Here is a 72,089-nt window from a genome sequence, read left to right as displayed (position 1 = left end):
GGAGGTATTAAAAGAGTAAAAATAATTTATTCCAGAATTTTCTATATTTAAAGGTATTTTTGGCTAAATAGTAAAAAGTTAGCCGAAATTAATTATTTAAAAGATATAGAGGCTTTAATAATTCCAATAAAAATATGAAAACGGGAATTTATAAGAGATTGTAAAAATATTTTGACCCTTGACAGTGAAGAGATTGGTTTTAATAATATTTAAAGTTGAATTACGTCGGTAAGGAGCCGATTTCGGGTAATCGATGATACAAGTGTTATAGGAGGAATTTTAATCTAATAAAAACCACAAAACCTTCCTACAACAAAAGGAGGCTTTTGACATAAAGGAATGAATTTTTGGAGACACTGGATTGGATAGGATCTAAAAAAAATTTGGTCAACTCAACATAGTTTCTTAGGAGAATGATACAAAGCTTTGTGAGACAAAATTTTACCCTTTTTTTTTTTGCCTAAAAATGGTGCCAAAAAGGATTCTTGGACATAGAGGGAATTATGCAAGTTGTCATATGGGAAATGAATAAAATAATATGATTAAAAATTACATGTTAATAGGTGGCATAACATTTGGCAAGTTTATAAGCCTCGTAACCTAAGATTTGCATACTTAGAAAAAGGTTGAAATAGATGGTTAGATCATGAGCCAATTACCCATTGTAATTTTAATCAACTTCAAGGGCACAGACTGAATCACAAGTCTATAAATACCCCCATAATATCCAAAATTCGTGCAAAATTGAGAAAGTTAGAGAGCGAAGGTTTTGCTTTTGAATTAGAAGAAAGAGAAGAGAGAAAAGGAAGAGCAAAGTGCAAGAGGACTTAGGCAACTTTAAGTATCCATCCAAGGTAAGTTCAAGCTTCTATTAAGGTTTTAATTGCCATGATTTGGATTTAATTTTGATAGAGTTTAGCGGCTTAAAAATCTATGGAAATTTGCTACCCAACTTGGTTTAGAGCATGGCATGATTGAATGGAAGTGACTAGGGATTAATGGTTAGAAATAGATGGAAAACTTGCAGTTGTGCTTGATTTCTAGAAAAATTCCAAATCCCTATAGTTTTATGCATGTCTTGACCTTGAGGGGTTCTTAAGGTTAGAGTTTGATTCATATCACTTTGATGTTTTCACTGTGTTTAATTGGTAAGATTGCACCAAGGAAAAGTATTTAGAAGCATTGTTATTGAAAATGAAATTTTGAATCCCCTACACCCTACCTCTTAGCCAAATTAAATTCTATAGTGAGGGATTGGATTTTGATAAATCTAAATAGAAATATGGATTCTATATGAAAAATCATGTAAGAGAGGCATACAGCAATGCCCATGAAAAAGAGAAAGTATGACTCTAAAATTAAAGAAAAGGGTTAGGAAAAATTAAAAAAGCTTATGTATGGAATTCTTTATAATATGAAATGCCCCTCTTGAACACTTAATAGGTAATTGGCATTGGCAAGAGGAGAGCTTTAAGAGCAAGAAAGGGAAGCAAAGGTTAAAGCTTGAAAGAGGTAATAAGAACTCATAGCTTAATGTTAACTTACTTTGTGTATTGTTTGCTATCTATGTTGTGGCATGAGGTAGTTGAGCTAGATATGTTATGATGTATGAAACTCCTTGCATTTGATGCCTTGACAATATTCATATTGAGTTATGGAATAAAATGGTATGATGGCATACCCCCTTTTCATGGAATAATAATGAAATGATATGCATGAGATGTGCATAGTGAACATAATGGTGCATGAGATATGCATTGATATAGCATGACATACCTTACATTGTTGACATTTTGTTATGGTTCATTGCTATTAAGATTTTCATGAAATGTCACCCCTTTCATATGCAATCTAGGGACTGGGAAGCAAGAAGCAAAAGCAAGGAAAAAGAAAAAGGCATGAGTAATTAAATGCATGCTTGAAATTTAGTGTATATTTGCCATGAACTTTGTATGGCTGTAAATGATTATAAATAGTTGTATGAGTCTATAAAAATTCCCTTATGTTAATTATGATTTTGTTATGAGAATATGCCATTATACATGATGATTGGCTTTCTTGGTTTAAGAATGGCTGAAATGACCTATTTAATGGCATAAAAGGCATAGAAATTGGTTAAAAAGGGGCTAACTTATTGAGTATGTGAGACTAAGCATATGGAGGAGTCTGACCATAAAATTTGGCAGTCCTATAGAGTTTATTTTAAGCTTTAAAATGAGTGGTAGATCACTCAAATTGGAGTTTTGTACAAAGAGTTGTGCATCTTTAAAGTTAAAGTAAAAAACTAGAAATAGGAAAATTGACCAAATGAACAGTACCACTTTGGCTTAAAATTAGACTTGAATTGTGAGGTAATGAGATGAGTGAATATTTTTTCCATGTAGACAATTAAAATAGCTTCAAATAGAATTTGGAATCACTATATTTTAGTTTTTCTACATTAGTTATGATTTTTTAAAGTTGGACCAAAATTTTAAGGGTTGCTGTGAATAAGAACAAAATTTTTGAAAACTTAATTTTCTATCTTGTGCCAACAAATGTGGTTCAAAATGCTTCTGTTTGATGCATTATTGGGTACAAAAGTAAGGTTTCATAGCTGCTACCACTGCTACTACTATTATACGTCATGCTCTCTTTCTTGCCAAGCTTGATTAGTTTGTATTTCGTCCATCATGTTTTACTAGTCCTCCAGTTTATTCATAATTACTTGCATTGGGTTTAGCCTATTATATGCTTCTGGCTGTTTTCCTGCTCTAACATTCCTTCTTATTCTAACCATCTTGTTTCTTTTTTAACTACAAAGGGAATAGAACCATTATATATATATATATATAACTCAGATTTCATTCATACCATTTTATATAGTGGGATAGCAAAAATCATTTATGCATATAGCAATAGCCACATATCAACATATTTCAAAAGTTTAACTACGCTTAACTATCTTTTTATGGAAAGTTTACTAATACACAGATTTCTAGAGCTTCAACAAATTGTTCAAAAGTAGCTGCTCCTGTGGGCCTCAAAAAGTCCTTTATACCACAATCTTATATCAGGAAGCACTTCAAATAGGGTCCTTATCTAGGTTACTTCATCTAATGTGCGGTCCTCATGAGTAATTGCATAATATAAGACCTTGATCTGGTATAAAAATTCAAGATAAACTAGGGAAACTTGATTTTCATGTTTCTTTATATGTTGGGCCCACAACTTAAATTCCTTTAACAAGTCATCATATGTTGAGAATTCTAACTTTACTAGTAATAGCACCATGTTAGGTCCAGCTTGGTTGCTATTTGGTCTTGGCACTAAAGCACTCTCCACATCATCCTTGAGGCCTATATTAACTACTCTATGGGATATTACGAGGAAAAATCATGCTTAGGTTCCTGTCCTATCAAATAATACTCTGGGGGCGTAACAAGATCTTTCTTCTCTTCATAGTATCATGAAGGGAATGACTCACTTGGAAGTCTTTGATTAATTGTCCCTTTGAAATTGCCTCCCTCTACATTCGCCATTATACTATTTTCCTGAAAATTCCTTCACATTTAACTAATGCAATAATGCTAACATACAAGCAGGGCGTACTATACAAAGCAAGAACCGTTGCTCTAATACCAAAAAGGTAACACCTTAGCTGATAACCATAGCCAAAACATGTCAAATAGAACCACATTGCATGGCATTAAACTTAGAAAATCAAATCTTAAAAAATCAATTTTTTGAGTTACTATTCATTTAGTAACCCTAGAATTTTGGCTAAATTTGAAAATTCATAAGTAATTTTAAAAAAATCAAAATAAGGTGGTTTCAAGTTCTATTTAAAAGCTCTTTCACTCTTCTATATAGAAAAAAATACTCACCGGTCCATTTTCTTATCTAATCAGGTTCTATTTTTCATGTAAAATTACCATTCATATTGGTAAATTTTTAATTTTCAACTTTTTACCATAATTTTAAAAATTCATAACTTTTAGCATATAGCTCTAAATTAGGTGATCCATCACTCTATTTGAGCTAGGAATGTGAAATTTAAGCTCATCAAATCCTATGGCCAGATTACATCATTTGGTTAGAAAAGTCACTAAACTATACATATTACCAAGGTATAAAATGCAAAGAGTTAAACACATTGCATCATAGCTAGCTCAAACACATCATAACATAAAAACACATTGCAAAACAACCAATGCAAGTTAATACTAAAATTGTAAGTTCTTGTTACCTTACCCAAACCTTTGCTTCTTGCTCTCTTTTCTTTGTTTTTGAGTCTCCTCTTGCCAAAGATCAATTCTTATCAATTACATAATAAGGCATTCTAAATATCAATTCAAACAACTTTTAATAAAACTTAGTATAAAACCCTAACCCTTTATCTTTCATTTTAGGGTTTTTTTTTTAATTATCTTTCTCCACATGCTTTTTCTGTATGATTTTTCATGCAGAATCTATATTTAAATATAGATTCATCAAAATCCAACTTATTACCCAAGATTCATACTTAGTCGAGACATAGGGTCTTTTTATCCAAAATTTTTATTTTCAATTTTAATGCTTCCAAACACATTTTCTCAAGATAATTCTACACAATTTTATCTTCTAAACTCATTGGAGACATTAAATTAAGTTAAATCAAACCCTATCCTCATGATCCACGTTTGGCTGGAACACATATCCAAGGGTAACAAGTTAAAATTCTTTCATAAGCCACGTTACAACACAAGTTTCCAATCATTTTCTAACACCTAATCCTTGTGCCATCTTTTAATCATATATAACAAATTAGGAAAAATTCTAGTTAAATCCATTTGAAATAGCAAAATCCTAATTTAAGCCTATATTTTTAACAAATTTTTAATTAGGCCAAGAGGCCTAATTTGAGATTTCTAAATGTTGCTAAAAGACCAAAATGTGCTTCGTAATTAAAAAGCCTAATTTTAGTTTTAATTCTTTCAATTGAATTTAACTAACATGTTTTTTCTTTAAATATTATCATATGAAAATTTGGCCAAAAGCCAAGCAAGTCATTCAATCATCTAATGCAAATAAAAACATATATAACAAAACAAACACAACTGTCCAAGTATAAGTGAACAAGTGAAATTAGACGATTTACAAGTGAAATTCAGCAATTTACCACAAAAATTAGGTAATTTACAAATAACATAATAAAATTCACAGCTCCAAATTCTAGTGTTTAAGTACAAATGAGCAAGTGAAATTTGAAGATTTACAAAAAAATTTATGGCTATTCACAAGAAACACAAGAATTCACAACCCAAAATATAAGTATTTGAGTGTAAGTGAACAAGTGAAATTCGACAATTTGTGACAAAAATGTCAATTTATAAATATCATAATGGAATTCACAACCCCAAATGTAAGTGTTTAAGTGTAAATGAGCAAGTGAAATTTTAAAATTTACAACAAAAGTTTATGAATTTACAAGTGAAATTTGACGATTTACAAGTGAAATTCAGTAATTTACAACAAAAATTAGGCAATTTACAAATAACATAATGAAATTCACAACCCCGAATGCAAGTGTTTAAGTGTAAATGAACAAGTGAAATTGTCGAATTTTACTTGTAAATTCATAAACTTTTGTTGTAAATTTTCAAATTTCACTTACTCATTTACACTTAAACACTTGCATTTAGGGTTGTGAATTTTATTATTTTATTTGTAAATTACCTAATTTTTATTATAAATTGTTGAATTTTACTTGTAAATTGTCTAATTTCAATTGTTCACTTACACCTCAACACTTATATTTTGGGCTGTGAATTCTCTTGTATTTCTTGTGAATAGCCAAATTTGGGTTGTAAATCCATAAACTTTTGTTGTAAATAATTAAATTTCACTTGCTCATTTGCACTTAAACACTTGCATTTGGGGTTGTGAATTTTATTATGTTATTTGTAAATTGCCTAATTTTTGTTGTAAATTGCTGAATTTTACTTGTAAATTGTCTAATTTCACTTATTCACTTATATTTGGACAGTTGTATTTGTTTTGTTATATATATTTTTATTTACATTACGTGATTGAATGGCTTACTTGGCTTGGTGGTTATATCATTTTTGGTGAGTCAAAGGGTCATGGGTTCAAACCTTTTCTTGGCCACATTGTTTAACAAAAAAAAATTCCGACCATCAGAGCTACAGTAACGGTCATCGGAGGTCCAACCTCTGGCGGTGGCCACCTGAGCGTCGATGGCCTGACTTTCGGTGGCCGTTACTATAGCTCCGGTGGCCAAAACAGTTATGTCCATTAATATTTATTTTTTAGAAAAATAAAAGTGAGGGGTATTATTGTAATCTTACCCTTAGTTATAATTTCAGTTTGGTCCTTTGATCCTGTAGTGATATTTCAGAATGTTTTGGTGGTTGACTGATATAAATTTCCTTCGTGGTCCTTAAATGAAATTTTTCCTAAAATCTAAGAAAGACCACGTCCTCACTAGTAAATCTACTAAAATAATTAAAACTAAAATCAGGCTTACACCTACATTCAATTTTCCTTTTTGATTACAAAGAGGCATTATGGTCTTTTAGCAACATTTGAAAATCCCTAAGTAGGCCTCTTGGCCTAATTAGGAATTTGTTAAAAATATAAGCCTTAATTGGAATTTCATTATTTCAGATGGATTTAATTGGGATTTTCTCTAACAAATTATATGGCATTTTGGACGATATGGTATCATAGGGTTTTTAACAATTTTTTTTATCAAAATTAAATCCAAAACAACCACTAGTCAAGGCAATTAAACCCTTAATGAAAGCTTTAACTTACCTTGGATGCTTATTTGCACTTGACGTAGTACTTGACCTAGTTTTCTTTTTGCTCTTTCTCTTCTTGTTTTTTTTTTTTGGGTCCCAATTCAAGAACAAAACCTTCTCTCCTCTCTTTTCTCTATTTTGGCTAAATCTTTACTCTAGGTGGTATTTATAGACAATTTTTGGCCTTGAATTTCCTTGTTTTACCTTGAGAAAAGTTATAATTCGATGACCTACTTGTCCCATGATCAAGTCTTCTATTCTATGATCATGCCACATGTCCCTTCCATATTTATCATGTGATTAGAAAACTAATATAAAATTATAATTTAACTTCTTTCAATTATGCCCCTGGACAAATTGTATAACTCCAACCTTGTCATTAACCTAAAAAAATGATGCCAAAAATGGTAGAAAATTAGAAGAAAAAATTGTCCCATCAAGCTTTAAGTTATTCATAACCTCACCGTATCAGTTAAATTTTTCCTGGATCCTATCCAATCAAGTAGCTCCAAAAGTTTATTTCTTTATGCCAATAATTCTCTTTCATTAAGGAGAAGTTCTTAATTTTTCTCATATCAAAATTTGACTTGTAACTCCTATTCAAATTTACCCGAAATTGGTCTTTTGCCGACATAACTTGGCTTTCAATATATGTAAAGCTAACCTATGTATTTTAGAGGTTGGTAATAATTTTACAATATGATATAAACTCTCAAGTGATTTTTCTCTTATTTTTGTTTGAATAATTAAGGCCTTTGGACATTTAAAATAATTCATTTGGCTAATGTTCCCATAATTAGCCAAAAATACCAACAATTACAGAAAATTCTGTAGTAAATTATTTTTTTTCTTTTTTGCGCCTCAAATACTGTTTTAGACACTTTATTTTATTTTTCATAATTTTTGGGAATTTCTAGAAATTTTGTGTATAGTTTTTAATATTGCCTTTCCTGAACTGAAAATTTTCAAAATGACAATCCAGTCCCTACCCAAGTTTTAATTCAAAAATTTTCCGTCTCTGTCTCTACGACATTGTTTGACCCTCAATCAGTTCTAAATTTCTTATTTACCAGGTTAAAATTAACAGGATATGACATGCTATGCCACCCAAGTTTAGGCTCTAGTAGCTCAAACTCTGAGTGAATAATGGTAGATCAACTTGTGGAGCTTTGAAGGAATGAGCCAATCCAAACATGGATCCAACCCAATATGCACTTCTTGTTTATATTTAATATTTTTTCCAACAATTAATTTGAAGGATATATTGATATAGAAATTAAATTATAGTGCAAAAATATAAAATAATAATAATCTTTAATCTTGATCATGGAATCCGATGTCTAATAAAACAACAGTAAAGAATTCTTTTAGTTTCATATAATGGCTTACATTATCCTGGATAGATGGAATACAGATATAGATGCTTCAAAACACTATATATACAATAATCAATATATTTTTATTTGAGTAAAACAAAAGGTGCTCCAAAAACATCATAGAGATGATGGTCTAAAGTTATTTGGTTGAAGGAATATATCATACCTTGGTTAAAGCGTTGTGCTAATAACGTGTTATAAAACTAAAGAAAGAGTAGAGAAGAAGAGTAGAGAGTCATGGAGAAGAGAAGGCAAGAGTATTTCTTATTTCATTTAAGATATTAAATACATGATACATAAGCTCTATTTATAGTCACTACTTCACAACCTTAATAGAATCCACAAATTACATAATAATATGAAATAATTGTGAGATATGGAGATAATAGGAGAGATATAGACATCCACATAGATATTAGTATATTCATAACAAATATATATTTATTAATGAGGTTTAAGTTTTTCTTGGTTCCCATAAAATATGTTGAAAGTGATTTATAAATAGGATTAGATAAGTATGTACTACCTTCAGATAAGCTGGACAAGGAATTTGTTTTGGTCTTAAATATAAGATCTCAATTCACTTTATTTTTCAGATTTATAATTTTTGTTTCCGAACTATCCTTGCTTATTGTACATGGTAAGGGGATTTTTATCATTGGGTACGTAGTTCTAGCACATAATTATAAGGATAAGGTCTAATTTTTCTTCGGAAGAGTTATGGGTATTCGAAAGTTTTTTTAACAATATCACCTACCCATTAAAAGAGTTAAGTTTGACCATTAATTTGACTACCTCATCACCTACATCACTTTGTCTCTCCCTCTCCCTCACCCCTTAAGCATACGATTGATCGTCCAGATCACTTCTTTCCTCACCTTTCTTCTTTTCTCTCTTCCTCACCTCTCTCTCTGTTTTTTTTTTTTTGTTGAGATCTGATTATTCTGTTCATTTATTTCTTTTCTAGGTACAACCATGCCTTCTATCTGTAGCCATTTTTCACAGGCAGCAATAGGAATCATCAATACCAATGATCCATCAATTTTTCTCATTAGCTATTCAAAGGCTTATATTATTAGAACAACTAAAAGATGAAGAAGAAAGCAGGGGTAGATATAGCAAGAAAATTTTAAAAACTGGAGAATAGACAAAACAAGAAAAGCCAAGGAGCCGACACCTGCATGTTACAAGAGCACTAATCAATATTTCTCAATACTATCATGAACAAAATAAAATCACAAGGCAAGCTTATTACAGAGGTAGAAGAAACAAGAGATTAACTGACAAAATAAGCAAGGAGGCTACACCCTTGGCATCACCATGAAGCAATCCGGTTGTCAAAATTTACAGAGGAAAAAAACTCTATCAGCTAAGCAATCCATGGCTTTGGAACAAATAATTATTTTTCAATTTAAACAATATAATAAGAAGTGGGGATATAAAACTAAAAGTGAGCCTTTGAGATGGAATGAATAGGTAGGATACAGCGGACGTTTCCAATGACGCGCTTTCCTCTCCGGATGACTTCTTCATTTTCCCGGCGAAGCCCTAATTAATTATCAGATAGATTTGGAGGAGAGAGAGATCAGCAAGTGTCTTTGTTTCTTATACTCACGGGGATTCCCTTCCTGGCTTCACTTGCAATTGCTATTTGTCCTCAAATAATCTGCAACAATCAAGCGAGCATGAGCAAGCCGATGACGAAGTCAAGAGTGGTGGCTTCGCTGGAAGGTTCGAGATCTGGACCAAGAGTTTTAAATTCGGCCACTGTGACAATGAGGGAAGCGGTGGTGAGAATGATGGTGAGGGTAGGTTTCTTCATATCCATAGCTATGTATGGAGGTGAGGGATTGACAGAGATAAGAGGGAATTAAGGAACATTTTTACTCTTTAGAAAGAGTGAATGAGGGAGAATGATGGGGTTGATGATGAGATAAAAGAGTGAGAATGCATGTGGTTGACATGTAAGCCATTCTAATCAAAATTAATGGTCAACGTAGATAAGGGTTGAAAAAGGAATGACATTGTAACTATTTTAATATTTTCAGGATGATGTTACTCCAAGAAAAAAACTTATAGATACCTAGAGGTCCTAAATGAAAGCATTCGGGGCAAAATTAGACCCTATCCCTATAATTATATAAAGAGAATAGTTTAAGAAAATTAAAGAAATTTGTTACCAATCATTAATTTGAAAAACTTTTTTAATATCTACAAATTAGTTATTTAACTTTTATATTAAGAACAGCTAATAGAATCTATTTTTTAACTGAAATTTTTAAAAAATTGAAAGAAAAAATATTATGTTTTATTCTTTTTAAAATTCAAAAAATACACTATAAAAATTAATTAATTTTATTTTGAAAAATTAAACTTAACATATAAATATATCTAGCAGAGAGAAACTAAATAACAAAATAAAAATTAAATTTATTATTTGTTCATTTTGTAAAAAATAAAAAATAATATTTGAAAAAATTTCAGTTAAAAAATATACATTGGTTTTTGAGATTTTTTTAAAATAAATTATATCAATTCTATTTGATTAAATAAACGAAGTCTGTCGACTTTTTTAAAAAGCATACAAGAATTGAAAATGTTGGAAAAAGATGACAAATATTACTTCATCATTAAATTGAAAAATAAAAACATAAATTTAAATTATAAAATTATCACTGTTAAGTACTCACTGTGATAAAAAAAAAATTTAAAATTGATTTTGTTCATGATTTTCGAAGGCAAGCTCAAAAGGCCGATTCGCGTTCAGTTTCATTTTTAAAAGGATGTTTAGGAATTTGAAAATCACTTAAACAAAAATATTTCATACAAGTCGAAACAAAATTCTTATCAAATACTTACCTTATCTCAGACTTCGTGCAATCTAATTCAAACACCCCCTATTTAACAACTCCCATACTTCATATCACAAAGAAAACCACGTGGTTTGCGAGCAAAGGAGGGGCAGCAGATATAACAAGTAAAAAAATTCTTCTTTTTTTTGTTATATAAAGCCGGTTTTTTCCCACATCCACTGACCGATTAACCTTTTGGACCGAATCCCAGCTAGTGATAATGACAATAATACATAATGAAGTTGTTGTTAAGCTATTTTAAAATTTAATTTTCTACCCGAACTTAAAATAAATAATTACATTGCTTATCAAAAAAATAAATAATTATAATTTAAAGTCAAATGTCATGTTTTAATTCAAATGTCTCTCTTGCTACATGAGAAGTTTGACTCCCTATAGAAAAATATATAAAAAAAAATTTTGGCTATAAAAAAAGTTAAATAAACATTAATTGAAATTATAAACTCAACTAGTTTGGAGAAAAAAGCTTTTATTTTTATCAACTGGCAGGAATTTTATCCAAATAAAGTAAAAAGATTATGAAGAAAACGCTTCTGGCAAAACTAAAAAATAAAATAAAAATGCTGACCAGTCATACGTAGTCAATTTAAGCAAAATTCAAAAAAAAGAAAATTGAAAGAAAAGCCCGATCTAACTCTAACACTATTCCAATAACATCTAGGGAAAACCATATTGGAGGTACCTATACTTTTTTTCAATTTTCAATTTGGTACCTATGTGTTTTTTGTTCTTAACTAAATCTTTATTTTTCCTCTATTAACATCATTAATCCTTATGTAGAGACTAAAAATATCAATAGAACAAAGTTATAAGAGCTAATATTGCTAAAAAAATAAAATTAAATGTTTAATTAAAGGGGAAAAAACACATAGGTACCAAATTAAAAATTGAGAGAAAGTATAGGTACCTTCAATATGGTTTTCCCTAACATCTAAAACAAAAAAATTTCAACCGATAGGCCCAAAGGATGATTAACACTTCAAAAACCCATCAAAACTTGAATCTCATCTCGAGCCAGCTGCAACTCCACCAAACTAGACACGCTCGAAATCCCAAAACCTAAGGGTAGATACTACATAGCAACATTGATCAAATTAAGGACATAGGAGTATGCCACTAAGGATTATCAACTCATACAGGTGACCCACGACATTGAAAGCTATTGAGCTATTGAAAGAGGTCTCTACACGATGTTGAAAGCTGTTTGGCCAAAAAGTTAACTATCATTATAGTTGCAAAAGATTTATTCCTTTTAAAATGATTATGTACTAACTCCAATCCTTAATATAAAAGTTAGATAACTAATTTGACAAGATTAAAAAAATTAGTTAAGTTAATTATTTATTACAAATCTGTGTAGACTTTCTTAAACTATTCTTATTCAATCATATACATTGGAGTTACACTTGGACAGAAATACTTTACAATCAATAGGATTTTTTGATACCATATTATAAATTTGAGAAACAAAGTGGATTTGGGTCTTATATTTAAAATTACTAACTAGCACTTATATTTGGGATTAGAAGTAATGTAGTTTTTTCTATAGTTATTTGGATCAATTATAAGTATGTTTCACATTTTATGAAACATTTCACATATTTATTTTGTACAACCTAAAATCACATTTGTATAGCTAATCCAAATTGGTCATCAATTCTTAATTTTGATCTATTCTTTAATTTGTCAATAGCAAGTTGCTCTAGTGATAACACTACTTGTCACGTTTGAATGAGGCCTTCGGCTCAAACTTGGCATTAATATGTTTGTGTATGTGTGCATGTGTTTAATCGTATTAAAAGAAAGTCTATTCTTTAATTTGACTCTCAATTCAACCATTTTTGGCTTAACTCAACTCAACAAATTAGATACCCCATATTTTAATGAATATATGATTATAAGCTATTACAATTATAAGTCAAATGAAAATATTAACATTGATGATTTTGTAATATAGGTTAAAGTATACTTTTAGTTTTTTAACCTTAATGTCATTAACAAGGCTAATAACATTGAGATCTCGAACGTTAATATGAAAAAATTGCATCAAGGTCCCACTCAAAAGAAATAAATATAAAAAGGTTATTTAAAATCATTAAATTAATTTGAAGTTTCAAAGAACCTCATTATAAGAGATTCCACTTCTTTAATTACTAAAATGCCTTTATCTTTTTTAAGATGTGTTGATAGTTGAAAGAGTAGTCATTAATATCTTAAGATGCAACAATTAACAATTATCACGATAGGTATTAGTAACATATTTTCTCAGTGCATGACATAAGCATATTTAACTTGAAATTCTTGTGACGTGCTAAGAAAATATATTGTGAATACATACCGTGATAGTTGTTCGTTATTGTACCTTATGTTGTTAACAACTACCCTTTTAGTAGTTAACGCATACTGCTAAGTGTTGAGAAAATATTTGTTAATACTTGTTGTAATAATTGTTAATTGTTGCATCTTGAATTGTTAACGATCGCCATTTTAACTGTTAACGCATACTATTAAAAAGCACAATAATTTGAAAAAGAAGATAAGGACAGTTTAGTAATTGAATAAGTGGAATCTCTTTCAATCAAGTCCCTTGAAAACTCATATTAATTTGATGATTTCCAATGACTTTTTTGTATTTATTTCTCTTGAGTGGGACATTAATACAAATTTTTCCATAACAAATTCTCAAATGCTAACATATTAAGTTTAATTTTCAAAATACCTATGATTGTTACATAAAATGATCATTTAATATTAACAATTCTAGGACTAGAGAACTAAAAATATATTTTTAAAATTAAGGAACCAAACTAAAATTTTGCACAAAGATAAAAGACCAAATATACATTTAGCTTCCAACATATGATGAATATGCAAATAAGTACCACCTTAAATTACACTTTATTTTAAAACATGCTGTGAATCTAAAATATGAATTTAAGGTCACATAAATTTCAATGGCAAAAAAGCATGAAAATGAAGTTCAGTTCATATCGTTTCTTACCTTTTCCATATGTACTAGAACTTGGATGGTTAAAAATGAAGTCATATTTGATACGACTGGATTTAAAGCGTAGGCGTGGACGAGAGGGCAGGTTTCTCTCTAGATAACAGTGTAACATTTTTCGCTTTTGCTTCTAGGGTTTCAAGTCCCATCAGTTTTTGGTTTCTCCATATCTATTAATTAATATTTCTTGCACTTTTGCTCATTTCCGGTTCAACAAGATTTCAAGGTCTTTTATCACATTATGTCGTTGCCAGACTGTGGTGAGGAGCATATGAACTTTTGCAAAAAGCACTACTTGTTTGTTTGTTCAGGTTATGGACTTCAAACGTATTCGTGCATCAAAACTCCAGCCATTTATATTAGGATATTAGAAGTAATGTCAAGTTCTTCAACACTATATTGTGAGATATTTTAATTATATATTACATTGTTAGGTAGGGTCTTGCTCAGTTCTTTTTAGTTATTCATAGCCTTGATGAGAGGTTGTGAATAAGATGGTAGATTGAGCGTTCATTCTTGAGGATTCGTAATTGTTAACGGCTCTTTCCAATTGCTATTATTGTGCCTACCACTCATCAATAGAGGGTGAACAAAATGGAAAGGAAAGCGAGAAGGATGGGCATGAGTACAGACCATGTAATTAATTTGTGAGGAATTCCAATTAACAGGATACCACTGTAATGCATGACGAAACAGAAAAAATTTCAAATGATATGTATGAGGAAACAGAAAGGGTTATTGATGTGCAATGGGGAAAGCTAACGTAAGATTAAATGACTCACCACAAGCTTGATTTTTTTTTTTCTCATTTACTTTTTTTACCAATGTTTTGCTCTTCTAAATTTTGTGTTTATGAGAATCATGCATAATCTAGTATTATCAATGAGGTTTAAATTTGTTTAGTCCTAAACCCTTCCTCTTAGGTAAAGCTTTTGCACTATTTTTACTTATTTATCATGCATGAACTCAAGCTAAGGTCTTGTACTTAAGCAATATCTAATTGCTTACATCCTAAGGAGCCTATGTAGAAATCTATTAAATGTAAAGTTTTGATTCTCCCCCCCCCCCAAAAAAAGAAACTGGGTCAGTTCAAAAGTTTACTCAATTTATGAAAATTTTATTTCATATGTGTACAGAAAATTGAATTCTTCTCAAGAATTGTTACATTTTGAAATTTTACAGGGACTAATCATAAGGACCAGATTGTAAAGAATTACATAGATTTGGGATTTTAGACTTTTTAAGTAAGCAAATTAAAGGAAGGGGCAAATGTTGGCGGAACTTAATGAATTTCTTCACAATAATTGTAGCATTTCAAAATTTTAAAGGGGCTAGTCATAAGAGCCAGATTGCAACATTTCTTGCTTTTTGTGCTAACTTTCTTGTTGACCTATTGAAAAAAAATCTTCACTGAAAAATCCCGCCGAGCCGACCCTCCAGTATCCTGGCAAGTGTGATTAAGAAGAAAAAGAAGAACGTGCTTCTTCTCCTGCCAACAAATGACACGTAGATGGACGAGGCGATAGCGGAGGCAAAGTCTCTGGAAGAAGAAAGTATGTTGAAATAGGATGATATGAAGGTGTAGAAGAAAACTTTGCCAGCAAGATCCCAGCTTTCTTACAAAGCTTCATTGCTCGATTTGAAGAGGGTGGCCAATTAGGATTCCCTAATAGAAAATGATGAGCTTCTCTCCGATGTCCTTAAAAAAAGAGTGGGAACTTGACCCACCGGAGGAAATAGCTGCTCTTATGGATCATTACCTAGTGGTGTTTACCTCTCAGGAGGAATAAAGTGAGTGGACCTAACCGTGGAATGCATCACTCATCATCACAGTTCTTGGGACAAAATATAATGTATACACCTTGAAAGGCATCTCAACATGGGGAACCATGGAGTTTGTTCTCATTGATGCACCAAATAATTATTTTGTGGCTAAGTTTCACAAGAAAGATGGGTAGACTGACCTTTACCAAAAAGCGCTCTACTGTGGCCTATAGTATTGCAACAACACTGTGTGCTAGTCCGAAGTTGCACTCCATGTTTCGATCCCTTCTGCCATCCACTTGGATGAATCACCATCTAGGTTCGTATTTCCCATATTCCTCCTCAATGCCACAACAAATTGTTGATTACTTGCGCAATAAAATTAGCCACACGTTTAGAGTTGGTATGAATACTCTCGCTGGCTTTTCTACTAAAGCGTCAAAAATCAAAAAGAGGGTGCTATGTTCATATTTGTGTGAAGCTAAATCTCTAGAAGAAATTTGTCCCAATAATTACTGCTGTGAATAGGATGTTCAATGTTGAGCATGAAGGATTAAATGTGATTTGTTTTTCTTATGGATGTTATGGCCATAGAAGGGAAAATTACCCATGGACACTTGCTCAAACATCTCAAGGAGAAGGAATATCTTTTCGAAGTATTGACGGTGAATAGGTGAATATGTCGACATTAGAGAAGAAAGTGCATTCTGATGATGAAGAGTTTGGAACTTGGCTGATAGTGAAAGGTAACACAAAACCTCAGTTATCAAGCATGGTTGACACAAAAGATAATAAGATGTAGCATGGTAAAGAACAGAAATCCATTAGACAAGATACAAGTAGAGCATTTCATTTACAGTATGGGGAACTAATTTAGAAAAAAATTTATTGTTAGAAGAATATACAAGAAGCAAAAACTTTGCTCCAAAACTTAGTAAGTCAATTTGGCTTGATTTTATACCTAAGGATGAAAAGAAATCTATACGGAAGCAGAGAGAATGAGGCGGCTTTGAAGAAATGGAGGGGGAGGGGGGAAAAAAAAAGAGGTAAAAAAGTCAAGGACATTGTGGTAATTGACGGAAAGGAAAATTTGAAACCTGAAATGGCCCTTCTTTAATGGGCCAATAGACCCATGTGATCATTAGTGGCCACTGAAATCAAGCTGAATTCAAGACCTTAAATCCATATTTGAATGAGCCCTATGGTGCATTTTAACAACAGGTACGAAGAGTAGAAGGATTTGAATGAAAAATCCTCGACCACCTTATCTCTCACGTGTTCTACTCATCACCGGCGAGAATTCTCATGCTCTGTTTTCTATCAAAAGGGGATCAAGAAAGTGGAACCTAAACCTAGATGGATGATAACTCACTAAACGATTAAGATACGTCCTCTCCTCTACATTTTTGGTTGTTAGTCATGACTATTGGATCATGGAATTGTAGAGGTACTAGAAGCTAAAGTTTTCCTCACACCACTAAAGAAATTGTTGAAAAAAAAATGGGATTGATGTATTTTGCTAATTGGAAACCAAAGTTAGTGGGTTCAGAGCTGAGAATGTAGTAAGGAATTGGGTTCTTCATAATTGGCTTCGGTTGGAGGCTATGGGTTTTGATGGTGGTCTGGATGTTTTGGAATGAGAATAAATTCCAAGTGGAATATCCTTTTCCTACAACTCAATTAATTCAAAGTAAAATTTTAGGAAATTCCACCAATGAGGTTTCTCTTGCTACGTTTGAGTATGGAGAAATAAACAATGTTAGAAGGAACGGCCTATGGAAATCTCTGAGAACCATTGCAGGATCAGTGAATGTTGCTTAGACAGGGATTTTAAATCTTGTATTTCACCATCGAACATATCTCCTCTTAGTGCTTGGGCTATGATGAGTTTTTCAGATTGTGTTAATGACTGTGGTCTTTCTAAAGTTCCGGTAGTGGGAATATGTCACACATGGGAGAATCAAAATCCTCAAGAAAAATTTAATTGGGCGTTTAGTAATTTGCAGTGGAAAATGAAATATCCCCACTTGAAAGTTTCTCATCATTTATGCTTTAAATAGAATCATAGAGTGGTTGTAGTGGCCACGAACTGCTCTTCTAGAGAAAATAGATCTGGGAATCACTTCAATACCATCCTGCTTGGGCCCTTGAAGATATTTTCCAATAAGTGGTGAGCAGTCCATGGGCCAATTTGGAATGGCGTGAAGGATTGGAAAAGTTTGTTAGGGAGGCCACCAAATGGAATTGTAACTTGGTTGGTAACATTCTTAAGGAAATAAGATTCCTGATTAAGGGGTTGGAAGGGATTGACTGAGCTAGGAGGACTAAAACTGCTAATAGGCTCAACAAACTTGAAAAACAATTGCGGAAGGAGTGTCACAGCTTGCAGCTTAGGAGGAACTCATTTGATATGAAAAATTTTGATCCAAATGGCTCCAATGGGTGATAGAAATACTCTATTTTTTCCAAGCATCAACAGTGATTAAAAGGAAGAAACAGACAGTGGACGTTCTCCAAGATGAGCTAGGAATTGGGGTACAAATCAGTGTTCTAAGGAAAATGGCAAGAGATTTCTATGAGAAACTATATACTAAAGACCAGCAAGTATTTTCCCTTCGAAATCTCGGAGGGATATAGATAATCTCCACAAAAAAGTGTCGAGTGTGGAAATAAAAAATGCCGTGTTTATGATGGGTGTCTCTAAAGCTCGGGTCAGATGGTTTGCATGCTCAAATTTTTCAGTCATAGTGGCAACATGTGAGTGACAAGGTGTTCTCTTACATTCAGGAAATTTGGAGGAATCGAGCAGAATTGGGGGAGATTATCATACCAACCTAGTGCTCATCCATTACGTATGATGGACTTTAAACCTATGTCTCTTTCAAATTTGTTGTTCAAGATCATTACCAAGATTATTGCAAGCAAGTTTAAGGGGTAATGAATCATTTAATTCTACCAAAGTAGTGCAGTTTCATTGCTAGAAGATAAAGTTGTGATAACGTGATTATAGAACAGGAATCCCTCATCACTTCAATTTGATCACTAAATGCTTCACCGAAAAAGTAAGAGGCCATCCGCAGAGAAAATATGTGACTATCAGCCCATGAGGATTGATTTTTAGCCCTTTTCCATCTCCCCACCTCTATTTCATGCTTGATTGGCTGTCCAAGTCCTTCCATAAAACAAACAAATAAGTATGGATTTAATGGATTCCCTTGTCTAACCCCTCTTGTCGGAAGGAATGTGTGTGAGGCCTCACCATTACTTTCAAGAGTATTTTGCAAAAAACATTAATCCAATTTGTCATAGTCCTTCTTCATGTCTACTTTAATTGCCACATATCCGTTCTTCCCTTTTTGGATTCTCATGTATGAAATGGTTTTGTTTTGTGGTGTTTCAGGACAAGGAATCAGTCTAGAGAAGTCCAAAGCTTTTCTGACCAAAAAAAAAAAAGTCCAAAGCTTTCTTCTCTAGGTCAGTGGGTTTCAACTGGGCAATGCAATTAAGCCAGATGTTAGGCATCAATATAATGGCAGATATGGGGAAATACTAGAGCTACTTATTTTCTCATTGTATATACTAAAATTGAGCAATGCAATTAAGCCAGATGTTAGGCATCAATATAGTGGCAGATATGGGGAAATACTAGAGCTACTTTTTTTTCTCATTTTATATACAAAAAGTCCAAAAATGGCTTGCCTCCTGGAATGGGCGGTTTTTTAACATGGCAGATAGAACTATCTCAACAAAATCTATTCCATCCACATTGCAAAGTTATCAAATGAAATTTCTCTGCTTTCTGAAGATGTCTTGAGAGAAGTTGAGAAACTCAGTCGGAAATTTCTTTGGAACTTGGATCAACAGCGGAGGAAAATGCACCTAATTGCTTGGCATTAGATTAAACAAGATAAAAATAATGGGGGTCTTGGTATAAAGGACTTGCAATGTCAAAATATTGCTTTTATTATAAACCTTTGTTGGGGTATTCTCACAAACCCCAAAGCTTTTATGGGTCAGGTGTTAGAGAAGCAAATATCATTGTGGAAATGAAGCATGCCTGTAAGTGATTTTTTTTTTTTTTTGGGGGGGGGGGGGGAGGGGGATTGCTCTGGAGTTATGGAGAGGGATCACAAGTGTTTGAGAAATTTTTATAAAGGTGTGAGGCATGAAATCAGGAACGAAGTTCATACCTACTTCTGGTGGGATATCTGGAAATTGTTGGAGGAGCCGCTGATTCATTGTGTGGAAAATAATTCTCACCAACCGGACCCCATTGCCTTGGTCAAGTCTTTCACTCTTGCAAATGGTGAATGGAATGCGCTAGAATGGAGAAGATTTCTCCCTATTTGGGTAGCAAATAGTGTCTAAAGTTAAATATCCTAATGCCAATGGAAATGATCGAGTTTGTTCGAGAAACCCATGTGATGGAAATTTGCATGTTAAGGCATGCCAAGACTTTGGTGTTAGGTAGGCCAAGGTGTGGAAACTTCCAGTGCCAGGAATATTAATTCTTGCTTTAGCAAGTCGCCCTTGAGACACTACCTACAGACTCAATTAGAGCCTTGAGAGATTTAAATACTAATGTAGATCAGTGTTCTTTTGAGTGTTTAAGAGAAGAAAACAATCCGCGTATCTTGAGGGACTGTGAAATGGCTTAGAGATGTCTGGCTTAAATTGGTTCATCCTAACCACTTGTTTCGTTTTTTTTTTTTGGTTCTAGCATGCATGTTTAGCTTAAGGAGAACTTATCAACAAGTTTAGGGCGGGAACAAATCCATCACTGGCCATGGGCTAAACTTTCTGCTACGATATGTTGACTACTATGGAAGAATAGGTGCAAAGGGGCAGGTTATGGATAGAAGCAGATCTCATCCACAACAAATCATTCATGCTGGTTTATAACAAATGGAGTCCATCTAGAATGCTGAATTACAACACAAGATTTTTGGTGCTGCTACACCGCAGGAAGATGGATACGAACCACCTCCAGAGGATTTGTTCATCTCGGTACAGACGGATCGGTTACTTAGCTTCATCTAATAATGGCATGTAGGGCACTCATTTGGAACTCGAGGAGAATGACCTATGGGACTTCGGAGAAAATTGGGTTTGTTGCCACCTACTTCTGCGAAATTGATGGCATTGCTGAGAGGTCTCAAGTTGTGTAAATTGCAAGGCTACAGCAAAGTAATCTTGCACACTGATTCTTTGGAACTGTATCACCGAATTATGATTGATGGTGAAGTGAATCACCCACTTTGGACTGGGATTAATGAGGTTAGGAAACATCTATATTCCGGTTGGGACATCTCCATCTGATATGCTCCTCCATTAGCTATCCACTATGCAGATTTTGTGGCCAAAAAGGCGCACGACATCCATGAAGATATGATCATGCTGGCTAATCCTCCCTGTGAAATCATGGCTCGATTGCGAGTTGATATGGCTCAATCTCTCTGGGTTTGTTTGTTGTAATTTCAAGCGGTGAGCTTGCCTTTCCTTATTTCAAAAAAGAAAAAGAGAAAAAAAAAAAGTTTCACTCCAACATAAAAAAACAAACGCATACTTGTATATATATTTTCTTTGATCATTAAAGATTGGTCCTAGTAATGAGAATATCATTTATGGATTTCAAAAGGCTTTGTTTCCTGCGGGTTGTAACTCTTTCCAATAAAAAATATAAAGTAGTTTAATATGTGTCAATTATTGGCTTACCCCTTCTCTTAGCAATTTTTGCTAAAAAACCACAAAAACAAAGAACCTTGAAATTACTAAATTCCAAATAAAAAATTTCTACAAAAATGTGTTATTATTTACAAATTTAGCATTTTCAAAACCTATTAAAGTGTTATTATCAAATCGAATTTAAAATTGAGTAATTTTAAGCTTCTTTTTGTAAGGTTCTCCACATATATTATTCCATACCCAATCAGATAAGTTTTTCAAAACAATTATTTAATGTATTTGGAAATGCAATTTGATTTCTAGACTTACTGATCTCAAGCAGAGTATTAATAAAGTTCAAATCTCAAAATCATTCTATGTTCCTTAAAATTAACTCCATGTTGGTGTTTGAAATTCATTACAGGGAATAGCAAATTACACCTCTACATGATCATCAATAATCTGTAAGAAATATATTCATGGTAGGCTTTGGGGTTTCGTGACACATAAAACTTACTTTTTATTTTATAATAAGGCAACATGATATTGAGAAATAAAATATAAAACTCTTACAATTCAATATATCTTACTCAAATAAAGAGCTAATACATCAGTTTTTTTTTTCAAAAACAAAAAAATGCATCATATGGTTGATTCCTAATTATATTAAATAGCTGCAAAACTATACATGAGAACTTAATAAGGTTTCTAAATACAACCACTGGTCAGTGAAAATAATAATTAAAAAAAAGTGTTACTTGTTGAATTAGGACATTAAATTAAAATTAGTGAAAACAAATAGCAAATAATATGCCACATTATAAAAACGCTGTTATTATACGTTGATACTGCTTATTTATTGAACTCTTCTGGAGTGCATAACAAAAGACAAAAGAATTGCCTCTATCAATCCCTCCCTTTGTATTGCCACCGTTTCCATAAGGTGCAAATCCCAAAATAACCTCACAGTATGCCTCACATTTCAGAGTTATTGAATTATTCATGCATCTTATTTCACCTTTCAGGGCCACAAGGTATTAATGTTTCTGGCTCTAAATGTATCGCTATTAAAAATGAAGTAAAGGAAAATAAAGAGGAGGGGACATCTTACACTGATCGATTGGCATGCAAGTTCACATGTGCTTTAGCACAGTCGTACCAAATGCAATGCCGAGAAAAGTTGCAATGGCGATTCCAAAGATGCCAGCAAGAATGCCAGGGACTATGAGAGAGGTCCAACCTTTTGCCGTAGCCATTCCACATGCAGTAGTAGGACCTCCAACGTTGGCATTTGATGCAATGAGCAACAATTTCAAGTCAAAACGAAAGAGCCTTCCCAAGCCCAGAATCACAGCAAGATGGATTGCTATTTGAACAAAAGCAAACAGAAAAATACTGGGTGCTGTGTTGATCACACTCCATATGCTTCCACTTGCACCTATTACCGCAAAGAATACCTATTTCTCACAGGCAAGCCAAAAGTCATGCAGTCAATTTCAACAACGATCCTGTGGATATTTCATAAATCATCAATACAATACATTCCATAAAGAATAAAAGGAAGGAAACATGACATTTGTGTTGCCAGCAAAACAAAACTCATGATGAAAGACCAAATTAAATTATTTCTAAATGTTGGATCCACTCAAAACCAGCAAGAGCAAAAACATATCTAACCCATAGTCCACAGAACAAACTAATAACCACCACTTGCCCCATTTTTTCTCTGATCATATTTGCTACTATTTTTACTCCTCGCTCCCAACAGCCTCACCTGTCATAATTTTTCTGAAGAATTATAACATTTTAAATAAATTAGATTTTATTAAAATTTATATATATATTTTCATTTTGTGCATAAAAATTAGCTTGTGTCCTCTTCCTAGTACATAGGAATAGCTGGTCAATGACACACTAACCAATCAGCAGTACCATTAAATACAAACCCACCTGCATGAGAATGACAGCCATAGCCTCACCAGATGGTGCAAGAAAAGCAAATGGTTTTGGAAATGCAGTTGCGAGTATTACAACAATTGCAGTTATAACTGGCAGATTACCCCCCGGGATTCCAAAATAACGAATAAGAAAGGCAGCAGTCTTGCAGATGGTGAAGGCCACAGCAAGAGCAGTTGCCATTTGTAGCACCGGAAGTTTGTTCCCAGACTCAGATTCTGAATTCAATGCATCATCTGCCAAACTCGATGAGTTAGCTGTCACTGTGACTGATATACTTGTTATTCAATTCCATTGGCCATATCTAGTACCATAGAAGCATTGAAAGGTAATGAATCTAAAATTTAAGTGAATATAATGTGTATCGAAAATCATACAGACCTACTCGCGAAAACATAAGAAGATGCAAGTAAATGGACAGGATGTTTTATAAGTTGACTTTCTGATTCCTACCTTTTTGGAGAAAGTGTCAGTAACCTAGTATACTTTTGTGTGCCGTAGACCTGAATTGTATTAGGGCATTTTGGGGGACTGTGTTGACCAACTTCATTGAGCATATAGTCATTGGTTTGTCCCTGGGAGGCTCTTAGGTCATATTTTGAAGAGTGTTTTGGTGAGGAGAGTGCTAGCCTCTCGAATGCTAGGTCTAGGAATTATTTGTGAGACACTGTCATATTTTCGGTTGTAACTTCTTCCTTGTCTCATTGAGAAGGAGGAACGGATTAATATTATTCAGATTCAATATTTTGAACTTTTCTATTCTGGTTCCTATCATTTGGCATCAGAGCAACTGATCCTGAGGATTAATGATGGCCGAGAGAACTCAATCAAAAGTGAAACAGTTGGGAGAGGAAATGAGAAGAATGTCGAGAAAGGTGGCTATTCTCAAAGAAATGATTTTAAGAATAGATGCTACATTAGAGCAAATGCAGAAGCAAGCTAAGGAGTCAGTCAGAGGAGGACCGCATCAAGGAGAGGAAGAAGCAGATAGCCATGGCTAGGGAACGAAAGAAACAGTTAATTACCAGAAACTAGAATTACCAATCTTCACTGGAGAGGATCCGATCGGGTGGTTTTTCCATGTTGAACGCTACTTCAATGTTAATGCCATCACTGAGAAGGAGATGTTAGCGGCAGGGGTGGTGTGCCTGGAAGGGAAGGCTCTGAACTGGTACCAATGGAGAAAGACATGATATCTGGTGAGAAACTGGTCCGAATTCAAGCATGAGTTACTAAAACGTTTCCATTCTTCCCAATGAGGAAGGGAATACCAACTCTTATTTGCGACAAAGCAAGAAGGTTCGGTGGTGGAGTATGTGGAAGAATTCGAGCACCTATCAGCTCCACTTAAGGACACATCTGAAGAGTGCCTCATCAAAGCCTTTATTAACGGCCTAAAGGCCAAAATCCGAGCCGAGTTGAAGCTGGCAAAAGTGATGACCTTCAACGACTTAATGGAAATGGCAATCTGTGTGGAGGAAAAACTGAGAATAGTTGAAGATGAAGTGGGCCCTAGGGTCAATCGAGCCCACAAACCGAATACTGGGTCAAAGGGTTACTCAAGTTAGCCATTCTTCTCACGGGTTATGCACGTGTTGGAGATTAGTCAAGGCTTTGCCTCTGCAGCGACACTTGCAAGCTCGGACAGCGTGAGCAAGAACGAGAACAAAACAGGGGAATCAAAAGTGGTGAGTACAGCGACTGGTACTTCGGTTAAAAGGGGAGGCAGTTCTTGGCAGCTACCAGACTCTGAGATTGCACGAAGAAGGGAGTTGGGATTGTGCTTCAAGTGTGGAGAGAAGTATGGACCGACTCATACTTGCAGAAACAAGAATCTACAGGTCATCATATTGGACATGGAGGAAGAGACCGAGGAGGGAGGAGATCGGTGAGTTCGAAGAAGACTCCTTGCCAGGGAATGGGGCTACTTGAATGAAATTTTCCCTGAACTCCATGGCAGGTTTTGGCAGTAACCACACTATGAAGGTACGCAGACGGTTGGCAGGGGAAGAGATTGTAATCCTTATTGACAGTGGAGCCATGCATAATTTCATTACGGAGGAGTTATTAGATAGAACCCAACTGGAGGTAGATGAGATCGCCAAATACTCAATCACAGTGGGTGATGGATATGCATTACGGCGGAAATAGAGGTCTAAGGGGGTGAAGATGAATGTGCAAGGGCTCGAGGTGGTGCAGACATTCTACCTGTTCCCCTTGAGCGGAGTGGACGCAATATTAGGAGTTGAATGGTTGAAATCCTTAGGGGAGGTGAAAGTAAACTGGGGCCTCCTAACTATGAAGATTGGCAATAAAGGAAACCGAACCTGTCTAAAGGGAGACCCGTCACTCTCACGCATACAGGTTTCCTTGAAATCACTACTTAAGGCCGTAAAAAAGAAGGGGCAAGGGTTTCTCATTGAATATAGCGGCTTAGAGGGTAGTTTGGAAGAGAATAAGAATGTTCCGGAGGAAGTACAGAGCCTGTTAGAACGGTATTCAGCGGTGAGTCATGCTTCTGACAAGTTGCCACCGAGAAGACCCTAAGATCACGCGATAATGATCAAACCAGGGGAATAGCCACCGAATGTGCACCCCTACAGATACCCACATCTCCAAAAGAATGAAATTGAGGTGATGATAAGAGATATGCTGCAAGCGGGGATAATACAACCAAGCACCAGTCCTTACTCTAGCCCAGTGTTATTGGTTAGACAGATGGAAGATGGAGGTTTTGTATGGATTATCAAGCTCTAAACAAGATTATGGTACCAGAAAAATTCCCTATTCCAGCCATTGACGAGTTGTTAGATGAACTACAAGGCTCCACAGTATTTACAAAGCTAGATTTGAAGTCCGAGTACCACCAGATTCGCATCAAAGCAGGAGATGAACACAAAACAGCTTTTTGGACTCACGAGGGTCATTATGAGTTTAAGGTGATGTTGTTCGGTCTTACTAATGCCCCCTCTACTTTTCAATCCTTGATGAATCATATATTTAGAGAGTATTTACGTAAACTTGTGTCAGTATTCTTTGACGATAAACTTGTCTATAGTAGTGATATCAACACTCACTTGATACATTTGGAGAAAGTGTTCTCTATTTGAAGGAGAATCAACTTGTAATCAACCTCATGAAATGTAGCTTTATGCAACCAAGGATAGAATACCTGGGGCACATTATATCAAAGGAAGGAGTGCAAGCTGATTCGACCAAGGTTGAGAGCATGATGAAGTGGCCACAACCCGAGAATGTTAAGTCCTTACGAGGATTTCTAGGGTTAACAGGGTACTACCGCCGATTTGTCAAGAATTATGGGAAGATTGCAAGCCCCTTAACTGACTTACTCAAAAAAGATGCCTTCAAATGGTCTACAGAAGCCTCTAAAGCTTTTGAAAAGCTCAAATCTGCCATGACAAGTCTACCCGTGCCAGCCATGCCTGACTTCACAATGCCCTTTGAGCTGAAAACCGATGCTTCGGGGACTGGAATTGGGCCGGTTTTGATGCAAAAAGGGCAACCGATTGCTTATTACAGCCAAAAACTATCTACAAGGGCCCAACACTGTTCAGTTTATGAAAGAGAGTTGATGGCAATTGTGATGGCAATCAAGAAATGGAGACATTATCTATGGGGACAGAAATTCCAGATTAAGACCAACCAAAAGGCCCTAAAATACTTGTGGAACAGCGAGTTTTGGAAGAGAATCAGCAGAAGTGGGTGTCCAAGCTATTGGGATTTAATTTTGAAATTGTGTACAAGCCAGGCAAGGAGAACAGGGCAGCTAATGCTCTCTCAAGGCAAGAAGAATCTGCTGAATTGATGGGATTTTCCTTGTGGCAGTGTGCAGAAATGGAAGAATGGGAGAAAGAAATTCAAAACGACCCTAAACTTAACCAGATCCTACATCAAGTTATTGCAAACGACAAAAGGTGTTGAAGGATACAGCTTAATCAAAGGGTGCTTACATTATAAAGGGAAGCTAGTGTTGCCAAAAATTTTGCACGGATTCCTTTACTAATGAAGGAGTATCATGATTCACCAATGGGGGGTCATTCCGGCTACTTGCGCACTTATAAAAGGCTAGTCAGTGTTGTGTACTGGGAAGGCATGAAAAGAGACAGTCAACAGTATGTTGCCCGAGTGAAGTATGCCAAAGGAACAAATATCAAGCCCTTACAACTGCCGGATTGCTTCAGCCACTGCCTACCCTTCAAGGAGTTTGGGAGGATATAAGCATGGATTTCATCTCGGGGCTGCCTAAATCAAGGAGGTACGACACCATACTGGTGGTAGTTGATCAGTTCACTAAATATGCTCACTTTCTACCACTCACTCACCCTTTTACTGCCAACGACATAGCTGAAGTATTCATTCATGAGGTTGTTAAGCTACATGGGTTCCCTAGAACAATTGTTTCTGATCAAGATAGAGTCTTTGTGAGTCTGTTTTGGAAAGAAATGTTCAAGCAAGGTGGTACACAGCTTTGTCTCACTTCTATCTGAAGACCGACGATCAAGCAGAGGTGCTCAACAGGGGACTGGAAACTTATTTGAGGTGTTTCGCAAGTGACAAACCCAAACAATGGGTGCAGTGGTTACCTTGAGCAGAATACTGGTATAACACAACACACCAAAGTGCAGCCAACATGACACCCTTTAAGGCGGTGTATGGTAGAGACCCCCCCGACATTCCTCAAATTACACGATGAATGTTCAGCAGTGGATGCTGTAAATGAGCAACTTCAAGCAAGGAATGCAATTATTTCCACTCTTTAGGAGAACTTGCTCAAGGCTCGAGAACAAATACAGCACCAAGCCAGAAAACACAGATGTGCAGTTCGAGATAGGGGAGCATGTGTATGTCAAGATCAAGCCTTATAGATTGCACACCCTGGCTAAAAGGGTCAATGAAAAGCTTAGCCCGTGCTTTTATGGGCCTTTTAGGATTGTGGAAAAGGTTGGAGCAGTGGCATATCGATTAGAGCTTCCTCCTACAGCCCGGGTGCAGCTGGTTTTTCACGTCTCCAGCCTAAAGAAGTCTGTTCAACCAGCAATGGCCACTCCCAATTTTCCCACAGCTCTATCCAATCAATTGGAGCTGTAAGTGGAACCATAGGACATTTGCAAGGTGAGGAAATTAACGAATGGTCAACTAGAAGTGCTCATCAAGTGGAAAGACCTACCAGACTTTGAAAATTCATGGGAAGATGCTGCAATCATTTCTCAGCAATTTCCTAATTTTCCCCTTGAGGACAAGGTGAAACATTTAGGGGTGGGAAATGATAGGACCACACATGCTAAACAAACCTACTCGTGAAAACATAAGAAGATGCAAGTAAATGGACAGGATGCCTTATAAGTTGACTTTCTGATTCCTACCTTTTTGGAGAAAGTGTCAGTAACCTAGTATACTTTTGTGTGCCATAGACCTGAATTGTATTAGGGTATTTTGGGAGACTGTGTTGACCAACTTTGTTGAGCATATAGTCGTTGGTTTGTCCCTGGGAGGCTCTTAGGTCATATTTTGAATAGTGTTCTGGTGAGGAGAGTGCTAGCCTCTCGAATGCTAGGTCTACGGATTATTTTGTGAGACACTGTTGTATCTTCGGTTGTAACTTCTTCCTTGTCTCATTGAGAAGGAGGAACGGATTAATATTATTCAGATTCAGTATTTTGAGCTATTCTGTTCTAGTTCCTATCACCCAATCTATAAAATATAAGAAACAAAAACCAATCATGAAATGTTATGCAAGAATGAGACAAATCAGTTTCACTTCAAAGTGTGCCTAACACGCTTACAAGTTATTTCCTGTATTAGAATGCTCCAACAAAGAATTCTTCACTTGTAAACAAGAAGGAAGAGACGTTACCATTTCCGGACGATGAAGCCTCTTGAGGCACTTTAGAGGCTAGGGCAAACAATGTTGAAAAATATAATGCACAGATGACATTATCTGCAGCTAACCCAGCAGTTAGAACTGAAGGAGATACTTCAAGTGCATTAGATATGGCAACATAGTTGACAGCTGAACAAGGGAAACTATTCATCATCAGTGAAGCTATACCAAACCACATTTGGGTTGAAGATTAGAAACCACTATTTACAAGATAACGAAATGACCTCCACCAATATGTCTGCCCATGAGTGCAGCTGCTATCTTCCAACTATCCTGACCAAGTGATCGCATTGGAACCAGCACATATGCTATCGCTGTTCCAACTGTTGTTGCAACTGTCAATGAAGAATAAAAATATCAATGGAATCTGAAATGATACAAGAACCAAAAAAGTATATATACATGTGACAAGTTGTTCCACTTTGTAATGGTTATAACTGTAAGAGTAATTTTCAAACATTTCCCTGAGAAACGATTTTGTTTTTAATTGGTTCCAAAGTTGGACCCATGTTTAAAACTGACCAACAAAAAAAGATACAGCTTTTGATAAATCAAAAAGTGTAGGAAATTGAAGGAGACTCTAAAGATAAAATTATGGGGAGAATTACTGAGTTCCCAAGAAAAGTAAATGACTACGAAAAAGTCTTAATGACAAGTAAGAAGTTGTTATTTTCTGTACTGGAACTTGTTATTATAGGCTGCCTTGTTATAACTGGGACTTTATAGCAAGTATATTTCTTTGAGACTTCGTAGCAATTCTCCCAAAATTGTTTTGCTGGAAAGCTGCTGAGGAACAACAAACAAGATAATCTTCTTACCACTTCAAGGCATTCAGATAGAATAGCTAGCCAGAAGGTTTAAAAGTATTAAGTACTTAATAAGATACACAAGCCAAATGGGAAGAATTTTTTTACATGGGATAAAACAGCATTAAGTTCATAGAGTTGAAGAATTTGCTAAAGAGAGTAGCAATGGTGATTTCCTATTTTATTGTACTTACTGACTGTAAAAGTAAGAACTAACAAAGTGTATAATTTTGAAAACTGGAGTAGACCAATCAATTCAACCTACAAAACCAGTAAAACAGTGCCTCATTTGGTCTAAAGAATAAGGTGAACCAGCATAGCTGATATCCAGATAAAAACTGCTAAAACCAATTAAAAAAATATGAAAACTAGCAAACATAGAAAACTCAAAGGAGAAAGTTCAGTTTGTATAGCAACTGATGGCCAGAGTACCCTGCTGGGAACTACCTCTGAAGCACTGTAGCTTATTGCCAAAGAGGTTGAGAGATCATACCATGGAGGAGCGTAGTCCCCGGGGAAAAATAAGATGCCATCATTTTTTATCTAAAGTAGAATGGAGAAGAAGCAATATCCTAGCCCTTCTTCATTGCACGTCACCTAGGCAATTATTTTAAGGATTAAGATGTAATTTTAGCAACAAAGTTTATCTCAAGGGGCACTGAGCACAATAAAGTTTATTTGGGTTCAAAAATATACATGAAATTGTCAAAAAGGGACATTTGGCACAACTCTGTTAACATCCGTTAATTTACTATTAGTGGAACCTATGAAGTCAGTTTTAATGTGCATTTTTAACAACAAAATTTACATCAAAAGGTATTGTGTAACATCCTAACTTTTGAGCCTAGAAGTACTAAAATTAGTCTAAAATGGATAGGCTACCAGACCCGTTATGGCAGGAGTTCCAAAAGTTCTCTGAAAGGATAGAAAGATTCTTAGAAACCAAACTACAAAGTAAAAGTTTCTGGGACTGAGAAAAGAGGAAGTTAAAGACTCGGATAAAGTCTCAAGGCTCAAGAATAAGAAATAGAGATAGATGTAAGCCAAAAGTTATGTTAGAGGCCTCAATGAGATGAATTATAGAGTTAAGCTAAACCAAGGATAAAATCGCAATTTTACAAAACTTCGGGCTGGAAAGGACAAATATGAAAATTATGCCCAAAAATTCTAGAAAAATCCCAAAAAATATCAAATGCATGCTAAGACCTGTATGTGAAGAAAAATTACAAAAATGCCCTTGAATTGACTTTAAATGAATTTTAAAGATTTTTACTTATTTTGAGGTATACAGTCAAATTTAATTATTTGAGCCATGAGGAGGCCTAAGAAAAGTAAGTATAAATGAGGATTCATAAGTTGAGGTTACAAAAAATTATGGGGGTGTTTGGCAAATGGGGCAAAAGTGCTTCTGGGCCCCAAACCTTGGTTTAGAAAAGCTGATTGCCAAACACCCCATTTTTTTTTAAAACCAAGGTTTCAGTCAAAACCTTGTTTTTGGCCAGCAAAACCAAGGTTTCCAGTGAAGCAAAAAATTGTAGCTTCTGGGATTGAACACTAATTGGGTGGAGTAATAATTGGTCCTGTTAGAAGCTCCAACGGTGAGAAATTACTCTGCCTCTTCTCCCATTCCTTTGCCGTCGCCTTTCCAAGATAGCACCGAAATACTTCTGCCTCTTCTCCTATTCCACCCGTCGCCTTCGACCGAGCTTCTGGCCACAGGTGAGATAGCACCGAAATACTCTGCCTCTTCTCCCATTCCTTTGCCGTCGCCTTTGACCGAACTTTGGACACAGGTGAGATTGTGTTGAGCTCGTGAATTTCGGCCCTGGTGAGGTGTTCATCGGCTTGGCAACACAAGATCCCGTGCTGGGTTGGCTGATCGATTCGTCCATTTCTGATAGCTGCGTTTTTCAGTTCGTCCAGTCGGCGTGTCTTCCATGAGCGAGGCATACTTACCGGTAAGAAACATATATTTTACCCGAAGAAAAAAACCATATCTATCGGATCCCATTCCTTTGCCGTCGTCGCTGCTGAAATTTCAACCGAACTTCTGGCCACAGGTGAGATCGTTGTCAGCTCGTGAATTTCGGCCTTGGTGAGGTGTTTATCGGTTTGGCAACAGAAGATCTCGTGCTAGGTTGCCTGATCCATTCTTCCATTTCTGATAGCTGCGGTGTGCATTTCGTCCGGTCAGGTAACTTCTCCCCTTCATTTCTGATCTGATGCAATGAAGATGACGCGTTCATTTATCTGATTGATTTCTGGGTGGAGTTCGATTACCCATTACCGTCGGTGTCCTTTTTTTTTTTTTTTTCCGTTCGACTGTGTCCTGTTTGATTTTTTCCGGTGTCCAGCTCAAAGGCGTGAAGAAGATGCCTCATGGAAAACACGAAAAAAAAAGAACAAAATGGGACCGGACTGGTGTTGGGGGCGGCTTATTAGTATTATAAATATGATGGCAAACTTTCCTGATTATTTGACATTTTGATCTCTATTTCGTTACTAGCTGGACTATTTATTTTCACTTATTCTGAAATAAAAGCTAGTACTACAAGAAATGAAATATCTAGGATTGTTACCCTGTGGCAGTGTTTGGTTTTCAGCTGTGTTTATTTCTTGATGATGTTAAATGACCCACAATGTCTCGAAAAGCAAACATGCTAAATAAAGTCATATTTTCAGTCTTGCTTTCATTGTAGCATATGGATTCCTGCTTGTATGGATTTTCCTGCTTCTATGGTTTACATAACAGTATAACACATTTGGTTGAGTATGATCCTTTGGTTGAAGTCAAACGAGCCTTGATGATGCCCCTCATGCTCAAACTTGTTAAATACTATACTTGTTATATCATATCTCTTGGACTGAATGGCATGCTTTTTGGGTTGAACTTGTGATGACTAAAGTGTTGTAATTGTTCTATAGTATAATGAGTAAACAAACTGGCAAAGCTTCATGGGATATAAGAACCATAAAGGTTTTTATTGACCTGTGCATTGAAGAAGTTGAAAAAGGGGGAAGAAAAGGAACTAGCTTGACAAAACCTGCTTGGACAAGTATTGTGGACAGCTTCACTGCAAAGACTGGAAGAGTCTATACGAGAATTCAATTGAAAAACAAATATGATACTCTGTGAAAGGAGTGGCAGTTATGGGATAGGCTGCTCCGTGAGACAGGTTTGGGATGGGATGCCGAAAGGAATACTGTTAGTGCCCCTGATGATTGGTGGGAGAAGAAAATAGTGGTAATGGTTTAACTTTATTTTAGCTTGTATTTTCTCACATGTTAATGTTTTTTGTATAATGTATTATATTTTTGGTGTTGAATGCGCAGGAAGTTCCTGGCTACGAGAAATTTAGAGAAAGAGGGCTTCAGTTTCGGGCTGAATTGACTCAACTCTTTGGGTCTGTAGCTGCAACTGGACCACAGTCATGGGCACCTTCTTCCATGACACTTCCAAGCGAAGGAGTTCCTGAAGATGATATGGAAGAAGGGTCTGAAGATAGTGATGAACTTTTAGGAGTACCAACTGGCATAAGCGGGGAGTTTAATTCGGTCACATTCAATGACAATAGTGGAGGAAGTGGAGGCAACACTGGGATGAGACAGGAAACCATTCGTGGGGGTAGAAGCACAGGTGGCAGTCGACCTAGTAGCTCATTAGGGGTTAGAAAAAAAGGTGAATCCATGAAGAAGAAACCCACTACCACTATGAAAATAGCAGATGCACTAAGCAGGATAGCTCAAGCAAATGAAAATGACTCTCAGCGTGAACATGAAGAGATTTCAGAAGCATGTGCTAGGAAGCTAGAAGAAGAAGCACGTGCTTATGAGACGTCAATTGCCGGAGTCATGGAGCACCTTAATGAAGTTGATGAAGTTACTGATGATCCTAATCTGTTTGGCCGGTGCACAACACTCCTCATGGACAAGCCAGCTGCAAGGGAGATGTATGTGGCTCTGAAGAACAAGAGGGAAAAACTCCTGATCTTCTTGAAGCATGCAACCAAGGATTGAGACTTCATTTGTGTTGCTTATTATAGTATTTGACTACTTTTTGTGTTGCTTAGAAGATGACTGTGATAATTTGTGTATATTTTTAGGAATTATGTAACCAGCACTATTGTATTATGTGACTTCCAAATTTCTGTAGGAATTAAAGAACTTATTTTCTTGTTAAATGTTTAGTAATTTCATATCAGGGTTTCTAAATTTTATGTCTATGTGCACAGGACAAGACAAAAAATGGCTGATGAAATTAAAATTGCGGAAAAGTATCGAAAACGACGGAACAAACGGGTTAATCAAGTTGCAGTAGCGGTTGGTGGATACGCTTCTCTTCATTTGTGTAAAGAGCCCCAGCATACAAGCATTTATACAGGCAAGGCATGGGTAAGGGATGTTTTACAAGGCCATTCCACCCGTTGTTATAACATGTTTAGGATGGAAAGGGAAGTGTTCTTTAGTCTTTGCACAGAATTGCAACAACACGGTCTAAGGGAAACTAGAAATGTTGGGATACATGAAATGGTTGCAATATTTTTAAATACCGTTGGCCATGCGCTTAGTAGTAGGATACAGCAAGAAAGATTCCAACATTCAGGGGAGACAATTAGTAGACATTTTCATAATGTCTTATTGGCATGCTGTAGACTTGCTATGTCCAATATCAAACCAAAAGATCCAACATTTCAACATTTGCATACAAAAATATGGCCCGGTGGTCGATACTGGCCTTTTTTCAAACATGCTATTGGAGCAATTGATGGAACACATATTTCATGCATTGTTGATGCAACTGAGCAAACAAAATTTATTAACCGAAAAGGAAGAGTGACGCAAAATGTAATGGCGGTTTGTGATTGGGACATGTGCTTCACTTTTGTATTGGCCGGATGGGAAGGTAGTGCGCATGATGCTCGTATATTTGACCACGCCCTCACAACTCCTTCCATGAATTTTCCCCATCCGCCTCAAGGTATATTTTAAATTGCTACAATTTATTTATGTTTAACTGTTAGAAGACAAAGTTTATTAACACCAATCATATATTTCATGTAGGCAAATATTATTTGGTCGATGCTGGCTATCCGACACCCATGGGATATCTTGGTCCCTACAGACGTGAACGCTACCATCTCCCTGATTTTCGAAGGTCATCTGCATTTGAAAATGACAATGAGGCGTTCAATTATTTGCACTCAAGTCTACGGAGCACTATTGAAAGAACTTTTGGAGTTTGGAAGAGTAAGTTTGCAATTTTAGGAAACATGCCGAGCTATGACTTTCCAACACAGGTTCAAATTGTTTGTGCAACGATGGCCATACATAACTTCATTAGATCAACATCCATTTCTGATCCTGGTTTCATTCAGTTTGAATAAGAAGGTTCTTATGCAGAAGAAAATAATAATGATGATGGACTTGGATCTTCACATATACCTTCATCAATAGAATCTTCATCTCACATGGCTCGACTTCGTGACTCAATTAGAGATCAAATTGTTCACTATATACGAGAACAGTCATGTCCTTTTTATTTCCTCTTTTCTTTTTAGATAATATAATGTGTTGTTGCAAAAAAAAAGTACTTGGACAAATATATTTTGTTGCAACCTCTATTATGAAGACAATTGATATGAAATTTTTTTGTGTGGTTCTTTAATTCTGTCAAAAAAAAATTATGGGATTTCTTCATCTTTAAAATCTTTAAGAAAAAATCATATGTCTTTGTTGGCAAAATAAATTATTTTACGAAAAACATATTTAATTATTTCATTAATATATATACGTTTTAATTTTAATTATTTTATTAATATATATTATTTATTAATATATATACATATTTAATTATTTTATTAAATTATTTTGCAAAAAAATTATTTATTTATTTTATTAATATATATACGTATTACTTTTTTTATTAATATTTTTTATTTACTTCAAATAAACATATATTATGAAATATATCTTATATGTAATTATCATTTAAACTTATATCCTTTTTAGTAATTTTTACATATAAAAACACACTTCTGACAATAACTATCCAAACACTCTCACTTTATCAGAATCACTTTTTCAGAAAAGCTATTCTTTCAAAATCTATTCTCTAGAAGCTATTCTCCAAACCATGGTTTGAGGTTATCCAAACACCCCCTATATCATTAGTCTCATCTCCAAAAGGCCAGCAAAATGGCTTTAATAATATTTAAAAGTTAGTTATGCCATATAAGGGTATTTTACGGGAAATTCAAAAATAAATACTCACGGATTGAATTACGGTCTAAGAAAAATCACAGATTTTCTTCATAATTTAAAAAATTTTATGGTATGAACAGCTGAATTTTTGGAGTTCTAGATTGAATGAAGTGCTCTAATCAAATATTAAATAATTTGTCTCCTAAATAGGAGACAGAGATAAGAGCACATTTATTATGGTGCTATGTCAGCGTGCTGAGTCGCCAAGTGCATTTATGACGCAATTATGACACCTTCGAGTCAGCGTGCTGAGTTACCAGGAAATATTTATAGATAATAGAAAAATCAAAACGTGGTATGGATACGTTTTAGACAGTCCTCTGTCTACCCAATACAGCAAAATTCTACTGCATGACTTAGTAAAGCTAAGTAACCAGTCAATAAAACTAATTATTTTCTTCTATATTCTTTTGAGATGGCGCCATATGTGTATTTATTTGAGATGAAAAAATGGTACCAGAACATATCCTAGTAGTGTGTGGTAAGTTAGGATCCGAAAAAGTACCCAATACGGTACAGAATGGCAAGATAGGTGGAGGAATCCCTAAGGGCTGTAATTTGAACGAATTTTCTATTAATTTTCTCTTTATTTTAATATCAAAATTATGAAGGGACAGGCAAGAAATTATGTGTATGATTGGATGGAAGATACGTGGATTGATGATGTAATATGTAACATCCTGAGTTTTATCGGGTTTTAATGGCCTCTTTTGGGTTGATTTTGAGGATAGATTAGTGATTTAATCTTGATCTTGGTGTTTGGGTTGGATTTGAGGTTTGTTGGAGGAATAGGTGAACGTACCCCTCTCAGGGTATGTTCGCCGCGGCGCACCGGGAGTTTCAGAGGGGGGTGTCTTCTCGGGAAGGTTTGGCCGCGGCGAAGTCTAGGGGACGCCGCAGCGAAGTTGTTCAGGTGAGCGAGGCTTCTCTTTCGGGAAGGTTTCGCCGCGGCAAAGGTAGGGGTATGCTGCGGCGAATGTTTTCTAGGCGAGCGAGAGTTTCCTCTCGGGAAGCTTTCGCCGCGGCGAAGTCAGGTTTTCAAGCGACTAATTCCTCTCGGGATTAGTTCGCCGCGACGAAGATGGAGTTCGCCGCGGCGAAAGGTCGCGAATCTATATATTCGCGAGAGCAGTCAGCGTGCGAAAAATAAGAAAATCTGAGGAGGAGAGAGGAGCTCTACTAGGGTTTCGTTGTTGAGGCTTGGGAAAGGCATTTCTAAGGATCCATTACCTCAAGTAAGTGATTTTAACCTCTAATCTTCTTCCTTTCTTGGGATTTCTTGGAATCTATAAGGAATTATGGTGAAACCCTAGGATTTTCTAGGTTGTGTTGGAACTGAGGTTTTTGACCGATTGTTTTGAGTTTAATTGATTGCATTGGGTTAGTTTAAGTGTTTAATCGGTGTAGTTTCCTTGGATTTAAAGAATCTTGAATTTTTGGAGCTAGGGTTTATGGAATTGGATGATTTGGGATTGAGGATGATAATGTAGAGATTGATTTTGAGTTTTGTGAATTGGGTTATGTTAAGGAGGGTTAAATTGGATGTTTAATCGGTTTAGATTTGTTGTTGGAACCTTAATTGCTCAAATGAGATGTTGGAGGTTGAATTCCTATAGTGAGTCCTTGAGGTTTGAACTCTAATTGATGCTTGGAAGGAGACTTGATGTTTTAATAGACTTTGAGGACTTTGGAGTGTTGTTTTGATAGTTATACCCTTTGAGTTGGGTAGAGTTTTGATGGAAGATAGGAATTTTGTGTCCCCAAGTGTTGTTTTGGCCACATTATTAGTTTGAAAGCTAATATATGTTGGTTGTATGTTTGTGTGCTTGTGTAGACCGGTTGTGAGTCTTGGTGGTGCACGGGGCCACATTGTTGATTGTTATTCCTTGCTCAGGCGAGAGGTAACCACTTTCAATCCTTAGTACTTGCTTCTGTGGTATTGTGAGTAGATTTGTGTTTTGTGCTCCAAATAGTAATTGTGTTCAAACTATATGTTGTATATAAAAAGGGAAAACCGTCTTGTGGGGTTTTGACTTATGATGAATGAATCTTGAATTGTGAAAGATATGCCACTGAATGAGATTAATTGTGAAATGATTGTTACTCTTTGCTTATGATTTGAGCATGATGCATTAATTGGGAATTGGTGAGAGTCTTGTCTGTTACTACCACGTGGTAAGGCCTCCATTAATGCATGATGGTTGGCTTAGTACGTCCCCCATAGTGAGGGATAGGCCTTTTGGCTCCCTACGTCCCCCAGAGTGAGGGATAGGCCTTTTATGGCTCCTTACATCCCCCATAGTGAGGGATAGGCCGGGTTCGGCTCCTGAAAATCTCCCAAAGTGAGGGATTTGATTGATGGGATTGCATCATTGCACTTGCATGAATTGTTGTGGCTATCAATATATATATATATGATTTGTGAACTGCCCCACTTGACACCTCACGAGCACCTATTTAGTAGTACCTAGTATTGGAAAGGTTGGTTACTGGGACTCTGTCTCACCCCGTGGTTTACAATATTTTCAGGTGAAGGTTCTAGGCGTGCGCCTTCGGGAAGAGACGCAGAGGCTTGAGCTTGGTTAGCTTTAGGCCTCTAGCCTTTGTTGATGTATGGCTAGTTGTATATTGCCACGTTTAGGGTCCTTTTAAACTATTTTTGATTGCCCGGTTTATTTGTAAACTGGAGGAAGTGTATCTTCTTCTTATTTTAATTGGGCCGGAGGCCCCTTTTTACTGATTATGGAACTTGGATTTACATGGTTGGAAACCATTTGGATGGGCTAATTTTGTTGTCTTTTGTTACCCGAGCCGGAGGCTTGGAGGCCCAGTGATTGCGATGGAATGATGATAGTTGCATGCAACTGCGTTTGAGAGGGAACCAAGTTTTAAATGTTAATTTTTCTAAAATTACGCAATTTCTTTCTACTATGGTAGTTGTTGTAACATCTTTCTTTTTCTACCATAGTAGTGGTCTTATGACGAGTTATAACGTTTTAAGGTTAAGGGTTTTACATGATATGTGATGTCATAAGGAGTAAGCAATCTAAAAGCTTGGACACTTGGCTTGATTAAAACGAAAGATAAGAGATAAGACACATGGCAAGGTCATAAGGAAAGATCAAATGAATAGCTATGATTTAGCCACATATACACAAGATCAAGGGCCAAAATTTAAACTTGCTTATTATAAATACCCCTTCCCCCCTATTTATGCAAAGATTTTGACCAAGAGGAGAGACAAAAGGGGAGCACGAAATTTTTCAAGGGAAAAGGAAGAAAAAGAAGCTCATAAAGTTCAATATAAGTTCAAGCTCCAAAACAATATATAATTATGGTCTTTGATGTAGTTTTTGTTACCCTTATTGTTGTTGAGTTTGTCTTTGGATTTTGTTGAGTTTAAGAGGACGAAAACCATTGTTGAGCTTGCCGTTTAAACCTGTTCTAGTTAGGAAAAGAATGGATTTATGTTAGCTTAATGATCAAGAGGTAGAAACAAGCTTGATCAAGTAGTTTTGTAATGAGTTTGTAAGAAATTCAACCTCCCCTTAACTTTGGGTGAATTTCAGCCAGACTTAAAACTTAAGATAGGGTTAGATTTTAATGATTTTGATGCTTTCAAAGTGTTTAGAATGAAAGATTGTGTGGGGTAAAGGTGAGAAAGCAAATTTAGAAGCATTAGAATTGAAAATGAAATTTTTACCCTAAAACCCTATGTGTTCGGCCAAAGCTGATTTTAGGAAAAAGAGTTAGATTCTAATTATTTTGAGCCTAAAAACGGATTCTACATACAAAATTATGTGGAAATAACATGTGAAATTAATTTTAGAAAGGTTAAAAATGAAGCTCAAAAGTTAAAAGTTAATATAGTCCAAAGAGAACAAAATATTGATATTATTAGTTATCATGACTTTAACGAATAAATAGCAATAATATATTGATGCATTTAGGGCCATGAGACATCAAGAAAGAAGAATAGCAAAAGTTGGACAAGTAATCTCAAGGTTGGTAGTAAAAAAGAGTCAAAGAAAACAAGAAGGAATTTAAAGGCACAAGGTAATAAATTTACTTTTCTTATATACTTGATATGTATGCTTGTGTGTTAATGTGCAGTATGTTGTTTGATAGTGATATGAGATACAATTGGAAATATAATGCTCTGTTTCTTCGATATTTTTCATGACCATGCATGTTAATATGAGACATTGAGCATGAATGGTTTGAAAATATATCATACACTTGCATTTATTTTGCATGCATAAACAATAATATTCGCTACTGAAATTCTCCCGATTCTCACCCTCTCTTAACCAACCATAATAGGTGCAAAGAGTATGGGAGAAGAAATCATGAAGTGGAAGCAAGAAAAAGAGAAAAAGAATTAGGAAATGTGTCCTGTTACATTATGTATTTTACATGCCACTATATGTTATGAACATGCTACTAATGTTATGTGATATTAAATAACAATGACAGCATGTATAAATGGCTATGATGATGTTTGGGAATAGTTAGTGCATGGATGGAAATTATATATAGAAAGAATTAATTATGAATTATTAATACAAGTTAGAGGAACAAGTTCTACCTAAATGAGCTACGAAATGGTAACAGAGTAGAAGGAAGGCAAATGAACGAATCTACCCATGAATTTGGTGAGCAACTAGAGCACATTCTAAGGTTTAAAACAAGTGATAGGTCACTTAAAATGGATATGTGTGCTAAAAATTATGAATGCTCAAAGTTAAGGCAAAGAAACTGATAAGTACTGTTTTTACCAAATGAACAACAAAATTTACGCAATAAATTGTACAAATTGGCAAAGGTTAAGTCCAGTTTTACATTTTTGTTTCTATAGGAATTAAAAAAACTTCAAATAGAATTTTGAACCACCTCAATATGATTTTTCTATAATTAGTTATGATTTTTCAAAGTTAAACCGAAAAACTGGAATTAACCAATAAACAGTATCTCACGAATTAACATTTAAATTTTTAATCTATGGGTTTGTTTCATAATTCGCCTAACTATAACACTTCCGAATACATACTAGAGGATATTTAAGGAGGGATGTTTCACACTGGGCACCATAAAATTTACTTGGATGCAAAAAAAAATACATGGACTTTCTTTAAAAAAAATCATAATAATAACAAAATTCATCAATGCCCATAAATATCTGTTAAAAAATAACAAAATTCATCAATTCTCGTAAATATCTGTTAACTTTATTCTTTTAGGTCCCACTAATTGTTACATTTTTCTCCATCCATTCCCACTCCCAACTCCACACATCTTTTCTCTTATCATACTCAATACACACACCTCTCTCTTTATCTTGTCATTTTCTCAACCTCTAAGTCTTTTATATATATTTAGCCAAGAATAACATCTTTCTTTTTTACGATATGAGTTTCATTGCTTGCACCTAAAAACTACTTCTAGTCCTTAATATAAGATATAATTAACTAATTTGAGAAAATTAAAGAAATTAAATAAATTACTTTAAAATATTATATTTATCATTTTTCTCCAAATTAATTTGATTGGCTTATAAATTAATATATAATCTAATGATGCGTATAAATATTTCAAAGAAATCATATAACATCTATTATAATTAAGTAACTGTTTTACTTTTTCAGTTTTCTCAAATTAGTCTATTATATTAAGGAGAGGACGAAGTAGGAATGAGTAAAGAGAAAACGTGATATTTTGTGAGACCTAAGAATAAAATTAACGAACGTTTATGGAAATTGATAGATTTTGTTATTTTTTTCCCTCTTTTAAAAAGTTCATGTATATTTTTACACCTAGATAAGCTTTATTATGCCCAATGTTCCTTGATATAAACTTCGTTATTAAAAATACACCCTAAAACTTATTGACAATTTTATATATATTTTTACACCCAAATAACCTTTATGATGTCCAGTGCCCCTTAAAGTAAACTTTATTGTCGAAATTGCATCTTAACCCTATGTTAATTATATTTTTCAAGTATATTTTGATTTTTCTTTAATACTTAATTTAGCTTTTCTAATTTATTATTATTAGTTTGTTCTTGACAAACAATTTATTATATATCAATAATTATGTAAAAAATATGTTGGTTTTTAGTTACATTACTTACGCTTTTTGTCTTGCTTCAATTGCATTACATTACTTTTTCATTTTAACTTTTGTACATTTTTTTTATAATTTTTATTTGATATAATAACTATAAATTAAGAATGTATTATTTGATTACAATTGTTTCAACAACCTGTAAATCAATAAACAGTTACTCTCTAACGGGCAATCCAGCTTTCGTAACATTGTTATCCGAGAATTCTTTACTGTTAGTGCTAATTTTAGATTTTGAAGGCCTTACACTGTTCAGCAACGATCACAAAGACACTAACCCTATGTTTGGATGAGAAAAAAAGTTAGGAGAAGAGAAAATAGCTAGTAACAAAAAACAAATTTCTTTGCGAGGAACATAATTGACATTTTCCCCATTAAATAATATATGCAAAAGATATATAACTTCGATGTGGCCATTATCAAACACAATGGCCCTGTGCTCTTGTCAATCTAACTCAATACCCACAATTTCCCACATAATATCCTATTCTAAGGATTGGCTTACATGATGGAAGTTATCCTTTTTAACCGTCCCAAACACTTTTGAGCCTTAACGACAATCCAACTAAGTTTCTTGCTCTCTATAAATATAGGGTTGCCATGCACACACAGAAATAATGTCATTACCAACTATATAAATCATTATGATGTTATCAGCAATTTTGAACACAGTAAAATTAATTAAAATTGAAAGAAGTTGTGCTGAATGAATATATTTTATTTATCCTGAAGGACGATACATATAAGGGAGGAGAGATCTCATAGGATCGTGGAAGATATTCTTCAATTACAATCAGGAAACACGTCAGCAAAATTTTATGTTTTCCATGGCCGGGTTTTGACATGAAATTTGGGAGGTCATCATGTGATCTTATCCTAACTGGATTCCCTCCCTTTCTGGTTTGCAAGGTCCTCTGTATGAGGTATTACAGCTTGCCAAATTTGATATCAAAATTCTACCATTTCGCCTCTCAACGAACTAATTTCCAAAACTTCCCTATTTGACCCTTTGTTGTGTAAGAAGTGATGCCCAAGGTGCTGTTTACAGGCTCTTAACAATTTTGATCCAAGCAAATTTTAGTGAATTAGAACATCACAGAAATCACAGCCTTAATCGCCCCAGATCACAAGTTAGACCCACTAGGATTCCTATGGACAACCCAGAACTTCAGTTTAATCAAACTTTCGGATTCACTCGCTTAGGTCAGCAAACCTTGTTTTCTTTACCATAAGATAGCCACAATTAAATATCATCATTATCCCTATTTCAAAACCAGCATTTACCCAAATAGCAGGACTAAAAAACCTACACTAACAAATCCACACCAGCACTGAAAATCCCTCTAATTACAACGCTGAGCAACACCAGTCAAGCCAAGAACCATACCCAAACTTCACATAATTCACGTCCTAATATGGTTCCTATATGACAGTACGTCAATAATCATAATTAAAATTCAAACAGCAGCCAAGATATGACAAAGTTTCACTTCACTGATTTACTCAACAATAGTCCAATTCAGCACTAAAAAGCTCAACAGATTCATGGAAGAGTATAGCTACAAAACAGCACCAAGCATGAGCAAAACTTGCGTGTGCATGAGATCTCCATCATCTTTAGTCAAACAGGAGGATAGAAGCTTCAAGCTCAATAAGCAAGCCAATAAATGAAAAGGAGAAAGTATCTTCATTAACCATCTAGATGATGGTAGTTATCTGGTTAAATATTAGGAAACCATAGATATCCATAAGAGTTTGGACACAGCTAAGGAAGAAAGATTTCACAACAGTGCACGTATTCGTAAAGCAATAGAATAGCTACAGCAGCAGCTGCTAGCCTCTCTCTTTATTGTCAGACTATTTTGAAGCTTTTGTTCCTCCATACCATCTTTTATTACTGAGAGCAACCAACAGACAACTTAGACATTAATAACCAACCTCTTGATTGCCAACTCTTCGTTAGGTCTAATTTAAATCTTAAAAAATACATTTACATGCTTCCTGTAAACAGAAATTTCATTTTCCATCCTAACCTGATTGCCTTGAAATGAGGCAAATGTTGTTGTCAAGCCAGTCGGTACACACATAAGTCAGAGCAAGTCAAAATGACCTAATTTCCCATGTATTAATTTGAAGCAAAGCAACAATATGGTTTCATTCAGTAGAATTGGAAGTAGAAAAGGTGCACTCAGTTCACAGGTTCAAGGGAGCCATAGGTCGGTATAAAATCAATTCTATATCTCCCATATATAATCACGCCTATGCAATTGACCACCTAGTCTAAATTGGTAGCAAACAAGCAGCAAGTCGGCAGCTAACCTAAAAGGCATAGCAAGACAATTAAGGGCCTGTTTGAGATAGCATTCAAAAACACTTGTAAGCACATTTCACATAAGCCAAAACGAAACTCCCCTTATATACTTACCTCATATTCCATAAATCACGATTCAAAAACTACTTATAAGCTATTCCAAAAGGGTACTAAATTCAGTAATTGCTATTTCATGTGTTCTCCATTCAAAACATTATTTTATGTTCAACGTGAAACCATAACCAAATATAAGATCCAAGATGCAAATTTATCTTATCATTTCCCTTAACCGAGACAACAATTGCGAAGAATATCCCATGAAAGCAAGAATTACGCTGTGGAAAAGTGTTCAGGATTTCTCTCAGTTTATGTTCGGCCAAAAGTTCCACTTTGTTGTTTAAGATTCATCGCATGTTGTTGATACATGATTGCAACGCAAACACGATAAGCAATCTACCATATTCCCCGTACATATAGAATATTTGGGTTTATGCGCAATTTTTCTTGTCTTAGAATATATTCTAGAAGCATAAAGGAACTGCTAATGAGTTACACATACTCCAATACTAGTATGCAGACTTGGGTACAGGACAGAACATGATATATAAACCACAAAGATATATCAGGTGCGCCGTATGTAACAAAAAAAATGCATATAAGGCAAGAAAGCCAATATGAACAGGTATTACCTGAACCCAGTAAGAAAGCCAAGAGAAGTGTCCCAGTTGACTTAATCACGCGGCGCAAGTCAGCCCTAAATAACAACAACGGAACGGCTATTGGGAGCAGAAAACCCATAACAATCTTATATGCTGAAGCTTCACTGGCAATAATTCCGAAATTACTCGCTGCAAGCCCTACTAAAATGCTCACCAGAGAACCACTCAATGTGCTACCAATCTTGGTCCTTTCCGACCTTCAATTAAAGACAAAGAAAAGCAAACAAATTTCTGAGAGCATTACAGAAATTCTCTGCACAAATTTAAAAATCGAAATGAGAGAATAGTGATTAGGTATCTGAAAAATTTACCAGATGCCAAAAGCACCAGCAGCGAATAGAGCCGTCCAGGTGCCCCATTGATCTTCAGGAGAAATCAGAGGGGCAATGAAATTGGCTCTGATAACAAAAACTGCACTAAGAGGTCTAGCTCTAGAGGGGACGGATGACAAAGAGAGATTAAAAGGATGGACTCCATCGATGAAAGAAGAATTCAGCAATGGTTGCTGAGATCCTGACGTAGCTGCCCGGGCTGAAGTGAAAAGCTTTTGGCGGGAAAATGGACGCAAACTTCGCGGAGGCGCCGGCCGAGGACATGGCTTAGAAGCCGAAAAGCGCAGAGAATATAACGAGGCCATTAGCGATTTGCCTTACAAGGAAGACATGGAAAGTGATGAATACGCAGATCTTCTGCTGCTGTGGCCCTCACGTGATGCGGTGGGGAGAGGGAACACAGTATATTTTAACTAACACGACGACTTTAGGGATAAGGACATTGACTCGGATGACAAGGTCCAAGGTAAAGTAATTGGATGAAATTAACTCCAGTTCGAAATTTGAACCAATAATCATGAGTCGATAACAATATCCACATAACCCTGAAACAACTTCCGCCCAACAAGCCTCTTTTTCCTTTGTGGCTCCTCGTTGGCTCTAGGTTCAATTCACCGTTGACATGGAAAATATGGTGCCTGTTTGGGTCAGCGTTTGCTGGCCCAAACGTGGCTTATAAGCACTTATAAGCTTGGTGGAAAATTTGACCCGTTTGGCAGAGCAATTTGGCAATTGGGCTTATCATTTTTTAAAGCCCCTGAACGCACGATTGGCATAAGCTCGTGCCTACCAGCTTCTGGCCCCTGAGAATTCAGCTTATGACCGTTCTGACACTCTACCTTTATTTTTTTGTCTTCACATCTGCCTTCCTTTATTCCCTAACTCGTGACTCTCTTTTCCTTTTACCCGAGCTCCCAGCTTGCTTCCGTCTCTGCTCGGCTCGAGAACGTCCGTCGGTGGTCGCGTCTGAGAAGGTCGTCGCTGGTGACCGTGAGCTCCATCCGATCATCATCGCGAGGTCAGCTATTGGGGTGAGGTGTCCGTGGCTTGGTGGATGCCGTTCGTTCATCACAAGTCGGAGCTGCTCTCACCGTCTGCAACCGACGTCGCCGGCGTCTGCCTCTGCGTTTGAGCCGTGCGTGGAGATCTTGGCTTCCCAGTGCAATATACCGTTGGATCTACCTCTGGCAGCTTGGATCTACTGCAGGTTGGCCGGTTATGTCACTTTTCTGGTTTGATCCCCGGTCCTCCTTCAATTTGTTGTCCTCCCTGAATTTCCTGTCGTCCTTGAATTTCCTATCTTGCTTGAATTCGGATTTGTTCATGATTGCTGCATGTTGAGGAGGGACTGGTTGTGACACCGAAACAGGGACCGAATGTAGCATGAAATTTCTACTTGCATATCGATTTTCTTCCTCTGTTTTCCAAGGCTGAAACAATGATTAATGGTTCAAGAATTTCCTATCGTGTGTTAGTTCGGATTTGTTAATGATTGCTGGATGTTGAGGACCGACTGGTTGTGACACCGAAACAGGGACCGAATGTAGCATAAAATTTGTACTTGCATATCGATTTTCTTCCTCTGTTTTGCAATGCTGAAACAACGATTAATGGTTCAAGGAAACGGCGTATAGGATTCTCTTGATTTTTATGGTTATAGGATTCAAGAAATTGTTGCGTATATACGTTGTTAATGGCGAGATATGGACCTCTGGAATTGTAATTTTCGGAATTACAATGGTTGTTGTTTTGCATGTCCTTAGCTTCGGTCTCTTGATTTTTTTGGTTATAGGATTTGATCTCTATGAGGGTAAGGTAGAAGAGAATGAGGTGGTAACATGGTGTATATATGTGTATATATGTGTGTCCGGATGGTTCATTTGATAAAGCTAATTAACGGAGTTGATAGAGCAAAGTAATAAGACATTAATTTGTACTATACAAAGAAATTAAGGACTATGTGGATAATTACTTAAAAATCATTTGGAATTAATTTGGGGAAGTCTCAATCAAAATAAATTTAATGTTATTCTTTCTCCTGTTATATTCTCTTACTTCTCTCTAATATGATATTTATTTAACTAATTTAATTATATTAAAAAAGTTAGGTAAATTAGTTAATTATGATAAATATAACTTATTTTTGTAAATAATCTTGTTCATCATTCTTAGTTTGGTTTTTATTTTACTCCTACATAGTTAAATTAGGATAAAAATTAATCAATGTAATGTAGTTTAGGTTCAATTTATATGATATATTGAAAATTTAATTTCAAAATGTTCACAATCAATTACCACTGGAAAATAGTGGACATTGACAATGTGATTATATATTTATAATTTTAAAAAATTTTGAATAAGAAAACTAAACAGCTTATGCAATTAAAATGTGTTACTTGGTGATATATGTTTGTTTGGTTACAATGTATGTGTTATATAATACGGCTTTCATTATTACATATTTAGGGCTTTGGTTGATTTAGTTGCTCTTATCTCGATCAAAGGGCGTAGAGAAATGGATAATGACAAGGGAAAAGCGACATGGGATCATTACACGACAAAAATTCTAATCGATGTTTGTGCCGAGCAAATAGTGCACAAAGAAAGACAAGGAACATCGTTTACAAGACCTGGTTGGTTGAAAATTGAAAAGAATTTTCGGGAAAGGAGCGGGAAAATGTATGACAGGAAGCAACTGAAGAACAGATTCGATGTATTGAGAAAAGATTGGAAGTTGTGGGAAAAACTGATGTCTGGGGAGACTGGCATTGGTTATGATGCAGCCACAAATAGGGTGTTGGCCTCTGATGAGTGGTGGCAACGAAAAATACTGGTAATTATTTGTGTTAGTTGAGTTTTAATTTTGAATATCAGAAGGAACAGTGCTTAATTATGCCTAATTATGTTCATGTAGGTGGACCCTAATTTCAAGAAATTTAGACATCAGGGGCTGATGTTTGCATCAGATCTGATGAGAATATTCAAAGATGTTGTGGCTTCGGGAGAGTATGCGTACGCACCATCAGCCTCACAGCCTCAGCCAGCGTTTGCTCCACAGCCTGACACAGAAGAGGAGGATGTTTATAGAGTCGGGCTAGACCAACAAGAAGGGTCAGGGGATAGTGAGGATGAAAACTTTGGTGTGGACCCAACAGCCAGTGCCTTCACAAATGACTTCGCTGCTTGCAACATAAACACCCCCGCAAGTACTGGACCAAGTGGCTCAGGAAGCTATGGAAAGAGAAAGAGGGGTGAGACATCAGATGCAAAGAAGAAGAAGAAAGTTGCTGCAACTACATTAATCTCTGACAGCCTGAGTGTCATAGCAGCTGCTTCTGACAAGCGAGCAGCAGCATTGGTCGAAGATCCCCAAATAGTTGATAAGGTTTTGGCACACCTGACTACCGTTGAGGAGCTTAATGATGACAATCAACTATATTATGCATGTGCCAAGATGCTTACGCGGTTGAGGTGGGCTAGGCGAGCCTATTTGGGGCTTATGCATGATAGAAGCAAGTTGTTGAGGTGGTTGATACCGGCAGCACAAGACCCAGACACATGGAAGTGACCTGCAGAATAGGATTTAGTTTAGGACTTAGCTGTTTAACTATTGTTATTGCACTTGTTAACCTGAACTACCTGCTGTTTTAACCTAAACTGATGTGGCATGTTGTAGGAACTTTATTAATCATTATGTAATATATTTACGCTAATTTCTACTTGTCATCTATGCGTTTGGTTTTTCTGTTTGCAGTATGAAAATTATTTACACTTTGTTTAGTGTAATTCTTATAATGCTTACATTTTGTTTTTACCATAATTACAGGGTTAATTCCAGAAATGGCTAATTGGAACGATGATTCACCGTGGAATGAAGATACTTTATGGAATTGGAATAACGATTCACAGCCAAATGAAGATGACCATTCAACCATAATTAATGAGGAATTAACACAATATGAAGCAGTAGGTGCATTGGTTGGTCATTATTGTGAAATGTACTTGTTTAAACAACCATGCAGAACTAGTGAGCAGACAGGAAATTTATGGGTACAAGGCATTATGAATGGGCATGATGATCGATGTCATGAAATGTTTAGAATGGATAAAGATGTTTTCCACCTCTTATGTACTAAATTGGTGGAACATGGTTTACAAAAGTCTAAGTACGTAGGAATTGAAGAAATGGTTGCGATGTTTTTAAACACGGTTGCACATGGACAATGCAATAGGATGATCCAGGAACGATTTCAACGATCAGGGGAAACTGTAAGTAGGCACTTTCATAATGTACTGCAAGCTTGTCTTAGCCTATCGAGTGAACTTATTCGACCCATAGATCCAACATTTCGTGGAACTCATAGAAAAATTGAGAACGATCCACGTTACTACCCATTTTTTAAGGACGCAATCGGAGCAATTGATGGCACTCATATACAGTGTGTTGTCCCCGCTGCAAAACGAGACAAATTTATTGGCAGAAAGGGATATCCATCACAAAATGTCATGGCTGTATGTGACTGGGATATGTGTTTCACTTTTGTCTTGGCAGGATGGGAGGGATCTGCACATGATGCTCGTATATTTGATAGTGCTATTACAAATTCATCTCTTAATTTCCCTCATCCACCTCCAGGTATATGTTTATGTGTTCCAATCATGCATGTTCTTTTAATTATTTCATACTTTTATTCATTTCACAATCTCTCAAATTGTTTCATGAATCATTAGGGAAATATTACTTGGTTGATGCGGGATATCCAACACCAAATGGATATCTAGGTCCATACAGATCTGAGCGCTACCACCTTCCAGACTTTCGACGACAAGTAGGATTCCGAAATAGCAACGAAGCCTTTAATTATTATCATTCCAGTTTAAGGTGCACAATAGAAAGAACATTCGGTGTTTGGAAGAATAGATTTCAAGTCCTCCGAAATATGCGCAGTTACGACTTCCAAACACAAGTGTATCTGGTTTGTGCAACAATGGCCATTCATAACCTTATAAGGAGACATTCGAGCTCCGACTTGTTTTTTGAACAAGCTGAAAATGGTAATAATGTGGGCGAACATGATCAGGCTGAAGCTAGTCAACCATCATCTTCAAATGCTACATCACAGTCTTCATCGCATATGAATCGCGTCCGTGATGCAATCAGAGACCAAATTATCCATAGCTTATCTATTGATTAGTTATGTAATATTATTTAGTTTCACTTTATTGCAATACTGTAAATTGGAGTTAAAAACATGTTTATCCATTCAAATTATGTTTCGTTTTATATTTGCAATTTTTTTTCCATTTCTCTTATGTTTTCAAATTTAATTCCCTCGATCAATTTCACTTCTTCATATCAAATTAACAATAATTCACTATATTATATCAATTCATTTTTTTTCATGTTTCACATTATATTTAAAATATTTGTTATAATTTTTTTAAAATTTTAAAATTTAATTCACTCATTAATTTGACTTCTTCATAATAAATTATTTTAATTTCATTGTATTATGTCAAATCATTTTTTTTATCATATTTCATTATTTATTAACACCTATACCCATTTTAGTCATTTTATAACCAAACTCACTTTTACTCAACTATAATCCAAACACCTTTTTACCAATTTCACTTCTGCAAACTAGCTTTTCTGAACTCCAATCCAAACACAATTCAGCTTATCCAATTTAGCTTTTACCAACTTCACTTCTCCATAAGCTACTTTTCCTATAAGCTGCTTTTCCAATCGCTCATCCAAACGGACCCATGGGCGATGAGCCTCCTGTTTCTCCTCACCCCTTATGCTATATTTGGTTGGGTACAAGGTTTTTGAAAGGTCCTCTCCTCAATTTGTTTGGTTGAAATTTTCTTTTAAAGGGAAAGGGGCTTTACTTCCTTTCTCTTTCTTTCTAACTTCTCATCTCAAAATAAGGTTTTTTTGAAAAGAAGATAAAAGATAAAGTTTTGTATTTCAAAATTAATCTGAGTAAAAAATTTTAATTCCTCTCTTGTCCTTTTGATTTTTCAATGCTCTTTTGATTTTTCATCATCCTAATATGTGGTGTGCCCACACCCCAGCAAGCGGCCGTTACAAAATTGAAATCAATTGAGTCATCTTCTCATGAGCTTCAAAACTGATGCATACTTTTTTACTTTTCTTCTCATCTCCTGAGCTTCAAAATTGGTGCATATTTTTTGGCTTTCTCAATCGACCATCATAGTGATTGCTTATTGGTGAGCGAATGCATGTGTGATGATGCATTGTGTGTTTGTTCTTTTTTTTTTTTCATTTGTTTGATTTGGATTAGTGATTTTCAAACCTTTTAGGAGAATGGAATAAATATAGGAAGCTTTTTTGTTTTCTTTTTTTAAAGATTGTGTTGGTATAATAGATGGGACACACAAACGTGTTAAAATATCTCTAACAGATGCCCCTCGATATCATGGTAAAAAAGAATACCCAATATTAAAATGTTTTAGCATCATGCTCATTTGATCTAAGGTTCATTTATGTGCTTCCAGGGTGGGAAGGCACAACATTTGACTCAAGAATTTTAAAGAATGGATTGACTTGAGAAGATAGGCTTAAAATTCCCCTAAGATGACTACATGAGTAATTTTTAAAAGTAATCTAATTAATCAAGTTATTGTCATACATTCATATCAACTATTTTCATTCATTATAGGAAAATATTATCTTATGGACGCTGGTTTCATGTTAACAAGTGGACTTATCACACCTTAAAGAGAGGTTCGATATCATTTGAAAGAATTATTCAACATAAGGAATGCATAATTACGAAATGTAATTGAAAGAGCATTTAGAGTATGGAAAATATGATTTCAAAATTTTATCTGGTTCATTAGGTCTACTTATAGGGTCAAAACTCAAACCTTAGTAACACTTGCATGTTGCATTCTTCATAATTACCTGATGACCATATAACCTGATGAAGATCTTATTAGGGAAGTTGACATGGACCTTACAAATTTAAACGAAAATAATGATAATCATGCTACAAATAATGTGGAGGCTGCTTAAGCTGAGCTTATTAGAGAAAATATAGCTAGCCAAATGATTTATTACATGAGTTAAAATGTCATAAAAAGAGAGTTTTACCCACAAGTTTCCACCCATGTCAAGTGAAGAAATTTGGTATTTAATAAGTGAATATGGATTTGATGCTAACAAAAAGCCTTGGATTTATAATTATCTTATGAGTGATGTTGACAAGCTGAGATCAATTGCTAAATGCTCACCTCCAACACGTAAAGAAGTAATCATGGATATGGTGTTTCGATCTTCTTCATTTTCTCATTAAGAGTAGTCTTATGTCATGTTATCGGTATTAGAATTCCTTTTTAATATGGATGAGTATGGGAAATTGAGACGAACGTGGGCTAGAGGTTATGACAAAAACCTTGATGAGATGGTTCATAGGGCTAAATCCTAATAGGGACCTAATCGTAATTTTAAAAATTTTCAGGTCCTAAAGTGTAACACCTTAACTTTAACCCATTTTTGTAGCAAATAGAAGCAAGTAAAACCATTCATTAGGTCTTTAAGTTGGTAAATTTCAATTTTAAAAACTTTTTTTCTCAAGTTACTATTCATAAAACCCTAAAAACTGACTAACTTTGCAAAGTCATAACTAATTCTAGCAAAATTGAAATGAAGTGTCTCTAAGTTTTATTTGAAGCTTTCAAAGATATATCTAAGGGGAAAATAACTTAAGATTTGATTCCTTCTCATGCGCTCCCAAATTTCACGAAAAAGTATTCATTTGGTCATATATCCAATTTTTCAGAATTTATGCCTAACTTAAAAAAGGCATAACGTTCTATACAAAACTCCAAATTTAATGAATTATTACTCATTTTAAAGATAAAAATAAGATCTATTAGACTGTTAAATTTCAGATTTTAATTCGTCCAAATGCCCAAAATCTTGCTGGTCAAAATTTAGGCACTAATTGGTCAACCTTCATCCACTTAATGACAATTCTTGTACCATACCAGTTGATCAATCCAAAACCATTATCTAGCATAATAAACAGGCAAGAAACATGCTTTAGTCAAGTTATACAGCATATAAAAGCCAAGTAGTCAAACATCCAAGATTACAAGATATACAAAACAAGTTTCCAAAAACTAGATAAGCAAAATCTTCATATTCAAGCTACCTCCTTGCTCTTTCCCTTAGAGCTTCTATCTCCTAATAATTGTAATTCAAATATAATGGAATGAGATTCCAAAGAATCCTAATAGCAAAGAACATCAATTCAAGCATTAAAAAGCAAGGTAAATTAATGCTACATATGAACATTAACTAAGCCATAAACATGTCATTTATACGCTATGGAAAGGGAGCATAAATCATACCATTCAATAGTTCAACTAAACATATTTGTCAAGGTATCAATACAAGGAGTTAATCATATTTCCTCATATATAACTCAACCATATAATGACACATACGCATAACATAAACAACCAAACAATTTAATGCAAAAATTAAAATTTCTTGCTACCTCTTGCTAGCTTTGATCCTTGGTTCCTTTCTCTTGAACTTCCCTTTGATTAATGCCAAAGCCTAATAATCAAGCAACACAATGGCATTGTCATTAGTTTCAACAATCCTTATTAATACTTTAACCTAAAACTCTAACCCTTAACCTTTTAATTTAGGATTTTAGTATCCTCCTTTTCTAAATTAACTTTCATATGCTTTTCCTACATGATTTTTCATGTAAAATTCAAGTATGAACTTAGAATTATTAAAATCTAATCCTTTCTATTATTTCTCCATTTGGCCAAATAGGGTGTCTAGGGTTCCAAAAATTTCATTTTCAATTTTAATGTTTCCAAACACATAATCCTGATATACTCTTACACAATTTGACCTTCTAAACTCATTGGAAGCATCAAATTAACAAAATCAAACCCTAGCATCAAGAACCCTAACTGGCTGAAATACCTCCCTTGGTTCCACATGTTGAAATTCTTTCCAAAACCAAGTTTAAACATCATAATCCCCACATTTTTTACCTCTTAATCCATAAACAATCTTCAAACCATGCATAGCTCAACATTTATCAATTTGGGTGGTACCAAACCCTAGCTAAATCATACTTTAAACTTCAACAGAACTACAATTTAAACCATCAAACTACTAGGCAGCTTGAATTAGAAGAGAAATCAAAGCTTTTACCTTAATTTGGCACTTGATTGAACTTAAGTATAGCTTGATCCTCTTCTCCTCTTCTTCCTCCCTTGCTTAGCCGAAATATTCTCTCCCTTTCACTCTTTGGATTTGGCCAAAAATGTCTCAAGAAGGGAGGGGTGATTATATTTATAAGAGGGCTAGATTTTATCCCTTGGTAAACATCTCTTTTACCTCATAATTTCATCTTAACACTTGGCAAAATCTTGACTCCTCTTCCTCCATGATTTAGCCACTTAACTCCTCTTATATGTTCCTTAATTAAATGCAAGAAGACACCTCACATGTACACCTAATCACACATATGCACAAATTGTTATATTTTATTCCATCATTCATGTTTTCCAAGTTTATCCTTCAATAATTTGTATTTTCACTTACGTCTTTCCATCCTCTACTTGGCACCATTTTCACCGGAAAATTAGGGAGAAATTTTGTCTCACCAAGTTTATCCTCATCACACTGTAAAATCTCTCGTTACCAGTTGAATTTTTCTTAGATCCTGTAAAATCCACTACTTCCAAAACTTCATTTCTTTTAGCCAATGGCTTCCTTTTAATGTAGACAGATTCCCCAAATTTTCTCAGAATTTATTTCAAGCCCTAACTCTTTAAATTAAATTTTTCCTTAAATCAACCTTCTATCAATAGAAATTAAACTTTTAATATTTTAAAAGCTATCCTCTGCACTTTTTAAGGTTGAGAACAATTTTAAAATTTATGATAATTCCCCAAGGAACTTTCCTAAACTTTTCATAAATTATTGAGGCCCACAAGTATTTTAAATAATTCAATTTGGCCAATTTTTCCTTAATTGGCCAAAATTCCAAAATAAATTATTTTTATTCCATTTTGAGTTTCCAAGCCTCAAACATTGTTCCTTGCCATTTATTCTATTTTTCATGATTTTTTGAGAATTACCTTCCTATACTGATCAATATTGACCAAATCAAGAAGAAGAGAGCAGAAAGGGCTTAAGTAAATAATGAGTTGTGTAAGGTCACTATTATAGATTTTCAAATATATGTCACTGGATAAGTGTCAGTTAAACAAAAAACGGTCACCTATCACAAGGCAGAGATCACATTAAATAATACATGATAGTTACAAGAATAATCATCAGGTATTTAATTCCAATAGGTGACAGTTTTTTCCTCTAACTGTCTTTTTCTTGGCTCACCAATAAAATAATGTTTTTGCAAATGAAAAGAGGATGGGTTTCTAGAAAAACCATAACATATCACCTCTACATGCATCGCCTCCTTCCTAATACTGCGAATCAATGCAAATGATAACTATGAAGCCATCGTGGGTGGCAATTCTTCTCCAAATCCCAAGGACCATTATGATGATACAACCAGCCACTAAAAGGACATTTTACCACTATTTGAACCCCTCATCCCAACTCCTTTCTGCACCAAGAACTGCTCTCCCTCTTGCTCTCTTGGCCATGGTTTAACGGCAATATCCCTTATAAAATTCCAAATTTTAGGCCTAGAAGTATGAAAAATAACTTGAGATGGGTAGGTTACCAAACCTTTTTGGCAAGAGTTTTATAAGTTGCTTGGAAGAATGAGAGGATTCTTAGGGACTAAATTAAGCAGGAGTTCTTTAAAATCGAGAATCAAGGAAGATAGAAACTCCAGTAAAGTCTTGAGAGCCTAGTATGACAAATAAGGGTGAATATGGGCTAAAGGTTATGCTAGAGATCTCAAAAGGATGATTCTTGAGCTTAACCCTAGAAGAGACCTAACTGTAATTTTGAAAAGTTTTGGGCCGGAAAGGGTACTGATGGAGAGTATGCCTAAAATTCCACAAAAATCCCAAAAAAATGGGAAATGAGGTTGATGGAACTCAATCTTTATATGGTTTTCTCAAGTATTTTCTGACGTTTTGTAGCACTTTTACCTTCATTATGCATGCATTTATATTCTTTTGATTATATTGATTCATATATTACATTTTGCTATTTAAGGGATAAAAAGGGTCATTTTTCTTTCATTAATTATAATTGCCTTAATCTGTAATTAGTTAGTCTTTACAAAGCTCCTTCTTGTTATTTTCAGGCAATTGGAGAAGGATCTAGGACCCAAGATGGAGTATGGACGAGCCACAAGTCATAAGAGTCAAAACGCAAGATTGTAGTGTTCTGTGCCCCCAGCTCGTGACACGACTTGCTGAGGTCACGACTTGGATGCTCTTAAGTAAAGCTATTCGTTTTGGAGCTAGGTCAAGACTGAAAGTGAAACACCCTACTTTTAACCCCTCAGAGCACGCATTCGTAAGCGTTATGGTTCAAGCAGATCATGACACAAGCCCGTGGATTTAAAATTTCAACATAATTACTAGGGTTACCATTCCAACTTCAAAAATTCATAACTAATTCCATAAAAATTGTATTGAGGTGTTCTAAAATTCTACTAAAAGCTATTTCAATGCTCTTTAAGGAAAAAATATCAAACTGGACTTATCCTTGCCCAATTCATACAGTTTAATTAATAAATATTACTATTCATTTTATAAAATCTGGAACTTCTAGATTCTATGCCTCAACTTTAGAAATTTGTATCTCCTTGTGTACGCGTCCAACTGAGAAGATCTACCTCTCATTTTAAAGCTTAGGATGCTATAACTCTGTCAAATCTCGTGGCTTAACTCGTTCGTTTGATAGGTCAAACTAGAGCTATGAAGAGAGCCTTTCGTCGTTCGTTTTGGGGTTCTCACTCAAAAATAATTCCAAGCTATGCAGTATAATGCAAACTCGGGATGTTTTACGCTTGGGAGCCTAAATTAATTACCTAAGTTAGACTAAATGCCATGCAAAGTAATGAAAAGGGGTTTTTAGGTTTTTAACATTTAAATGAAATGTGCCTAAACTGAATGCAATGAAAACAAGCCTAAGATACTATGTTTTCGGAGTTTTTAAGATAATAATGAAGTAATGGAAATGATTGATAGGAAATCTCTTGAAAATGGTTTTGATGCAATCATAGTTCACTTAAATATGGGAGTTTCACAAATCATTAGGTTTTCTTAATAAGAACCTCATTAACTCAATGAGTCCAAAGCTTTCATTAATGAACTTATTAATGAAAACTTTGTTTAGCTTCCCTAATGTGTAAATTTGGAATGATCATGCAATTGGCTTAATGTAACACATAATCAACTCAGTACCCAAACACAACCATGCAAGATAGGAGAGAATAATGAGAGTTACAATAAGCATATATGCAACTACATATATTTAAGCACAATGTTCAACATCAATCAATCCAAATTACAAATGTTAATCAATAACCACTGATTACAGAATTAATCAAAGCATTTAACCAAGACTTTACAACTCCTAAACCTAGGAAATCATAAATGCCTAGCTAAAAACTAAAGATTAAAACTAAAACTCCCCTTTGAAGCTTGGGAACTCATGCTACTCCACCATCTTCAAGAGTTGAAAAGCTTAGCTCATCATAGCCTTAGAATCAGCTCCAACCAGAGGTAAATCTTCAACCATAATGATCAGGAGATGCAGGAAATGAAAATGGATGGAGAAGAAGTGCAGGAAAAATGGAAGGTGAAGGAGATGGAGATGGAGGATTAGGGTTCTATGGGAAAGATGAGAAGACATGATGATAGAAACGTAGGTGGTGGCTGAATAATAAGGGTTTGACCTCACCATACCCAAAATAGGGTTTCTAACCCGAAAATTGCGTGTATGGGTCGGTTCTTGGGGGTGGGTAGGTCAGAATTTCCCGAAATGGTCGAGTTTGAAATTTGCTGATACAAGGGGTTCGCCGCGGCGAAACATGGCAGAGAGTTTTGCTTCTTGACGGACGACGTTCGCCGTGGCGAAAGAAGAAGTGTGCCGCGGCGAACTATGGCAGAGAGCTCCTCTTTGCATCTTGTGCCTTGAGTTCTTCAATTCTGGCCCCAATCTCTAGTGTCCTACAATAAAAAGCAACAAATTGAAGTATCAATTGTCCTAGAAATCAATTGAATACAATTAATAACCAATTATAACAATTTTATCCTCAAAAAGACACTAACTTAAAGTAAGGACTCTTAATCCAAATTAAGCACAATTATCATTAAAAAGGGCCAGAAAATACCACAAAATCATGGACAATGTAACGAAAAGATAATAATAACTTGAGCTCAATCAAATTCCCCCACACTTAGACCTTTGTACTCTTGGACAAAGCTCAAGAATAATTCGAAGAGATACTAGCACAAAGAGAAACACTACCATGCTTAAAGATGAAAGCAGAAGATTAGTAAGAAACTCTCACAGGGTTTGACATTAGTAAAACAAGGATATGCTAGGAAAAGGAACACAATAGACAATTAACTCAAAAGATTGATCAAAAGAGATCTATCTCACGGATAAGTGTTTCGCTCTAAACTCACTTGTTTGGGATTATTTCACTCTAAATCTACTCAATCCACTTTCTACCATAGGCTTGTAATAATTCTACCTCTCTACCACGGGAAACAACTTTGCAAATCAAGAGGACTTTTAAGGGTTAGAATTGGGAATGAAGGCCAATCGAAATGAATGGAATGAGAATGAAAATGGAAATGAGTACAAGCATACAAATTATTAAGACAGAATTAATCTAAATAAAAGCAAGGGAAGAAGCTACTTAGTTTTTTATTTTATAATTTTTATATCTTTATTCTTTCTTTTCTTTTCTTTTTCTCTTTCTTTCTTTCTTTCTTTCTTTTTCTTTTTCTTTCTATTTCTTTTCTCTTTTTTTTTTCTTCTTCGATTTAAGCAACTTCTTTTTTTTTTTTTACTACAAAATAATTGCATGCATGTACTCAAGATGAAGGTCCAAAGGGTTTACAACGGTAAAATGATTGGGTTTGTGTTTGGGAAACAAGGATTTGAAATCGAATGCCTCTATCATTTTTACAAAAATTGATTCACTAATCTTCGATTAAGAATTAAAACAAGTTCTAGAGAAATATGAAATAAGCAGATTCACTCAATTTAATAACTTTAGGCCCAAAAATCCTTCCAACAAAGCTAAAATCTCAATTAATCAATCTTAAGGGTTAAGAACCACACAGTCATAATTTCAAAGCATATCATCATTTACTATCTGTCAAAAACATGAGAATAACTAGCCCAAGTTCAACCCTCATTTAAAAGCATGGAAAGTTTTCTAAAAGCATAAGTAGACTTTGAACTTTCTATCAATTTTAAAAAGAATGCAGGAGCATAAAGAATCTAAGCCAGGAAAAATTTTTGAAGACCAGTTGAAATTGCAAAGAATTTATTATTTAAATAAATTTTTTTAAGGGGGGTCGCCGTGGCGAAGAATGAGGTCACCGCGGCGAAGGCTCACAGAGAGCCAAATTGAGAAAAGCCCTGCTTCGCCGCGGCGAAACATAAGTTGGCGCGGCGAAGTGTGGCCGAGAGCTACATGAACGTGATAAAAAGGGGTTTCGCCGCGGCGAAGGCAAATGTTTGCCGCGGCGAAAGGTGGCAGAAAGCGAAATCCTGTGCAATTTTCAACTCTTCAGCAAACCAAGTTCAAAAAATTCACAATTCAACCAATTTATCAGTTCAAAAACACCTCAAAATCACATAGATGCATGGATGCATGAGAATTATTTGCTAAAATCCACAATAAGTCCCTCCCCCACACTTAAACACAACATTGTCCTCAAGGTGTGAATCAATGACAGCAAATACCAGAAATGAAGTGCAGGGGTGAAAATAAAGCAAAGATCATAACAAACCAATGAGAAAGCATCCATCTAAACAAGTTCAAAACTAACGGAGCACAATAAAGGTTAAGAAATATCCAGCCTCAGAACAACAGAACAAACGAAACAAGAGAAAACAACAAAACACAGAGACTAAAAACTAAAGCTGCTGCCCAGGATCATCTGCCCCGGACCCTGACGGTCCTGCACCGATGTGCCTGCTCCGTCCATACCCATACTGCTCTGTGGCTCCTCCTCCTCAGCTGGTAAGGCAAAGTTCAACCGGTCCGCGATCAAGGCATCAATACGGCGGCGGTAGCGACGATCTCGGTCATACAATGCATCACGGTCCTTTTGCCGCTTAATCTCCCGGAGTAGTGTAATGCGTAACTGGTGAACATCCTCGGACAGCTCGTCAATGTCATCCGCAAGTGCGTCTAAGGTGACTGGCTGGGAAGGCTCAGGAGCATCTTGGCCTTCCTCGGCTGGCTCAGCAGCTGCCTGGCCTGCACTAACATCATAAACCGGATGGATAGGAGGGTGGGGTGCAATAGTAGGCTGTTTGAGGCGCTCATACCGGAAGAGGGGTGCAGGTTCGAAATAGCTGTCATTATCAAATTCAGGTACCCCGCACGCGCGGAAAATGTCAGAGATAAGGTGGGGAAAAATGATGCTATTGGTGAGTTTGGTGGTGTTGACGGAATCGTAGAGGGCTGATTGGATAGTTTCAGCTACATTGAAAGTTTTTCCGGTCATGAGGAGATAAACGTAAAGGGCTTGGCGTTTAGGAAGGTTCTGGAGATGGGAAGTGGGCAAGATGTTGTTGCAGACCAGGTGCAGCCACGGCCTCGCCTCAGGCTGGAAATCAGAGCGTTTCAAGTAAAGCTCAGCAGTGCGGGGACGATGCCAAGTGGCACCATCCCGGCACAGGGTCTGGACAATTTCATCAAAAGGGTAATTATCTCTGTAATGTGAATAGTGGGAATGACGAACCTCAGGAAGGCGGTAGTGGCGGGATATGTTATCTGTGGTGAAGGAGTAATTCACACGGTGGTCACGGAACAAGATGGATAACATGCCATTAAGGCGGGCGTAGGTGTAAAAGTGGCGGACGAAGGCATCATTGCCCATTTCTCGTGGGCGAACCAATTCGGTCAATTGGGATTCCCGGAGTCTTTGGACAAAGGGGTTGTCTGGTGGGTCAAGAGGAAAGGGTCTCTCCTTAAGGAGGGGGCGCTGGTCTACTAACTTATAGAGGTCGTCATAAGACAAGGCTTCCTCTGAGTCAGAGTCAGACGCGGGTAAGGGTTCAGGGCGTTTGGTGCGAGGCATTGTCCTGTAGCAACAAACAACAGAAACACTAAACACAGAACAAACAACCACAACCTAAACAACCCAGAAAAAAAAAAAATTACAACCTAGACAGTAGCAAATGGTTATATAATGATTCATAGGTTTTCAGAGGATCAAAAGCTTTCAGAATTAAGTAAAGAGATTAAAGAAAAACACAATGTACTATGAATCATTAGATAACCTACAGGCTACGTAACTACAATCTAACAACAAAATAACCCAACCCAACAACACAATACCAGAACAAACAAGCTAATAAACAACTAAACAAAATTAAACTAAAGGAAAGAACAAGGAAGAGAGAAAACATACCGAGAGGGGGAGAGAAACAGGCGCACGCGAGGAGAGAAAGAGAGAGAGAGAGAGAGGAGAAACTGAAAGTTGGAAGATAAGGGAGAAGAGAAGAGAGGGGGAAGGCACTAAGAGGGATAAGGAGAGGGAGGGGCCGACCGGTTAAGGAAAGGGAGAAGTGGAGCGGGTTCAGAATGAGAGGGGGAGCGGTTTCGAATGAAGGGTGTGCGAAATAGGGGGACCGACGGTTTGAAATGAAATAGGTTAATGGGGGTTTAAAGGAATGGGTAGGGGAAAAGACTGAAATGGGCTCAGGAGAGAAGGGTGGGTGAGTCAGAATGGGGGCAAAAAGGGAAATTCACGCGAAAAATCAGGGAAAAAACGAAACCGTCCAGCGCAGAAACGGCGGGTTCACCACGGTGAAGAATAGTTGGCCGCGGCGAACCATGCCCGAGGCGAAAACAAAGGGAGAAAGAAGGGTTTCGCCGCGGCGAAGGTGAATTCGCCGCGGCCAAACCTTCCCGAGAGCAACACACAGAGCTAGCGACTTTCGCGGCGAAATATCACCGAGAGCAACACAAGAGAAATAGAACCACTTCGCCCGCGGCGAAGGATAGGGTTTGCCGCGGCGAAGTGTCACAGAGAGCACAGAACAATACATAAAACACTCAAACATCAGAGAACACAACACCAAACAACAGATGAAGCTGGATACTTCAAAAACTTTAAAGTGCATCAAAAGAGATCAGAAGGTGTTCAATAAGTCCATGATTAGGCAGTATACCACAGACAAACTTTCTCAATCAATTTGAATCATATAATTCATTACAAGCACCAAATCATCAAGCACAAAATAAGATAGGATAGAGATCAAAACTTCCAGGGGGTCTTATTGAATTCAAACAAAACTACACTACTTTCCTACTGAAAAGGGTTTCTCCCCCACACTCATTCAACATACAATGCACAAAACATAGCAAGATCAATAATTAAGCAAAAGCATGTAAATGAGTGAAGGAAAGAAACGACCAGGGAGTTAAGGAGGCTTTTGGTTCTCATGGTAGAGCTTCAGTTGATGGCCATTAACTTTAAGCTTTGCTCCAGTTTCCTCATTAAGAAGCTCCACCATTCCAAAATTATGCACCTTTGTGACTGTGTAAGGCCCATCCCAACGGGTATTGAACTTTCCTTGCTTAAACGTGAATCTGGCCTTAAACATCAGTACCTTGTCTCCCACCTTGAAATTCTTCCGTAGGAGACCCTTATCATGCACAAATTTTGTCTTCTCCTTGTAAAGTCGAGAGTTCTCATAAGCCTCCAATCTCAACTCCTCTAATTCTTGCAGCTGCAACTTCCTCTCCATCCCAGAAGATTCCAAGTCCATGTTACATTGTTTGACTGCCCAATATGCTTTATGCTCCAATTCTACTGGTAGGTGGCATGCTTTGCCAAAGACTAAGCGATAAGGAGACATTCCAATTGGTGACTTATAGGCAGTTCTATAGGCCCACAATGCTTCCTCTAATCTTAGGCTCCAATCTTTCTTGGATGGCTTGACCATTTTTTCCAGAATATGCTTCACTTCCCTATTAGATATTTCAGCTTGGCCATTGGTTTGGGGGTGATATGCAGTGGAGACTTTGTGGGTGACACCAAATTTAGAAAACAAGTTATCTACTACCTTATTACAAAAATGTGTACCTCTATCACTCACCACAGCCCTTGGAATCCCAAACCTACAGAAAATGTTGGACTTAAGAAACTTAGAAACCGCCTGGGCATCATCTTTTCTAGTAGGTACAGCCTCTATCCATTTGGAGACGTAATCAACAGCTAGAAGAATGTATATAAAACCAAAGGACGGAGGAAAGGGACCCATGAAGTCAATTCCCCAAACATCAAAAATTTCACAAAACAGTAAAGGTTGTTGAGGCATTTCGTGTCTTTTACCTAACCCTCCAAAACATTGACATTTGTCACAGGACCGACAAAAGTCATAAGAATCTTTAAAAAGGGTTGGCCAATAAAAACCAGAATCTAAAATCTTCCTAGATGTTCTCCTTGCACTGAAATGACCACCACAAACCATGGAATGGCAAGCTGCAATGATAGACTCAAACTCTTCACTAGGCACACACTTTCTTATAACCTGGTCACTACATATCCGCCATAGATGAGGGGCATCCCAAATGTAGTGTCTCGATTCGCTTCGAAGTTTTTGTGCCTGAAATTTAGACATAAAAGGAGGGGTGAGTCCAGTTATAAGATAATTAACAATATGCGCATACCAAGGCTCTTTAACAGCTAAGGCACATAATACTGAATCAGGAAAGGAATCACAGGTGAGTTCAGAAGAGTCTACTCCCCGTGTATCATCTGGTAGCCTACTTAAGTGATCGGCTACATGGTTCTCTGCCCCTGCTCGATCCTTTATTTCAATGTCAAATTCCTGGAGAAGTAATGCCCACCTAATCAATCTTGGCTTAGATTGTGGTTTCTTGAGAAGATAGCGAACAGCTGCATGATCAGTGAAAACAGTCACATGAGAGTTTAACAAGTAAGGCCTAAACTTTTCTAAAGCGAAAACAACTGCAAATAGCTCTTTTTCTGTTGTTGTATAGTTGACTTGAGCTGCATCCAATGTTTTCGAAGCATAGGCAATGACTCTTGAGAGCTTCTCCTCCCTTTGGCCTAACATAGCTCCTACAGCAAAATTAGAAGCATCACATGAAATCTTAAAGGGCAAAGTCCAGTTAGGTGCAACAAGAATAGGAGGAGAAATGAGTTTAGACTTTAAATCATCAAAAGCAACTCTACAAGAATCATCAAAATCAAATTTCACATCTTTTTGTAAAAGCTTTGAGAGAGGTAAAGCAATCTTGCTAAAATCTTTTATAAACCGCCCATAAAATCCCGCGTGACCAAAAAATGATCTAATATCTTTAACACAAGCAGGATAAGGCAAAGAAGATATAACCTCAATCTTAGCTTTATCAACTTCAATTCCCTTTTTAGAAATCAAATGCCCTAGCACTATCCCTTCATTGACCATAAAATGACACTTTTCGAAGTTTAAAATCAAATTCTTTTCAATGCATCTTTTTAAAACTTTTTCAAGACTAGCAAGACAATCATCAAAAGAACCACCATAAACAGTAAAATCATCCATAAAGACTTCCATACATTCCTCTAAGAAATCACAGAATATAGCCATCATACAACGTTGGAAAGTCCCTGGAGCATTACATAACCCAAAAGGCATCCTACGATAGGCGAAGGTACCAAAAGGACATGTGAAAGTAGTTTTATCTTGGTCCTTTGGTGCAATAGGTACTTGAAAGTACCCAGAGAAACCATCTAGAAAAAGTAATGAGATTTGCCTGCAAGTCTCTCAAGCATCTGGTCTATGAAAGGAAGAGGGAAATGATCTTTTCGTGTGGCATCATTGAGTTTTCTATAATCTATGCACACACGCCAGGAATTTTGAACTCTCGTAGGAATAAGCTCATCCCTATCATTTCTAACCACAGTAACCCCACTCTTTTTAGGCACTACATGTATCGGACTAACCCACTCACTATCAGATATGGGATAGATGATCCCAGCACTTAGAAGTTTGGTAATTTCCTTCTTAACCACATCAAGAATCAGGGGGTTTAGTCTTCTCTGGGGTTGTCTCACTGATTTGGAACCTTCACTAAGCAAGATCCTATGTGTGCAAATGGCTGGACTAATCCCCGGAATGTCCGCTAAAGTCCACCCAATAGCCCTCTTATACTCTCTCAATACAGTAAGGAGTCTTTCTTCCTTAACCTTAGACAGGGAGTTAGCTATAATGACAGGTAATTGCTCATCAGACTCTAGAAAAGCATACTTCATAGTAGGGGGTAGGGGTTTCAAATCAAGTGTAGGTGGTTGCACAATAGAAGGAATCAATTTATGAAGTTCAAGAGAGAACAGATTACTCCCCTTTCCTTCAACCAGTGAGAGTTCCTCAACCTTGCAGTTAGCTTCCTCTCCAAGCGTTGAACTAACTTCTAGTTGATCTACAGCAACCGCCTTAGAGGGATTCTTCTCCATGACTTCTTCCTCCATATCTGAAATAACAACAGGAAACCTTTCCCCAAGGGAATTATCACTGACAATAGAGGAATCACAGTCTAACTTGGAGTCAAGGGAGGAAACAAAAAATACATGTGGGATGGAAAGCATACAATTAAACACAGTACAATTAAGGCATGTAACATCACCACCACATGAGCAAGAAGAAGGTGTAGAGTAAAGAGATGAAAAAGAAGAAATGGATTCATCCTCATCAATAGATTCATCAGTGTAAATATCAGATAGAAAGAGTCATTTTGCAATTCAACTTCAGAGCATGCATCCTCAACAGCAATGTCTATCATGTTAACCCCCAAAAGTGAATAGTCCTCATAAGGATGTTTCATTGCTTCATACATGTTAAAAGAAACTTTATTATCACCCACCTCCATAGTTATGGTGCCCTCTTTCATGCTTCATGGTATTAGCAGTCCTTAAGAAAGGTCGACCAAGGATGAGTGTAGTATCATTCACACGTTCAGAAGACATGTCAAGCACATAAAAATCAGCAGGAAACACCAATCCCTTAACTTGGACTAAAATGTCTTCAATAATGCCCTCAGGATACCTAATAGTCCTATCAGCTAGTTGGAGCACAACAGTGGTAGACTTAAGAGTCTTGACTCCTAGAGATGTGTATACGGACTTAGGCATGACATTAATGGCTGCACCTAGATCTAACAGGGCTCCCCCTATAGTAACCTTTCCTATAGTGCAAGGGATAGTGAAAGATCCAGGGTCTTGACACTTTACAGGAATTTGGGGTTTAAACAAAGCAGACACATTAGAGGGTAATTGGACTCTTTCATTAGGTTTAAATCTCCTCTTTTGAGTACATAATTCTTTTAAGACCTTAGCATACTTAGGAATCTTTTTAATCAGGTCAAGCAAGGGTATATTCACTTCTACCTTCCTAAATGTCTCAAGCAACTCATGATCTTGCCTCTCCTTACCCATTTTCACATTTTTCAAATAAGCATTAGGAAAAGGTAGTTCATTGATGTTTACCTCCTTACCTTCCTTGCTTGGCTCAGATTCCACAGTTGTCCCCTTGCCATCATGTTCTTTTGAGGCTTTTTCAGCTTTAGCCTCTTCTCCTTGGAGCTTTCAGACTGCTTCTCTTTTGAAGGTGCTTGTGGCAGCTCATCACACAAGATCTCCTCATCTATAACTTCATCCTCCTCTTCTCTGAATTTCACTTGCTTCCCACTCCTAAGGGTAATAGCATTCAAGCCCTTAGGATTGATAACAGTGTTGGAGGGGATTGCGCCACTGCTCCTTGCTTGTTGCTCACTCATGTTGTTGGACAACTGAGTTACATAGGAGTTGATGTTCTCAGATTTAGTCTCCCATTGCTCCATCCTCTTTTCCAAAGCACTAAATCTAGCATCATTCTTGGATGAGTCTTGTTGAATTAGTGAAGCTAAGGAGTTGAACTGAGTAGCGTTAGCAGCCCTTTCTTCCTTCATTAAGGCCATCATATTTTGTAGGAGTTGATTAGTTTCATCCTTAGGTGGGACAGTTAGGGCTTGAGATTGGTTTTGGAACTGGTTTGAAGATGGACCAGCTCCTCCACTCTTCTGAAATCTGTTTGGAGGTCTACTATCATCATTCCTCCAGCCCAATCGAGGGTTTGCCTTCCATCCCTCGTTGTAAGTGTTGGAGTAGGGGTCCCACTTTTGATTTGGACAGCCTTGGAAGACTGCAGACACTTCTTCATAGCGGTCTGGACAAACGCTAGAAATATGCATGACTGATCCACATGTTTCACAACTAGGCGCTGTAATGTCCATAGGAGCGGATGGGGATGCACACTCATATTCTTCAATTCAGCAGTGATCAAAGACAATTGAGATGTCACTTTGCTTCCCAAAGAATCTACTTTTGATTCCAAAGCGTCCATTCTCCTACTATGCACCGAAGCAGCTCCCATCTCATGCACTCCTCTAGTATCTCTCACACCATGTTGTTGATGATTCAGGGCAATCTTCTTTATCAAATCCCAAGCTCCTCAGCAGTGGAGTCTATCAAAGATCCTCCCGATGCAGCATCCAACATACCCTTCTCTTGGTTCTTTAACCCATCATAGAAGTACTACACCAGTTGTTCATCTGGAATTTGATGATGTGGGCATCTTGAAAGTAGGTCCTGAAATCTATTCCAATAATCATAGAGAGATTCGTCATAGTCTTGCTTGGCAAAATAAATCTCCTTCCTCATTGATGAAGTACGAGAAGCCGGAAAGTATTTCTCCAGAAATGCCTTCCTTAAGTTCCCCTAACTGTGGTATGCATCAGCTATATGTCTTGAGAGGCTTATGTACCATTCCCTAGCTTTGCCTTCCAAGGATAGATGAAAAACCTTCCATAGCACTTGGTCCAATGATGCCCCCACAGGCTTCATACTCTGACAAATCATGGAAAGAGATTGCAGATGGAGGTATGGGTCTTCTCCTGTCAAGCCATGAAATTTGGGAAGAGAGTTAATCAATAAACCTTTAATCTCAAAGTTAACTTCAAAATTTGGACAAGCCGCAGTAAAAGGATCAAAATTTACATCAGAAGTTGTGGCTTCTCTAATTGTCCTTCTCCTAGGGTTTCCATTATTTTCTCCTACTCTCTCTTGTTCTCCATTCCCTCCATTGCCTCTATTCCTCACTTGGTTAGCATTGGGGTTAGGATTAGGTTGGTTTTGTGGTAATTCAGCCATTATCTCTTGGTCAGTAGGCTCACTCTCACTACTAGATAGGCTAGATTCCACAGAAATATTCTCTTGCTCAATCACCAACTCACTTGCCCCCTCAATTCTTTTCTCTCTTCTCATCTCTCTGAGTCTTCTCTCAAGCTCAGGGTTATAGGGCACAAGTTTTGTTTTCTGTGGCATGCAAGATAAAAGTCACAAGAGAAAGAGCAAACAAAATTGACTTACAGCACACAAAGTCAACTAAAAGCATGCAATATGATGAATGCAAGTGTATGGTTAAGTATGCAAGTGTATGGGTGAGTATGAGTATGTATGCACAGAAAAAGAAGCAAAAAGTGTAAGTTTCAAAATTTTCCAGAGGAGTTGGCCGCGGCGAAAGAAGAGGTTGGCCGCGGCGAAAGTTGACAGAGGGGACCAGATATCTGATTGCATGGAGTTGGCCGCGGCGAAGGAAAATGTTTGTCGCGGCGGAGGTATCCCGAGAGGAATCCTTCGGTTTTTCAAAGAGTTGGCCGCGGCGAAGGAGAAAGTTGGCCACGGCGAAGTGTCATAGAATGCTTATCAGATACTGGACTCCACTGATGCAACGTGAGATATGCTGAAAATCAAGAAAATCAGTATATTTGTTTGTATTTCCAAAAATTTTGATGCTATGCAAGATGAAAACCTATACTATGAACAAATATGCAACTAAACTACCTAAGATGCTACCCAAAAAGATCAAAACTTCAATTGATAACCAATTAGCACAAGCTAACCTAGAGAACCAATTTCTTAGCTCCCCGGCAACGGCGCCACTTGAAGAGAGCCTTTCGTCGTTCGCTTTGGGGTTCTCACTCAAAAATAATTCCAAGCTATGCAGTATAATGCAAACTCGGGTCGTTTCACGCTTGGGAGCCTAAATTAATTACCTAAGTTAGACTAAATGCAATGCAAAGTAATGAAAAGGGGTTTTTGGGTTTTTAACATTTAAATGAAATGTGCCTAAACTGAATGCAATGAAAACAAGCCTAAGATACTATGTTTTTGGAGTTTTTAAGATAATAATGAAGTAATGGAAATGATTGATAGGAAATCTCTTGAAAATGGTTTTGATGCAATCATAGTTCACTTAAATATGAGAGTTTCACAAATCATTAGGTTTTCTTAATAAGAACCTCATTAACTCAATGAGTCCAAAGCTTTCATTAATGAACTCATTAATGAAAACTTTGTTTAGCTTCCCTAATGTGTAAATTTGGAATGATCATGCAATTGGCTTAATGTAACACACAATCAACTCAGTACCCAAACACAACCATGCAAGATAGGAGAGAATAATGAGAGTTACAATAAGCATATATGCAACTACATATATTTAAGCACAATGTTCAACATCAATCAATCCAAATTACAAATGTTAATCAATAACCACTGATTACAGAATTAATCAAAGCATTAACCAAGACTTTACAACTCCTAAACCTAGGAAATCATAAATGCCTAGCTAAAAACTAAAGATTAAAACTAAAACTCCCCTTTGAAGCTTGGGAACTCATGCTACTCCACCATCTTCAAGAGTTGAAAAGCTTAGCTCATCATAGCCTTGGAATCAGCTCCAACCAGAGGTAAATCTTCAGCCATAATGATCAGGAGATGAAGGAAATGAAAATGGATGAAGAAGTGCAGGAAAAATGGAAGGTGAAGGAGATGGAGATGGAGGATTAGGGTTCTGTGGGAAAGATGAGAAGAGATGATGATAGAAAAGTAGGTGGTGGCTGAATAATAAGGGTCTGACCTCACCATACCCAAAATAGGGTTTCTAACCCGAAAATTGCGTGTATGGGTCGGTTCTTGGGGGTGGGTAGGTCAGAATTTCCCGAAATGGTCGGGTCTGAAATTTGCTGTTACAAGGGGTTTGCCGCGGTGAAACATGGCAGAGAGTTTTGCTTCTTGACGGACGACGTTCGCCGCGGCGAAAGAAGAAGTGTGCCGCGACGAACTATGGCAGAGAGCTCCTCTTTGCATCTTGTGCCTTGAGTTCTTCAATTCTGGCCCCAATCTCTAGTGTCCTACAATAAAAAGCAACAAATTGAAGTATCAATTGTCCTAGAAATCAATTGAATACAATTAATAACCAATTATGACAATTTTATCCTCAAAAAGACACTAACTTAAAGTAAGTACTCTTAATCCAAATTAAGCACAATTATCATTAAAAAGGGCCAGAAAATACCACAAAATCATGGACAATGTAACGAAAAGATAATAATAACTTGAGCTCAATCAAGCTACAAACTCATTGCTCTAGGACCTGCTTTTTATCCCTTAACATCTCTCTATTTTAATTCTTTTTATTTCTTTGGCATACATAACATGGGCTTACTCTTTCCCATTCATGCTCATACACTTTAATTCATACCATAAATATTATAATTAATTACATGGCATCATAGGCATCCATAAGATAAATTACATAATAGGAGAATTACACAATGGATAATAATATCATTCATTAACATCAATAATTCTCCACTTTCTTCTCCTTGCTTTTCATGCCATTATTACTCATCATTGATTGACCTAAATGGTTGGTTAGGGAGGGGGTGAGATTCGGGAGAATCTCAGTAGCAAACAATACCATATTAATCATGCTAGATGGATGCTAATGTACTACATGCAACTTGTTTATTCTCTTGTTAATACAATTATTCTCTTATTAATTAAAATATCATTGATATTATTCTTGAATTAAATTATTCAAAATTGGTTATGTATTAACAGAATGGATCATAGTTGGATAAGTGCTTTGAGAACGAGTGAGGAATATGAGAAAGGGGTAGAAC

The 72,089-nt window shown here is 36.2% G+C and overlaps 2 protein-coding genes across 2 annotated transcripts; one reads left to right on the top strand and one right to left on the bottom strand.

Moving 5' to 3' along the window:
- Nucleotides 1-22,272: 22,272 nt before the first annotated feature.
- LOC114756632 (uncharacterized membrane protein YjcL) lies at nucleotides 22,273-46,430 on the bottom strand. Its single transcript, XM_028945575.1, has 6 exons — nucleotides 45,859-46,430; nucleotides 45,518-45,744; nucleotides 29,549-29,659; nucleotides 29,298-29,453; nucleotides 23,417-23,658; nucleotides 22,273-22,923 (listed from the first exon to the last, which is right to left on the bottom strand). The coding sequence occupies exons 1-6, from the start codon at nucleotides 46,182-46,184 to the stop codon at nucleotides 22,600-22,602; spliced, it is 1,386 nt and encodes a 461-aa protein (XP_028801408.1). The 5' UTR covers nucleotides 46,185-46,430; the 3' UTR covers nucleotides 22,273-22,599.
- A 1,964-nt stretch (nucleotides 46,431-48,394) lies between these two features.
- Nucleotides 48,395-49,447, top strand: LOC114756633 (uncharacterized). The gene is made up of 2 exons (XM_028945576.1): nucleotides 48,395-48,712; nucleotides 48,794-49,447. Exons 1-2 carry the CDS (start codon nucleotides 48,395-48,397, stop codon nucleotides 49,445-49,447), a joined length of 972 nt encoding a protein of 323 aa, XP_028801409.1.
- The last annotated feature ends 22,642 nt before the right edge of the window (nucleotides 49,448-72,089 follow it).

Source organism: Neltuma alba, unplaced genomic scaffold (genome assembly GCF_004799145.2).
Source record: "Neltuma alba isolate B1F8T4 unplaced genomic scaffold, ASM479914v2 tig00010443_pilon, whole genome shotgun sequence".
Lineage (NCBI taxonomy): Eukaryota > Viridiplantae > Streptophyta > Magnoliopsida > Fabales > Fabaceae > Neltuma > Neltuma alba.
Note: the sequence above shows the minus strand (reverse complement) of the source record. Positions and strands in the feature narration are given on the sequence as shown.

What these genes read in the sequence shown, in the direction of transcription:
- LOC114756632 (XM_028945575.1), bottom strand. Translation starts at nt 46,184, where the DNA reads ATGGCCTCGTTATATTCTCTGCGCTTTTCGGCTTCTAAGCCATGTCCT. An exon ending in GCTGGTGCTTTTGGCATCTG is followed by an intron (nt 45,745 to 45,858) that starts GTAAATTTTTCA and finishes CTTTAATTGAAG; the next exon opens with GTCGGAAAGGACCAAGATTG. An exon ending in GGCTTTCTTACTGGGTTCAG is followed by an intron (nt 29,660 to 45,517) that starts GTAATACCTGTT and finishes CTTCATTGACAG; the next exon opens with TTGCAACAACAGTTGGAACA.
- LOC114756633 (XM_028945576.1), top strand. Translation starts at nt 48,395, where the DNA reads ATGGATAATGACAAGGGAAAAGCGACATGGGATCATTACACGACAAAA. An exon ending in GGTGGCAACGAAAAATACTG is followed by an intron (nt 48,713 to 48,793) that starts GTAATTATTTGT and finishes ATGTTCATGTAG; the next exon opens with GTGGACCCTAATTTCAAGAA.